General features: G+C 38.4%; 1 protein-coding gene across 1 annotated transcript; it reads left to right on the top strand.

The window, feature by feature from the left end:
• The first annotated feature begins 13,064 nt into the window (after nt 1-13,064).
• Nucleotides 13,065-45,167, top strand: LOC139734332 (monocarboxylate transporter 10-like). The gene is made up of 5 exons (XM_071645125.1): nt 13,065-13,247; nt 40,236-40,918; nt 41,463-41,603; nt 43,322-43,547; nt 43,912-45,167. Exons 1-5 carry the CDS (start codon nt 13,082-13,084, stop codon nt 44,643-44,645), a joined length of 1,950 nt encoding a protein of 649 aa, XP_071501226.1. The 5' UTR covers nt 13,065-13,081; the 3' UTR covers nt 44,646-45,167.
• The last annotated feature ends 26,922 nt before the right edge of the window (nt 45,168-72,089 follow it).

Raw genomic sequence — 72,089 nt, 5'->3', positions numbered from 1 at the left:
TCTTCCTATGTCATGTCTAGGGGTATCATGTTTTTTTCCCCCTCTATTCTATTTTCTCTTTTTAGCTCACCTGAGCCAAAGGCTCAAGTGAGCTATTGCGATCGCCCTTCGTCCGGCGTCCGTCGTGCGTCGTGCGTCGTGCGTCGTCCGTCGTCCGTCGTCCGTCGTCCGTCGTGCGTCGTGCGTAAACTTTTTACATTTTCATCTTCTTCTTGAAAACCCCAAGACCGATTTTCATCAAACTTGCCAGGTAGCATCCCTAGGGGGTTAGAAACTCAATTTGTTAAAATGGGCACCATGCCCCACCCAGGGGGCCCCCAGGGGGGCCCAAACCCCCCAAAATTAAGGAATCTGTAAAAATCTTCTTCTCTAGAACCAGAAGTGATAGAGCTAAGTTAATACTATGAGTTAGTACATTGATGACTGTAGTTTCAAGTTTGTTCATGGCAGAATCAGGGGTGCCCCCCCTGGGACCCAGGGGAGGGGGGTGGGGAAGGGTTCTAATGGGGCCTAAATTGTACATTTTCATCTTCTTCTTGAGAACCCCATGACCCATTTTCACCAAACTTGGCAGGTAGCATCCCTAGGGGGTTAGGAACTCAATTTGTTAAAATGGGCACCATGCCCCACCCAGGGGGCCCTCAGGGGGCCCAAGCCCCCCAAAATTAAGGATTCTGCAAAAATCTTCTTCTCTAGAACCAGAAGTGATAGTGCTTAGTTAATACTATGAGTTAGTACATTGATGACTGTAGTTTCAAGTTTGTTCATGGCAGAATCAGGGGTGCCCCCCTTGGGACCCAGGGGAGGGGGTGAGGAGGGGTCCTAATGGGGCCTAAATTGTACATTTTTATCGTCTTCTTGAGAACCCCATGACCCATTTTCACCAAACTTGGCAGGTAGCATCCCTAGGGGGTTAGGATCTCAATTTATTAAAATGGGCACCATGCCCCACCCAGGGGGCCCCCAGGGGTCCCAAACCCCCCAAATGAAGGAATCTTTATAAATCTTCTCTAGAATCAGAAGTTATAGAGCTGAGATAATACTATGAGTGAGTACATTAATGACTGTAGTTTCAAGTTTGTTCATAGGAGATCCAGGGGTGCCCCTCTTGGGTAGGGGGGGGGGGGGGTGGTTGGAAGGGTCCAAATGGGGGCCTGAATTGTACATTTTCATCTTCTTCCTGAAAACCTCATGATGGATTTTTGTCAAACTTGGCAGGTAGCATCCCTAGGGGGTCAGGATCTCAATTTATCAAAATGGGCACCATGCCCCACCCAGAGGGCCCCAGGGGGCCCCAATCCCCCCAAATTAAGGAATCTTAAAAAAAAATTGGGCCTTTATTGTACATTTTCATCTTCTACTTGAGAATGCCTGGTCAAATTTTGGTAGAGCTGTGAATAATTTAGGTTAGTGACTGCGTGAAAGGTGAACTTGCGATACTCAGGTGAGCGCTAGACCCGCGGGTCTCTTGTTTTATATATATTACTTCTCAATGTTGGGTACCTTTGGGTGAGATGGTACTGTATACAGAAAATTATGCTTTTGAAATTTGCTGAAGAAAGTGTTAGAATATTTTGCTACAGTTTGAAGAGAAAATGGATGATGTTTGTGGAGTGTGTTAACTGTTTAAAGAAATTATCACATACTCTCTTTGTACAAAGTATTGCCCATACCATTTGTGGTTTCTGACTGATGTTTTTGGCTTATTTTCTGTCAAATTTGAGGGCATTACTTGTGTACTTGGAATATGAATAAATCACTTTCTTTGAAGTATCCCAATTCAGGTACTGTTCATGTTGGACGATAATCTATGAGCTGTGCCGAAACCAGAACTGTATGATATATCATAATTTGTACAACTTGTTACATCACTATTCTTGACCTTTTGAGTTCAAGAAGTCTTTTGACAGTTTGATGTCTTTCTGAAGTTTTGATGGACACTCTGTGCTTACAAGTATGGAAATACAAGCATTGTGATATACAGTCAGTAAAACAAAACCGAAGTTTTCTTAGATAAGAATTAATACTCGTCTTGTGATTATAATCACAATGATATTTTGAAACCAAGATATTAAGGTACTCAGTTACACCTGTAGATGGAAATTCATTTTCAGGGAGGAGTCCAAATTATTTGCTCAGTTCTGCTGCAGAACCCCAGGCAGAATGTTCTTCACTGCTCTCCTGCATTCATGTGTAGCCTTCTTCTATCCCTGACTTTATCCCATTGAGAAAGTTAAAAGTACATGTATTGTGTTAGCATCAGAGAGATACAGAGTGAAATTTATGTTTACCTAGGTTAGACTACCCTTCATTTGGTGTCTCATTTAGCTTCTTCTTGGTTTTTTAAACAAAAGCCAATGAGTTAAAATCTGTATTATCTCATTTAGAAAGTTATGAAGTGTCAACAACATTTAGAGGAAATTTGAGCAATGTTAGATGAATGATGATGAAAGATATTAGATAATTTCTTCACAACTGTTTTGACCAGTAAAACTTATCTTGAAAAGCAAAACCAAAGGCATTGATTATTTTTGTATACTTTTCATTTCTTCACTACAAAAATTTGTTATCTCAATTGTTAGACTCTGAAAAGGCACTGTGGTATTATGGGCTTGGGTAGTCACAGAGAAGGTGTTGAATACAACGATTTTAGGACAAAATAATAGTTAAGTTTTTTTCATTTCTGGAGCTCATATTTTCTTTGAAAATTTTGTGTGTATTTCAAAACTTTAATCTGAAATTGTCAAGAAATGTCAGTTCTTGAGTTTTTCCCACTACTGTGTAACTGGAATACTGTCTGTCATCTCTTGAGCAAAGAGATGGTTAACATGAGAACCATGATAAGCAAACATATACACAGATATTTTCTTTTGCTTGCTTCTTTCTTTATTATCATGTATTACTATTATTATTATTGTTATTATTATTATTATTATTATTATTATTATTATTATTATTATTATTATTATTATTATTATTATTATTATAATTATCATTATTTTCATTCTGATGAGATGATTATGGTCTATATTTATTGACATTCCTAATCAAGTCAAGAAAAAAACAATACTCTGCACTGATTCTGTTCAACCAAAGATTAGCATACCTTCTTGATGCACTGATGTTTTGACTTTGGAATTGATGACATTATTTTAGGAATACTTAAAAGTACCCAGATAAGGATGAGGTGATAATGAAAATAAAAAGAAGAAGGTGAAAAAAAAGAAGAAGATGTCCTTTCATAAGCAGGGGACAGTATGTGTTATTTGTATGTTTGGGAAACGTGCCTGGTTTTCTCAAAGTTAAAAGTATTAGCGATGTCTGAGCAGAAGCTTGCCTATATAGTGCATGACATTGGCTGATCTTATTTACTGCTTTCATGCATCCACAGTGTGTATCCAGTGTTGTATGTGTCAATGACGTATTCATGTCATGGCCTCAAATTTACATGATTGTCCAAGTCATTTAAACATTCCTTTTGTAGCTGTAAATGAAATCGGAGTGAATGTTTTGCTAAAAGGGCCTTTCAAAGGTAATTTTTGTATCGTGGACACAGCTTTATTCCATTACTTGTACAATTGATTGTCAAACTGGCCAAAGTAATTGAGACATGCGTTTACTGTCATAAAAGTGAAAGCTGTTCGAGTGGTGCATGCTCACTTCTGCCTTGTCACGCTTTAACGTTTGGTCTTTACCACATTATCGTGATTTCCTCCTATTTATATGCTTACATTTCTGTTCTCTTTTTTTTTTTTTTGCCTTTGGCTAGACTACATGATCAAGCATGCAGGTGACTTTGCATTACAAGTACTTGAAAACAACTTTCATTCTTGTAGTGATTAATTCAATGTGTGCATTAAACGTTGTATAAACCAAAACTGGTGTCAAATATTAGGTGAGAGGTCATCTGCTGGGAAAAGTTGGTGCCAGAAATGGGCGACAAAACCTGTCATGTAAAAAAAAAAAAGGTAGAAAATGAAAACACCCCACTTGTGCCTGTTACTACGGCTTAGATACAATAGAGGGTCATTGACCTTTTGAGTATTCCGAGAAGAGGAAGGAGTTTGGAAGTAGGAAAGGCGTCATTTCTCAACTTGACACTCAGAGAGACCCCCAGGTGTTATGTCATCGATACCTACCTACCTACACTCCATGTAGTTTAGCTTTAAAAGTCATACCTTAATGTAACAAAGACTATTATTATGTAATGGGACATAAATAAGATACATATGGCCGGGAGAAGTCAACAACTGTTGTTCTTTCGCCAGGTTGAAAGGGACACGAGGACATAGAATTACCTTTTAGAGAGAGAAAGAGAGAGAGAGAGAGAAAAAAAAAGAGAGAAGTTTTTGATTACCGGCCCTAGGCAATTCCTGACAATCATTCATGCTAATAGTTTCCTTTTCCGACAACGCGTTATTAACTCTTACCGCTTCTCATGCGTCGGATCGTGATTGATGTACAATGCATTTACCCATTAGCTTGCATTGATGTGACCGCATGACTTGCATTACGGTGCTCTCTGTGTGTGTGTGTGTGTGTGTGCGTGCGTGCGTGTGGATGTTGTTTTTGCAATGGTTTAATTATGATTTTCATTCTCTGACTGTGATGATTTAGGTGATGTCACACCATGCATGGAGTCGATCGAAGGAATTCAGTCCGCCTCCATGGTTAAATCGTTCATCCACACATTGAGCTCCATGCACTGTCGAAGTACATGTACAGTCTGTAGTCCGTTCCACAAAACAAGTCGTATGAACAAGCCGACGTCATATTCGTTAGACCCCCCCCCCCCGAAAAAAAAGAAGAGATACTAGTATATTGTATGTAACTATTTGACGTCCATAACATATAAAGTATTGTATCTTCAAGCAGTATATGAGGAATGCTTACATGTTGATTTTCTTTTTAGTTGATACCATGTAAGTCTACTATTTTCGACTTGTTAAAAGTTGCTGTGAGGGATATTATCATTACCGATAGCAATGAACACCTACTCCTTTTATATGGTGTGTGTGTGTGTGTGTGTGTGTGTGTGTGTGTGTGTGTGCATGAAGCAGATAGATTTGATTGGGAAGACAATTTGTGGATATTTGCAATGCAAATGCTCCGTATAAGCTTGCTATAGTTGTCTGACGCTTATTAAGAAGACTGTTAAACAGTCCAGTAAACATGTGTTCTTAAAATATATGAGAGTTATTTTTGGTCAAATCTTAATATTGTCATGATGTGGCTTTATTCGTGTTGTCGACCACAATAATTCAGCGTTGGAATTGTGGACTATACGTTTCAATAACTCTTGCATTCTTCATTGTTCTTTATTGAAAAAAAACCAAGAAAGATTGAGAATTACTCATGTATTCTAGCACTTTAGGCAATAATGTTATTTCCAAATACTTTGGTCGATTCAATTGCAATCATCATTTTTTCCTGTTAATAGATGCCATCTTTGTACATTGTACATTGTTCAGGAATAAACTAATGAGAAATGTCGGAAATTTTGCTTCATGTCGTGCTTCGAAAATTGTATTTCTTCACCACCGCTTAAAGTATTTTACGTATTCTGTTTTGCGAGATTTCTTTGCATTTACACTGTTTCTTTTATTTCCCAAGGTTTATTGTCCAGATGATGAGAAAAGCGATAATAACAAAACACAGAATTGCTTGGAACCCGCCTGCTGAGAATGAATGCTTTGGTTGTATGTTTGTGTGCTGTTCTGAGTTTTAGAACGATAATACATATCCGTCTTTCCTAGGTGTCACGATATCAGGGTTGTCAGGGGTATGGCGATTGTGGATTTGGTGTGTGAATATTGCTTAAAACAAAATGCGCATACACACAACACACACGCACATGCACACAACAACAACAACAGCTACAACACAAGCTTTCTGTTAATCTAGAAAGGATGTTAAAACAGTTTATTTTGTTTTCTTTTTTGTTTCTTTTCTCCGAATGGAAACAATGGGTATTTATCGTCTTGTTTGTTCCTTTCCCCTTCTCTGAAAAGTATTGTACTTCTATAAGCTATTAATCCAGGATGGACGCTTCTCTCACGTTTTCGAAATGACAACCTCGATCGAGTATCCCATAAAATGCCTTATTGAAGCCAGTACCATACAATGAAAATCGCCCAATTTCGCTCAAATCTTCGTGGAACTCACTGTTGCTGTATTTTCAAATCACTTTCTAGCTTGCATTATCATGGCAAATACTTTCAGAAGTCCGATGGGGCATGCAGACAAGATTATGAAGTGTAACAGTGTATAGGGCCTACTGTCATGTTAGGGCTTTTTATGGAAAACTCGATACAAATACGAAGTGCTAAATCCCTCGAACAAAGACGTCATTAACGTGTACCATAATAGTTTTCTTTACCGAGGTGTTTTAAAGGTGTGTACAGTTCTGGTTGAGGTGAGGATTTAGCTTTTAACGTTTGCGAGATATTCAGAAACCACTCTATGAGATCTCAAAAAGTATGCAAGTCTAAGGGGGTATCAAAAGTTTATTTGATGAAAATCTGTTTTGAAATGGCTGAGATATCCAAAAACAATGTGAAACAAAGAGATCCTAATAAAAAGCGTGGCCTGTCGCCTTTTATTGTTATCACTTTTTTATATCTCAACCATTTGAAAACCAATTTTCATCAAATAAACGTTGAATCCTTCTTAAAATTACATACTCTTTCATTTTTCATTAGAGGTTTCTCATCTCACTTAGGAATGTTCAAAACACGAATCCCCACCTCAACCAGTAGTGTACAGTCCCTTTAAATTGGTTTAAAAAAACAAATTTTCAATTCAATTCAATTCAATTCAATTCATTTCTACTCCATTCAGTACAATTTAACTCATTTCAAGTTCCGGTTTCAATTCATTTCAGTTTAGTTCAATTCAATTCAATTCAATTCAACTCAATTCAGTGCAATTCAGTTCCTTTCAACTCAATTCAGTTCAATTCAATTCATTTCAATTCAATTCAATTCAATTCAATTCAATTCAATTCAATTCAATTCAATTCAATTCAATTCAATTTGATTCAATGTTCCCCTAAACGTGATACTTGTACTTGTGATACATTCGTCCTGACGTCACCTTGCCTTGACGGTATGTATAGGAGGTTCTTCAACCATCCCACTAACTTTTAATCTTTCTGAACGTAGCACGTCATCAATCAGTATTTTCTTACTTATTTAGTTTGCTAGGGCTAGATGCTTTAGATTTGGCTCACGCTTGAGATATCATTCGAATACGTCTTCCTAGAAACTCTCGGCTGCAAGAACTCCAGCAACAATACGTGATTTTTCTTTCCCCAGATTTTATGGAGACAAATCTCAAGCACTGTAATTATGATATTAAGCAGGATACGGTACTGAGTCAATATACAGGCATAATGTCTTCTGACGAATACAAAACAAATCAAAACAAGCAATCCCTCAAAAACACAAACAAACAGACAAAAAAAAAAACAAAACAAAACAACAATAACAACAACAATAACAACAACAACAGCAAACCAACCCGGAAAGATAATAACTAATATTTCACTTTTGTTGGTATGAGACAGACTAGCAGCTTTGATCCCCACTCTTTCGGGCACAATCCCCCCCCCCCCCCCCCCCCCGACCCTCATCCCTTTTCATTTCAGTCCTTTCCATCTCGGAGAGAGGAACACATCAAGATGTACGAGACATGCAGAGTTAAGCGCTGGCATCGCGCCGGTCGAAGAACGAGAAACGCCGCGATGTTTCACAGGGAGAAATCTAGGTTTCCTCTTTCTGCATGCTGCTGCACTACGTCATGGAAAGCAAAAGAGCATGACATATGTGCATGATTTTTTCAAGATGAGCCTTTCCAGTCTCCCCAGACACAGACCACGTGATGACATCTGATTCAAACGTAGCTGCATCGTACCACGTGTCATTAATCATCCCGCGATGAAACCGCAGGTGGAAACGTGATTTGTCCATTATTTGCGTTTTTTTTTTCTAGTTGTTGTTATGCTACAACAATAGTGTGAATAACAATCGTAGTCATAAAAATACAACGCCAAAACACGATGAAGATTTAACATCTTATTGACCCATGCGTGTTATTATGACGTCAGTGGCCATCTATACCAATTGAATGTTTGAAATTTTCAAGAACAACATTGAACTTGCTGGGGATAGCTATGGATTAAGTTCACAATGTTGGTTGGAAATGAAAGCTCTTTTGTGCTTGGAATTGCGCAAAGAAATTATATTAATGCTTTGGTAGTGAGCTCCAGAATCAACCTTCCACAGTTATCTTAAATTAAAAAAACGCGTCTCATCTCTCCTCTCTCTCTCTCTCTCTCTCTCTTTTTACAGAACTGTGTTTGTAAAATACACAGATTAATTACGGGCGCACACATGTTGTGAAACCAGCCTGTGTAAAATAATCACTCCTCGGGCAGACAACGTGGAATTCTCCGTCACAACAGATTTTATACACGTTCTCCGAGTGTTCTCCAGAGACAAATACATATTACCAATGTTTGTCACACACAAAAAAAAACAACAACAACACCAAAACGACATCTTTCAGGAGCGCCAGGTCAAAATCTGAAACATTATTTTCGAGACATGAACCGAGACTAATCGGTCGCTATGGCTCTCAAGAGACAAGGGCGAGGCGTACTCCGAACATGCGCGAGTCACGTGCGACACGGCGTGGAACAGCTAAGGTCAAGTTATTATGTTAACATCAATCACTCCAACAATAATTGGCTGTCGGTTGCTGTGTGTGTGTGTGTGCGTGTGTGAGAGCTGTAGTTGGCCAAGAGCTTCCACTGTGACAACGTCTAGTGAGCCTAGCTCGTAGTCCAAACCAAGGAGCTTCAAAGCTCCTTGTCCAAACCAAGTCACACATCCAATTCTTCTGATAAATCATGTGCTGTTGTTAATACTGGAAGAGCAGCAATTTAAATTTCGGAGGTGTTAATACTCAAGCGGAAAATGAAGTGATTCTGCGTGGATCCCAGAATTTTTGGGGGAAATCACATATAAAAGTTCGTCATTTCTTTTTTTCTTTTCTTCCTTTTCTTTCTTTTTTCCCAGTCCTCTAGAGGTTTCTTCCTTTCCGTCATTGTTTACATATCGCGAGAAAACTCCTTGATCTATCAAGAAGAAAAGATGAATAAATGAAATAAATAAAATGATAAAAATAAGCGCAGTTTAAAGTCTGCAAAAGAGTAAATACCACTGGAAAGTACCGTTAGACGAAAAGAACGCCGATTTTCTTGCTTGCAGAGGTCGTCGTGACACAATCCAGTAGTTTTCATAATTACTGTATTTCTATCTCCCTCCCTCTCGCTCTCCCTCCTCTCTCTCTCTCTCTCTCTCTCTCTCTCTCTCTCTCTCTCACCCTCTCTCTCTCATGCACACGACCCCAAAATGTTTGCATAATCATGTTACGTTTCAGCTCAATAACCGTGCAATATTCTAGGTCACATGGCCCTCGCAAAATAAAAATGTGTCTATATCTGTGCGTATGAGACCAACGCTGCGCTGCATTTCTGGTCCTCGGCTGGTAAAATTTGCGATTAAAATCAATTCCAAACGATTTGATTAAGCTAGTGATTGATTTTAACTTGCAAGCACCTGCAAATGTCCATTTAACATAAAGATCAAACTTGAATTGAGATCAAACTGTGTATTAATCATATCAATTCTATAACACCGGCACAAAAGGTACGCCTAACTTTGATATCTTCTTATTAGATTTAAAGTAACATAGAAATCATTTTCATGATAGAGAGCCATATTTCCTCTGACGATGCGCTATTGTATCAAAATTTTGATATTCAAAAACAACTGACAAAGAGAGATCCACCTCCCTGGTTTAAAGGACAAGTTCACCTTCATAGACATGTGGGTTGAGTGCATGCAGCATTAATAGTAGAACACATAGAGTGAGAGTTTGAGCAAAATCGGACAATCCGTTAAAAAGTTATGAATTTTTGAAGTTTCTGCTCAGTCACGGATGGATGAAAAGACTACTATAGCTTGTGATGTCACATGAGTACAACGATGTAAAGAAAGAATAAAGAAAATTCAACATATTTCCATTTTTCTCGCATAACAAAAGAACACTTGACTTCTCTCTTTCAGAAGGCAAGGGGGAATAATATTACCCTTAACATGCATCAGTAGCAAGTCGAAGAAATGTGCACTTTATTCAAAAAGTAAAGTTTTGTGAAATTCTCTTTTTATTTTCCTTGTATAGTTGTACGCATGTGACATCATACACTGTAGTAGTCTTCTCTTCCAGCAGTGACTGAGCAGATACTTAAAATATTCGTAACTTTTGAACAGATTGTCCAATTTTCCTCAAACTTTCACTGATGTGTTCTACTAATATTGCTGCATTCTCTCAATCATTATGTATATGAAGGTGGACTTGTCCTTTAAGGTATAGCAGAGCCCTCTGGTAGAGAAGTGTCAACACTGAATTAAGAGGCTATACCCTGGATAAAGAACGTTGATCAAGTCTCGGTGGAATATTAGATAGTGCTAGTGAGTTATAGAATAGAAAGTGTATCATCAACACCTGCAGTGCCTCAAATTTACCATGTGATGTAGGTCCATGGTTTAGACAAAATGATCGTGTAGTTTACATTTTCGTGAAATTCTGCTTTACACTAATGATTCACAAAATTTAAATGTCTTCACTATCAGTTTAATCACAAAGGTCTTCCACAATTAATTTTGGTGAAATCTCTTTTTTTTTCTCTATCTCTTTTTCGAGTGCTAAATACATATCAACATATCTGATGTGCTATTCTATATCAACACACTTTTGATTATGGCAAAAAGCCCCACACCAGTTATTCATTTTCTCTTCTATTTACAGACTATGCTCCAAATCATCGAAAAAGCAAAGAGATAAAGATTCGAGAAATACAGAAAAAGGGAAAGAGCGCGGGAATGTCATTCAAAATCTTACCACTTGTATGTTTATAACCTTGAAATGCAGGATATAGGGCCTATTTATTTTCGTTAACTCATTCAAAACAAATCTTTGAAACCCGTCCAAAGACTTTGCACCGAATCCAACACTTTCGCCGTAGGTAATGGGTCATAAGAAAAAAAAAACTAAACAAAAAGAGTGAGGAGGAATAATACTCTTTCACAACAATGGCGTAATCTTTATTTGCTTGATAGCTCATTTCAAATGAAGAGTATCAAATTAGATCACGTTGCGGCTGTGTGTGCTTATCGCAGTTTCCACTGCTGAAAATGAAAGCAGCAGCGTGTGTTGCAGACGTGTGTTGTAGTTTCTGCATACTTCATATTCTTGTATCGAAGAAGAAAATATAAATATTTTGAATCAAGGCGAGTGACAGGAATGGCAACATCCCTTCGAGATACTCAATTCATAAAAACAGTGTACTGAATGGCAGTTACTTTTTTTGTGTGTGTACACGCTTAAATCACCTGTGCATAGGCCCTACAGAATTTTAAGAAACAATAACGTCACAGATATATTTCATTCGACACTACAGAATACTATTTCGATTTCTTTTTTAATATTTGGAACAATCACACGTACGTCTCGAAATGTTAATCACTTTGTATTGATGACTACAGTTCTACAAGTCCTAAATCCCCATTTTTTCATTCATTTGCTGACAATCGCACGTACACACAAACACACAAACACGCCATCAAATATACACAGACCCCGTGGTAGATGAATAACATAGTGACTTTAATCTGTTGTGATGCAATTACAGTTCTTACTGTCACGTATCGGAGTTTAAACACGTGAAAGGAATTTTGATGTATAAATTTATAATGGGGTGGCCGTATAGGCTTTAAAGAGAAGCATTGTTCGTTTCACGCAGTTGGTTAATGCTTTCGTCAGCCTATATAGTTTCTGTACTTTTCTTTTCCACTTCACTGTTGTACACGCAGGTACTATGAAATTAAGATATATTATCTTCCATCAAGCATGAAAAAGAAATTAACTGGTGGACGTAAGATTATTAAGAAAGAACATCCATTGTTCGACTGGCTGTCGACACGATGAAAGATACGCCAAGAATGCCATAAGTACACACAGCAGTGACTGTACTTCGAACTCATGACGATTATGTGATGAATAATTCATGAGCCAAAAAACGTCACTACTGCGCGCGCGCAGTTACGCTATTGCATCATGATGGCCAGCTGATCGGATCAGCTGTGTGCCGACCCGGCAATGTAAACACAAGGTCTGGTAGTCTTCCATCGCCTTCTCATACACAGAAACTGGTTGGGTAGCACCTCTCAACTCCCTCCCCTACCTTACCAGCGGTGACAGGGAATAGGGTGTTTACTTGAATGCATTTTATCAGTCTCAGGTAAGGTGAAACGAGATGACAATCGCGATAGAACAGGTCCGGTCAGAATCGGTCTCGAAGGCAGAACATATCACTGTGAAAAATTGAGCTCGCTTTCTTGTGTACTTTGACCAGTTCAGAGATCGTTTCAGCTGTACGTGTCGAGCTGATAAGCAGACAATAGATGACTGGTAGACTCCGGTATGAGTAGGACTGACATAAAATATTCGCCTCTCCTGTAGTAGCGAGCATGCGAAAGGAAATTCATGTCATAGCATGTGAACTGTGCTCGGCATCGAAAGCTTTCTTCAACACTCGTTATATTGCCATCGCCTCGAACGGTTTTGAGATTTCCCTCTTGTGGAAGTGCAGCTGAAGGTAGACAGACTAGGGTGGGATGACAGACAGTCGCTGTTCGTTTACCGTAGAGAGGCCATTTCATTCTATTCGGTCAATCGTGTGTTGCTCTCTTTGCTTGGATTAATATAACACGGTCATTATGACTTCATGAGCGAATGGAGCTACTCCTTTAATATCCTTGTCGGTCCGATACCTCTCGCGAATAACCTTAGAAACGGCGGAAATATAAATAACTGAACAAACATTGGAAGGAAACCATTCAGTCTTTTGTTATAATCGTTCGGCATTATTTTCTCGAGGGAATAAAGCTCGTGCCGTGCATACAGAGGCGGTTTTCCTCAGAGCAAGAGAGATTCGGGCCCACAGAACAGCGACATGACGAGACGGAGCGTGCCCACGGCCGTCCCCGAGGGCGGCTGGGGATGGGTGGTGTGCCTGGCGTCGTGCTGGACCAACGGCGTCGTCTTCGGTATCATCAACTCATTCGGTGTTCTCTACGTGGTCATGCTAAAACTTGATGGAGCTGATGCCTTCAAAACATGTAAGTGTTCATCCCACATCTAACGCAACTTCGTTAAGATCGTTTAACGCATTTTTTCCTCTCTTTGTATGCCCGGGCGTAGGAGTTCAACCATTGACAAGAGGTCTCGATAGTGAAAAGCACATGACTAAGTATCTATGTATATCTGTAGAACCATCTGATGACATATCTAAAAAATTTAAACTTTATAAACAATGACCGTGTGCAGCAATATGTTGAGCGTTGTCATCGACATCCATATTACCAGCTTGAAAATGTGACACAAAAGGTCCTAAGAGAACCATACTTATTTTGTTGGCGATTGATATTTCTCATATAGGAATGTGTATCATCCTATAGGTTCCAAGTGGACGATGCTTGCAATGATGTTCATTTCGATGACGATGACGATGACGATAACGATTTTTTTTTGCCATCACGTTCTCACTTTAGTCTCAAACACCTTTTATTTTTCAAGCAAAATCAGTACTTTTTCTGGACATGACGATTTTCACATAGCATAGTACTGATTTAGAGGGCAACTCCATAAATATGCACAAGCATGCTGTTTTCAGAATCCATCCGTGATCAAACATGTAATATCAGAGTACATTGTACGATTTCTTCTTTCTTGTATGATGAAAACAATGGACAAAATAACGGTTGAAATTTCTTGCTGACGACTGGCGACGAGTATGAAAGAGAACAAGATGAGAAAAAAAAAAACAATGACCATGATGACAGCATGATAAAGACTCGATAGGGGCGTGCTCAATCGTGCGAGAAAATCAGCTTGAAAAAGAGCTGGATTTCTTCGTGCACGAGCACGTACCAGCAAACACCCAGGCCTTGAGATTTAGGTGTCGCGATCCCGCGTGTGGAACATTCATCAAAGTGACTCACAAGACCTGTAGGACAATTATGCTACAGAAATTATCTTCTATTCAGTGTGAAATTGGTAACTTTTAATGTCACTGGATATTATATAGATTTCTAGATTTAACTGGCAAAAGTCATTAAATCTGCACAAAATGTGAAGAATTAAAAAAACCCCAGAAATTACCGATTTCAGAGGAAAAACATCATAGGTTAAAACGTGCCAATCAAAATCCCCTTTTTCACATTCTGCAGTGAAAACAAGCAATTGTTCTATAACTCTATGAAGAACAACGCTCAAGATCAAGAAAACTATTTAAACTACCATTATGAAACACTGACAATAAATGGTATAAAGTATGATTAAATTCACATTTAGATTAAGAGAATTATAATTAAATTAGATTAGAAATAAATGTATACTGATTTGGTTTCCGGGATTGATTGAATAATGTCTCTGTCCTATTGTTCGTATTGAAGGAGACAGTTTTTATAACAGTAATGTGCCTAATTCCACAAGGGAATTCATAATCTTTGACAGATAGGCAATGCATTCACAAAAACTTGATCAAACGGTAAACAATGGCGAAACAATGGTAACAGTTTGCTACCGACGGCTCATCATGAACAGAGAGGTGGGAATAGCTGAGAGAATGCCGATCGCATCATAGCATCTCATACGGTTGGAAAATGTTCTGAGTGAATATCATGTAGAGCAGAAGAGTTCTACCTTATTTTCAGTGCTCTAGACCGACGACCAGAACAACCGCAGCTGCACAAATTACTGCTACTTCTTACTTCTACTGTACGCTATTACTTCTGCTGTAATGACAGGGCCTACAGTTACAGGCCTACAGGTGAGTGGTTTCTTCTAGGCTACTGCTATAATACCAGAACTGCAATTATTGTATTTTCCAATAAGTATAAAAACACCGTCATGGAATGAAACGGAATCGTGACAGCGATGGAAACTCATAACAATTTTGCACTTTCACTTTTGTTTTCCTGCTTGAAAACAATACTATCCCGTGTAGTCCGGATTGAAAGGCTTCCCCGAAGCCCTTAATATTTGGCTTCGTCAGGTGAAATGTGCGTGACAATAGGACAAACAAAAATTAGCAGGTATTATTTCCTACAATTTCATCGTGTCTGTGTTCGTGCGTAAATGCAATTAAGTAATAGTGATGTCATCGGGGCAGTTGTTTGTACAACACTTTGAAAATAACTTAGTTTGTATAACAAGATTTGCGTTTTTTGACATCAATAAACATCTAGCTAGCACCAACAGAGATTCTAGTCTATGTCATTGTGATGTTCCGCAGTGTCATCCTTGCTACTGAACTCTTCGGCGCAACTGACATGACTGACAGAGATTTATTATACCATTTTCCCCTTCGCTGTATGTTGTGCGTATCCAATCCCTGTGTTGTCCAATGTTGTCCAATGTTGTCGACATGATATCCTTTGTCCGTAAAATCACAATACACTGTTGTATGTGTGACCTATTTTGAAACACTTGTTCGAAAAAGTTCTGCCCTACCTGTGAACTCTCATGCGTTTAACGTGTGTGTTTGGGGCAGCGTTCCGCTGCCGTGGCTGTGGATGTGATCTCCGGTCCTGCTACTAGTATGTGGCTCATCGAGGAATTAGTCTGAAGACAGCTAAAGCGAAATCTCTGTGCGTAGTACAAAAGCAAGACAACAATACATATCGATTAATAAGGGGATTCAATCCGCGACTGGTCTTCAGACGGGCCAGCTGTGGCGCCGCTCCATAGCAATGTAGGCCTCCTATACTGTGTATCTGGTGTAACTTGACCCTCATAGAACTCCCTGGATCGGGGCTCATCGAGAGTTCAAATTCTGCCGATGTCATGTTCTTGCGCGTTCGAGAATATTAATGATGTTAAAATATACTACTTGCAGGGATAAATCACTTTTTCGTAATTGGAACATGGCTGGTGTATGAAGTGTGTGGTGTATGACGTCCTCGGTAGACAGTCGAACCAGCATGCCGCAAGACCACCAGCCCATGAATAAACAAAGGTCTAGACACCACGTTACGAGAGCTAAAACAGGAAAGTAGGCAATTTTGGGGTCAGGTCTACAAAATGATGATAATAATAATAATTTCGTGAGTCATACGGTAGTTTAATGAACGTGCAGGCTTACATTAGCATGAACACAACATCAAAAAAAGTAAAAATATCAAATATTGATTTGGAATTATCATGTGATCACGTACAATAGGTGTCATCATGCATATTGATTGTTATTAATTTGCGATTTGAGAATTATGTCCTCGGAACAACTTCTGGCCCTCTTCCGATCTATGACTCCAGTGTGAAGTGCTGAGCAAGATTGACTGCCGTTTCGGTGGGTACGAGGGAGTTAGACGCCACGGATAGGATGGCTCCGAGGATATTTCCCCATGTGGGGGCCTCATACGCCCTTGATGCTTAGCGAGGAATGGGGAACATGCGCGATGAAATAGTCGTGTCTGCCAGGAGAAAATGTTATCGGATGGACAACATGAAAGATAAAGGCCGTACGTGCCCATGCCAATCACCCGTTCAGATATACTCACTGTAAATCGAAATATTCAAACATGATCATGCTAACTGGTGAAGAGCCATTGGATGGGCGATGCATGGGATGAACATATTCAGTCCCAATTCATTTAACCCCAACAAACACTTTTCCAAACGTCAGTCATCCGACAAACAAACATTACAGACAGCAAGCTCGTGCAAGCCAACGCATGACCAGCCATGCTTTAGAAAATGTCTCCTTCTGTTACTGAAATTGTCGCCGTCGTAATGGGTAATGTAAACATGTTTCAATAAGTGAGTAGTGTAGCGGAAAAGCACGAAGAAATATTGAACGGAATCTATATAATGAAAACGATAATGACACATTAATGGCACGACACACAGCTCGCTTTAATCGTCTTCCTTGTATAATCATATAAACATATGTATAATTATACGTATGTTTGTGTGTATGTGTGTCGTTTTCTCCATATATATATATATGATACACACACCCCCACTTGCACGCACACACACACACACACGAACACACACATTATATAAGTCATCCTATATTGTAATGAGTATACAGAGTGTATTAGTCCATTGTTGGATAGACTCTTCCTGCTAACCGTTTCACCCTTTCAAACGACAATCGATTGTACTTGTGATTGCTACCTTCCGCTTCCGGTATTCTAAAATCTAGAGTGGAGTCCACCCCTCCACGAGTGAGCCCGAACTATTCTTGGATGCACACGACGCGTTCAGGTTGGAACATACATAACAAAGTTCCCAACGGACGATCAGTTTCTGCATGGAACTGCCTTCGCCTCGGATATGAGCGCAATCATAATATTTGATGAAAATTGTTCAGCAAGGTTACAATGAGTGTCGTTCGCAATACGTCAGCTGAAGTGAAAGACACGAATCATGCGTGTAGGTTTCATGGATAACCCAGGAGCTAGTAGCTCCTTGGGACAACTATTAACCCCCCCCCCCCATTTTCACATGATAGACATCTTACATAGACGTATGATTGATAGATTATAAGCAGGTATCAAGCCAATGTTGGAAAGATACAGATCTTACCCATCGCAGTGTGTTACGTATAGGACTACGTGTTCAAACGGTCTGGTCACCCCAGTGAAACCTACGTTTTTGTCAGTGCATTTCCAGGATGAGCGCGGAATGGTCACTATAGCGACCAAGCAAGGAGCCGCAAACACCGCCAAACAGCTCATTTCCACCCATATTGTCACTTTACACTTAAAGAACTAATGATAATGATAATAATGATGATAATGATGATAATGATAATAATAATAACAATAATAATAATAATAATAATAATAATAATAATAATAATGATAATAATAATAATAATGATAATAATGATGATAATAATAATAATGAATAATCTAAAACAGTTTTGAAAAAAGAATCATGGATCAAGACAGTGATCCGGATCACACAAAAATTTAATAATCTGTTTCCTTATGTCACTTTTCAACTTTTTCCTGAAAACTCTCATCCAAATCCGTTTCATAACTTTTGATTCATTTTACAAAACAGACAGAAAAAAACACTCCGACTCCAGAAAAAATAATACTTTTTTTTTCTATCTTTCTTTTCTCCTACCTCCCGAGTGAAAGATGGATTTGTGAAGCGCTGTGATACATACGTACTATTTGTAAGAGCGCTATAGAAATACTAATATTGTATATTGTATTGTAAAACAAAACAATCAAAACATAATCACACACTCCGTGGAGTTAACAATCCCCTCATGCTTTATCGTGTACGTGCCAAAACCGTTGACTCAGAACAATAATATCAATATCATTGCAATGGCCTGTCAGCGCCGGTTCAGCGTTGAAACAGTCATGTTTCTACATAATTAGCAATTGATAAGGCAGGCGGGTAAACTTGTGGTTGATACGTGACTGTGTTCGAATAAGATGATGGGGCCCAATCTGGGAGCCAGGCCGGCTTTTTTTTGGGGGGGGGGGGGAGGTGGGAGTCACATTAGCTGTAATGTTAGAAATTTTGACGTACAAGGCAAATTATCATTAAATGTGGCCCTTACTATGGAAATGAAAGTCTTACTGGTCATTGAAAAAAACACAACGATAGTAATAATGATAATAATAATAATGATAATAATAATATTAATAATAATACTAACAATAATGATGATAATAATGATAATGATAATGATAATAATAATAATAATGATAATAATAATAATAATAATAATAATAATAATAATAATAATAATGATAATAATAATAATGGTACTGATAAAATTAAAGGGGCAAAAGAATACCGTGGGCAGACTTTTATAGTAATGGGACGTATATGGATCCTCTCCCTCTCCAGACGCGCCCTCAGAGAATCAAATATTCCAGTTAGACTAAGCCTAGCTGCTGAGTAGGCTACCTCGAGAAAACCTCTTGAACTTGTTCTTTATATTTAAAGTTTGAATGAACGGCGATTGTTTGATGTTCAAGTGGTGGAGTAAAGCCGTCAGGCAGACCAAGAGACCCCCTCAACCCCCCCCCACACCCCCGCCCCTCCTATATACCATGGACTTATGTAGGTCCATGATACTATACCACTATCTCCGCCGATTGTTTTTCAATACATTACATGCAGTGTCTGGTAGATGTGAAGTAAAACTTTGTTTATTGATTGTCAGCATGTACTATCCAGGTTTACGCCTCCCACCCCCCCCCCCCCCACCCCTTCCCCTCTTCAGCGGATCCTGGATCCGGGTCTGTTTTTTTTTCTACAAGTTCATACGAAAAGTGTTTGCGATTGGGGAAAAAATCCACACATGCTATCAAAACTTCATACTTTGTCGGACCACGGAGGTGAGAGTTGGTCGGACAACCCTTCTGTTGGTTTTTTTTTTGTTTATTATTATTTTCATTTTATTTTTTTCCTTTTTGAATTGGGGACCTCCAAATTTGAAATTAAGTGCCTAATTTTGATATCTTGTTGGAGGCGTTATTACTGATAGAACGGGGCATACTTCATTTCCCCCCTCTCTCTGTTAAATATCGTTGAATAATAAACCTTCACATAATAATAGATATATAGTAACTGAAACTGTGACTAAGATTGTCTTAGAAGTGTCAATACATCAGACAGACCTCCCTGGTTTCCCCCATGTTTGGAAATGAGACCAACTCCCGAACTCTCCCTTCCCACCCGTCATTGCATTTCCGGCCATTCACTTTTGTTCGTTCACATTGTTGGATTCTGCGTTATCACGCCTCACGGATTTCCGCGCTTTTTTTTTTTTTTTTGTCTGAATGGCAGAAATAGGAGATGACCGTCTGTCGTGCACAACCATGAAGACAACTCGCCATGACAAGGTCCTAGACGTTGTAACAAAGCGAAAGTCCTGAAAAACATCCGTCCATCTGGTTTTCATGACACTGAATTGAGTGTGAACACAGGGCGTTTTCGCTCTAAATCGATCCGACGAGTACAAACGTTTTCAGCTGGGGCTCTGTACTGTAGAAGAATATTACGGTAAGTCCTTGACGTATGATTGACAGCTCAACTTGTTCGCCATACATCACTCCAGACGAATGGCATTTGATCTGTATCACATGCAGACAGCAATGAGCACCCGTCTGAAGACAAGCATAGCTATATAGTTTGTTTATCGCACTATTCTGGGGGGGGGGGGGGGGGATTCCACGAAACCGACACCCACGAGTCATACGGCCCATGAGTTCGACACTAGGTTAAAAACAACCCACGAGTTCGACATTACAGCACACTGTGCCGGTCTCGCGAGCCTTGTTTGCGTAGTGTCGAACTCATGAGCTGTATGACTCGTGGGCTGTATGACTCATGGGCTGTGTATAACCAAGGAGGTCATACCTCCTTGGTATAACTCGTGAGCTGTGTGATCCGTGGATGTCGAACTCGCGACGCGCACCCGTTTTAATGTGCTGTGGTCGATGGGTTTTCCCTACACAGCGAGACAAGACGAGGGAATGGGAAGAACCATTCAAACTTTGAATGATGATGTTGATAACACACATTGCAACTTTTCCTATCGCAGTTTGACCTAGACTGCGGCATGGCCATCTAACGTGTAGAGATAATGAGCAGTGATAATGGCAGATTACGTTTGATTGTTATATGACATCATTCTCATTGACCGAGAGCGCAGTAGTATAGATTCCGAGTCTGCTCTACTTGAAGGTCTTGCATAGTCATTATAGTGACCACTAGTTCCAGATTGCCAGATTAAATCCCATTGTTTTGATGGTCGAGATGAACTTCATGCTTTATTAGCACATGTAGCTCCATGATTAGCACATCCTGTACAAAAAATGCACGCCCTCGTATGGGCTAACTATTCTCCGTGATCTAATAAATGCTCCCAGGAAACTTTTGACGGTGCTTGTCAAAGTTCGTCCCAGATTCAAGTCATCTATAGAGACCAAGGAGTCATCAACCTCCTTGTACTATGAGACTGAGGACATTCTGAGGAGTTATTTACCTCCCTGTCTAAATACTAACTGGACACAACAAAGACGAAGCCCAAGGTTCTGTAAGGATGCCATACGTGCTCGGGAATATACCAGTGTGGTGACTCGAAACAACGCGATGAGACCATGGAGTTACTTCAGAGTAGTCCTCCATGATGAGACACACGCCCCCATCAACAACGGTGTACATGTGTGTCCTATGGGATATCCCTACTGTCCCGCCATTGTCCCGGTATTGTGTCGCCATTGTCCCAACATTGTCCCGCTATTGTTCCGCCTGTCTCGCCATTGTCCCGATATTGCATAACCATTGTCCCGGTATTGTCTCACCTTTGTCCCGATATTCTTTTTTTCGCCGTTGTCCCTGTATTGTCTCGTCATTGTCCCGTTATTGTCCTTTATTGTCACACCATTTAGCTACCATTGTTCCGCTATTGTCCCAATATTGTCTCGCCATTGTCCCAGCTTTCTCTTGCCTTCGCATGGTAATCACGAGGGTAGAAGTATGAACGAACTGCACGAACTCTGAACTACCGGATAACAAGACACTTCAGCTGTTGTATTGAGGTCGAGCGAGTGAACGAGGTAAAACCTGCCCATGTTTGTAATCTCGCGCATTACAAGGCTGGAAAGAGAAAGGGAACACAGAGGTCAGCACACTAATTGTCATGTATCTTCACTTTTTTTTTTCAAAAAGGAAACTGATTCCCTTTTCCCCTTATACAGGCCCAAGAGAGTGTTTTCGGAAATCAGCTGGCGGGACGGAAATCGAGTATCAATGCCATTTTGTCAAAATTACCTAAGCAGATTTGGTGTCAGCATTAGGATACCCACGACATTGCCACATTGCATTGTTTAACTTAAGAAATATGAAAATGAATAAACTAAACTGAAAAAAGTTGAATGTTATGCAGACTTAGTCGTTCCCCCATTGTACGATCTTATTTGAAAAGAAGGAGGAGGATAGTACAGTGATTAATATTGGCTTTGATGAACTTTGAAAAATGGCAAAGTTACGTGTACTTTTTGTGAGCATAAAAATGTCAAAACGAATGAAAACAAATAAAAACTGGAAAATATCTTAACAGGGAGAATAACCTCTAAACCATCGTCGACTGCTGCCTGGCATGATGGTCGGTCGGTCGATTCACTGGCAACCCAGGCCTGGGCCCTCAGGGACTCCTTGCCGGTTGCCCGCTGGCACACGTAGCGGCACAGGTGAAGGTCACGGGCGTACGAAATGAGAAATTCTTTCCTATCTCAGTTGGAGCTCCAGTCCGATTCTTCATGATTTTATTCTTTCATATCATTTTTCATTCATTCTCTTTTCGCAGTACACATTAAATCAACATTCGGGCGGCTAATCAGCGATGTTATCCACTTATGATCCCCTCATTTTCTGCGCAGCATGCTCCCAGGGAAAAATGTGATACGTACTTCTCTTTCACATCTTTGCCAAGAATGAAGTTTAATTCGCGTACCTTTCTTTTTTCTTGGTCAAATTTTGAAGGTTGCTGATGCACAGCGTGCTCTTTACTTTAAGAGTTCATGGTGAAACATGTCCTCCCCAATCTTTACATGTTTGTAAAAAGTTCCTGTAAGACATAATACTCATTCTCTATCAGTCCTTTCCTGCATGTTCAAAGTGCAGCGCGTTATTTGACTCAAACGAAGGAAACAATGACATCCCGATAACCCGTGGACATAGGAGCCAGGAACCACACGAGTGTATCAGATGAAAAAGATAAACCGAAATTGAGAGATACAGTATATTAAAACACATTCCATGTAAAGACACAGTTAGCGACGACCCACACCGGCCACGAATGAATTAAAAACAGTATTATATGCATGATTTATGTTACACGCGGTTCCATGACATTTGCTCCTGCGACAATATTGCTCCCATTAAATATCTGCACTCTCTAAGCCTCATACTTCTACCCACAAACATTATAAACCTAACCCTATAATCCTCACGTCAAACTGAACCTAAAACCCTGTATCACAACCCTAACCGCATAAGTTCCTGAAGAAAATTAGGGCAATATTGTCGCAGGAGCAAATGTCTTGTCACCGTTACACACACCCTACGCATATTGATCTTCGGAATAAAATCCCAAGGAATGCACACTTCTTCTCGCTTTTATAGCGTATAGACCCGTCTAAACAAAATAGATAACGTAGATATGTTTAGCATATATCATTAAGGCTTTTATAACACTAAAACTTTGAAAAATAAAAACGCGTTGAAATTTCAGAGAAAGAAACCCTTCAGCCTTCTTTATTCACTCCGCATCGTCATACACACACAACACATCGGTTTTTGGGGTGAAACGCAATGATTTTAGACGTTTTGAGTGTAAGGTTAGTTTACCAAAGATCGAAATGATTGATCTTTCCCTATGTCATACACGGGGAATTCTGTGATTTCTGTATTTTGTTGTTGTTGAAATAAGGTGCCCGTTGACAGTAGGCCTAATATTTGATTCCCTGTCTTCAATGGTCTTACTTTCAAATTATATTTCCAGTGTGATCTTCAGTAGACCGTAGCAGAAATCAAAACCGTGTTTATGTTCCCGTATTTTGGTTAAAGTTCAGGTCATAAAATACCGTATGGATGTTGAAGTGTTTTGGAATTTGGTCTATACCATAAAATGAATGGAGTCGTAATCGACCACTTTATCACATGTATTCGATGTGATTGAGTTTTTTTTTTAATTTCCTTCAGCCCAAACAAATATCACACACGCACACACACACACACACACACACACACACACACACACACACAAAACATACACACAAACGCATACGTAATATGATACACACATCAAGTGACACGCAGTCTTGAAGACTATCACATGGGCATTTTTGTTTGTTTGTTAGTTGTGTTTAATGTTTTCTTTTTAGCCTACAAACTTTTCAAACAGATATTTTTTATCTGTTGTGAGGTCATTATCTTTATCACATGTTAAGTTGCTTCTGACTGTGCTCTCTTGCATTTGATTCTGTGTTTGGAAGATAGAATGAATTCTTTGCCATGATGTTGTTCGTAGCTTAATCCACGTGAAGTTATCCGGCGAAGTTATGAACCATTTGTATGTGCTTGGTCAGGAAGGAAATTCGCTCAAAACAGATTGTCCACCATAACCAATTTCTTCAGAGGAAGGCGGTTTCATGATACGAGAGCAGCGAAATTCTATATCTTGTGTGCAGAGGCAAAAGGTTTAATACGTTTCGCCTCTTCGATATTGTTCACAAGTTGTTTACGGAGCTAGAAAAAGGCGAAGTATAATATGACCAGCATGACTCGTGTAATGATGTCACAACAGTCTAGCGTAATGGAATCGCAGTTTGACATGTAGCTGCCTAATGTTGTTGTTGTTTTTTATCAGTTTTTTTTTCTTCGAGTAATCAATCTGACAATAGTGTATATGCTCATTCATTTTCCCTAAGCCAGATATGTCTCTTATGACACTCACACACACATTTCATATTCAACTATGTTTCTATCTTACATACACATTAGGCCCTATATAGCATATGAACATGATAATTACGATATAAAAGTTTTGTAAAGTACAATTGTGCCTATGATATAGACACTGCTATTGTACGTTACATACGAGGTTTTCCTTCTTAATTATAACGTTCTGGTATCTCGGAAAGTGAACTCAGCAGCGACTTCATGATTGAGGAATATCACCATTCCCACGGAGTTTACCCTTTACATTCTTTACTTAAACAGGAAGAACGAGAGAAAGAGAGAGAGAAGAAAATAGAAAATGAACTCGAAGGCGATCTGAAGGTATTGATGGAAAGGAACAATGCACCCAGCTGCATCTCACGTTGCAGGGGGTCCAGGTTAATCCGACATTCGACCAGGGAGGTGGGAACCACCCTTCTGATTTTCGACACGCATTTTCTCTTGACGTCAACACCATTGTCATCTTCCACTGGTAAACACTCAGTAGGACTGTGATGGAATTATGAGGAGGGTTACTAAAGATGTTGATTATCTTTATGATGAATGGGTTTAGGCCCCGAGATACCAGTTTATGTCATGTCGTGCTTATTGTATGAACATAGCTGGAAATGAGATCGGATAGTTATTAGATATTCGCATTATAGGTAATCTTGGCTTCACGCCATATTCGATAAACGCAAACAAGAGGACAGTGAAATATCTATTAAAGGGGAATTTACCCTAGATACTCTATTTTGGTCTAGTTACTGCAGAAATATTAGCATAGAAGATATCAGTAAACTTTTAAGAATACAGATGTGCTTATAGCTCACATTTCCTTTAAAAGCAGACACAAACACACACACACACACACACACACACACACACACACACACACACACACACATACACACCCAAATAGGAAGTTATGTAATTCTATATGCGCAGAACAATGCTACAGTTCCTTTGGATAATTATGCAAATTACATAAGGCGGAAGGTCATGGCCTCAAAAGTTTTCTCTTTTGCTTGCAGGCAACTGACCCCTAGCTTTTTCATTTTGTGATGATTTCAGTTACGTCGAGTTATCCCGAGTGAAAGCATTGTATAACAAATAGGAATATTTGATGGAGGTGGTATAGTAGCAGCCCGCTTTTGGGAAAAAAACAAATAAGAGAAAGAAACCATTAGATATAACTATTTGCACAAAGCCTTAAATAAGCTATGACGAGATGTGGTTTGACTATGTTTCGCGATCATTCCTCGTCTTATATTAATTTGTTCAGTTTAATGACACATTTACTATTCTATTTTTTCGACTTTACTCCTTAACTAACTTTGATAATCTTTAATGGGGGGGGGGAGAGACATAAATATCACAGACAATAAAAATAATCGCACTCCACACAAATTGCTCAAGTTACACGTTTGTGTGTGTGTGTGTGTGTGTGTGTGTGTGTGTGTGTGTGTGTGTGTGTGTGTGTGTGTGTGTGTGTGTGTGTGTGTGTGTGCATGATTCGTTTTGCCATGTGTGGTAACATCATCACGGAAACAGTAATCATTACTGTTAGGTGCTGTAAAAAGCTGTGTCTTTCCCAGCGCACAGTATCGTATCAGATACGATTTCATCCCCATCAGGTTGCCCATGCAGCAAACCTGGTTTTCCCCAACGAAATGCAGAAATTAGATGTGAGAAAAACGTGAAAGGGTTGGAGGGAAAAGAAAAAGAGATAGGAGAATATAACGTATCTCTTCCTAAAGCCCTAAGACATAAGTAATGGGTGTATCAACTGACTATCGTCACCTCAACAATGCTGCGGAGAATGGTGTGAGTTATAAGATCGCCGTGCTCTGTAAAATATTTCAATAGGTTCACGCGCAGACAAAACGCCCTATGAATGAGACAATGATATGATAACGGGGTGTATGCATAGAGGCTTAAATCGCCTCAGCCTGCATGACCTGAACTTTGGGGATAATCATTCCACAGAGATCTTCATTTCATATAGGCCTACATTGTACTTGTCCTCCCTGATGATAATGATCTCGGAGGTGGGTGACGAGAGACTTCTCTCCCTCCCCTTGGTAGGGTCACTGGAGGAGAAAGAGAGACCAGTATATCCCACCCCCTGGTAGCCTCCCGTTCATCCTGGTATACATATAACAGGGGCGGATCCAGGAATTCTGTTAAGGGGGGGGGGGGAGGGGGCAACTAATATTTCTGGTGCCACTTCCGGGTCTCATTTCATTTTTTTCTTTTTATTTCTTTTTTTTAAACGAAAAAATAAAAGATGGGGGGGGGGTGTGCCCCGGTTGCGCCCCATCTGGATCCGCCACTGTCTAATCACGGAGTTGGTAGAAAGACCTCTATATCCCACCTCCCTGTGTGTTAGGAGAATGGATTGTAAGAGCACAGAGGTGGCAACCGAAGAGCCTGAAATGTAAAGGGTACAAGACGAAAGAGGTGATAAGCACGCAGTTCTAAGATAATGAGATGTATCATGCTATTTTTTTACAGCTTGTAAAGGTATGTCTATGAACCCTTAGCAAGTGATGTGCTTCAAATAGGTTATGATTTGTAAAGCTAAATAAAATAACACAAATTGCGAAAGATAGAACTGGGAAATGATATTAATGAACAAATGTGTACAACCCATTAGCATAGTATATTGCCCTCATGGGCCAATATTTCAAGTAGAAAAAAAAACCCCAACAAAAACCAAACGCACGCCTTTGTTTGCTATCACCTAGTTTTGCACGCACTCTGCCCAGGGTCAGACACCAACATTCATTATGTGATCACAATGTTTTGTTATCACAAGGATTGATTGTCGTTTGATGAAGTTCGACCTTTCAAGACGTACCCCCCCCCCCCCCGAAAAAAAAGGGCCAGCTTAGTGTAGCCTTCAAACATCGATCACTGAGACATAATTATTACTCAGTTAACGATCTTTACAGAGCTAAAAAGGGCAATCATCATAGATCATGATTGCGATGCCATGCTTTCGGCCGACTGCGTGTAAATCTGCTCTTTCGGTTTGCCCCATTTCCATATATAGGATGGGGAAGTTCTTGGCATGAGTTGGAACCGGTGAAAAAGTGGGCTCGTCACAATGGTGGGCAAGGCTGGGGTGTTGTCCCCTCTTCGAAAGTGCAACGACCTTGTCCGCAACATCACGTTTATCGCGCTGTGTGCACGTTGGATTCAACGTGGCGGCGGAAAAACAGATAACGCGAGATTAAATCCATGACAATGGTATCAAGGACGTGCGTACATGGACAGGTGTCCTCGCCGCCGCGACGGGCCCTGCTCGGAAGCCGCGACAGGTCCTGGTGATTGCTATGGTGGGCCAAAGAATTAATGTTCACAAGGAAGGTGAAAGGAAGGTTAGGGTCACGTGACCAATAATCATTTCTAGGTGCGCGAAGCCCGGTTTTGCGATAGCTATAAACCAGGGAGGTGTCCTCACACCTCCCTGTATAAACCTTGTCAACAAAAGTACGTACGTAAAGTCATGTTTAAAGGTCTTCTTAAAGTGAAACAAAGCAAAACATTTTGAAAACAAACTTATAATCTCCAGAATATGACAGCTAAGCCGATTATGATAGCGCTTAGATAATTTCTTCGAACTACATTGTATATAGCACTAACCGTCCCGTCATCCAACAGTCTACTCATTATTCTGACGGACACGACTGACATTTTTCAGTGAAGGTCGCGAGGAAGAAACGGTTTCACGTGTTTGTCACACTATAGCAAAACGACTCACGCTCTTAGAGTGAAAATACGGATAGACTTTGCGCATCCTCATGTCAATAAGCTGATCCAAACCGAGAGCTCGAAGGCTGATGACTACCTTTACCATTTTGCTTTCAAACTTCCCTTTTTTGTTCATTGGCTGTCCCCTGAGGCGAAATGTCGCTCCTTGTTGATTTTCACTTGTCTGTGTTGACGGATATTTTCATCTATTTTTTTTTTTTAAATAAGGGTACATACTTTGTTATAAACTTTCCATTCCGTTCCATTCCATGTGGTTTCATTTCATTCTTGTGCGTCATTCAAAATGTAACACATCACAACAAAATTAACCTCGCATGTGCTATGCGAAGGCAAACTTATGCCAGACGTTTTATACCGAAAGTATTTAAAATCTAACTTAAAACATACAGATAACCTATAGGTAGATAGGCGTAGACGTAATACTGGTAAATGAAATAGATAAAGAGACTGTACGGGGGTCATTGACCTATCAAGGCTGCACGTGACGCCGCTTTTTACATTTACAAATCATTGGCAGGTATATAGATAGACGGTAAACAACTACTGCGCCAAACTTTATATGAATAGAATTGTTTTGAACAAATAATTGAAAAATATGGTCATATGAACAGAACACAGAATCGGGGTAGAAGAGGAGGTTTTTTTTTTTTTTGAAGTTCATAATGTCACACATTTTTACCAAACACTGATATCTATTATAACCACCTAGACAACCTTTGCAAATAAGATGAAGGGGTAATGATGATGATTTTGCGTTGCCACCCTCTAGTCCAGTAAGAATTGCCTCGTTACAAACTAATTACAAACTGATGATTTCCAGTCAAAGATTCTTATTTTCCATCTTTAAATCCATCTTGTGTAAATTTGCAAAGAGACTGATGATACGGGCGATATGACTGCATCATCTCATCTATAATGCGCATGCATGCTTACAACCGATGTCCCTGTTTCGCGAAGACATAGTTATCGTTCTAAATAGCCCTATTTCAGAATATTAATAAATTTTGCCTGCATTCATAGAAACCTTCATTGTCCTTGTCCCTTTGTACTCAGTGCATAGGTTCAACTTTGAGCTTGGTGTATTAAAGGTTTCTCCTCACCTTTCATCTCGAGGGCACTTTGTCACTGTTTGTTGTCACTTTGAATGAACAAGAGCGCCGCTGGGGTCGATACATAGCATTGCAATGAATGCTATATATGCGTTGAATAGATGATTAATGAGTATGGTAAAGAGCAGCTGAGCGTAGCCCTTATCAACAAGGATGCACTAGTATTGATCAAGTACGAGGAGGAGACCAACACGTAGATCTACACAGTAGCTGTATACAATGATCTCGTAATTCACATGCTCCATTATATGGTCAAACACTTCCATTCTGATGTTCAGTAATTTTATTGCTGGTTATGAAACATTGCAATTCAGAAGACGCGTAGTAATATCTTTCTGCGTTTAAACCCACGTAGGCCTACATGATGGTAGGTATATACTACTTAAAGGGATGGTATATTTTTCGTTGAGATGGGGATTCAGGTTTTAAATTTTTTTGTGCGTGTTTGATAATAGAAACCACGTACTAGTATATGAAATATTAAAGAGAATACGATTCTTAGATGATTCAAACGTTTTATTTGATGAAAGTCTGGTGAGAAATGGCTGAGATATAAGTAAAACAAAGTGATTCTAATAACAGGTGGGTCCAACCTATTATTAGGACCTCTTTGATTTACTTTGCTTTTGTATATCTCAGCCATTTCCGAACCGATTTTCATCAAATAAACTTTAAATTCCTCTTAGAATTGCATGCTCTTTGATATTACATACAAGTGGTTTCTAATTAAAGAATAGTAGATGAAAACCTGGTGTGCGTGAGTGTGTGTGTGTGTGTGTGTGTGCGTGTGTATTGTTTTACCGTACACATTGGGAATAAGTTGTTCTTTATCGTTTGTTCAAGTTCTGCACTCGAATCGAACCAGCGCTCACCCCATTCCCTGTGGGACATTTCCTGTTATACCTGTACACAGAGTAGGCCTACCTATTTATACACATATTTTTGTAAGGAGGAGTAATTTTTGGAGGCCACATGTATGCTAGCAACCGCCCACTTCATGAAGGCGCCCGTGCGACTATTGTAGGTTGTAAATATTTCCCTGTCAGTAGCGACGAAGGCATCAAGCATTTCAGCAAAGTAGTACTTTACAGTCCTTTTTATATATGGACTAAAAGAAATCAGTGCTCGGGTATGGTCATGATGAATTATTGTTTGAATGTTTTTGTTTCTTTGGTTTGTTTTTTTTTTTTACTAACCCAAAAAGAAAAATATTCCTTGCCTGACCAAGGAGAAATAATTAACTTATCCGAAGTGCTTAGGTGTTCACAGTTAGCATTTTATAAGTGTACAATGACATTTTCATTTCATAATAATTGTTTGAAAGCATGTATTAAGTTTGGAACTATTTTCGTTGTTGTCGAGATGTCGATGTCTACTCGTAAACCCCGATGCACTACTATTTAGGATCGATGTCACTGCACTTTTCAGTCACATTCGGAAATGCACAGTTTCTGTTTTGCTTTCTCTTGTTTTTGTTTTGTTCTCCTTGTTTTCTTTTGACCTTTTGGATTTGTCTTGCTTTGTCTCATTTTGTTTACTGTTTCTATGTTTTGTTTTTGCTTTAGCTCATCGTATAAAGACAAAAGGCTGAAGTGATTGAGCTTTTAGCGATCGCTGATAATCGATATGCGCCGTGAGAAAAAACGTTTTATCATTTTCACGTTTTCATGAGAAGGACAAAGAACTTAATCGTTGTATTTTAAGCTCACGTCTAGAGAGAGAGAGAGAGAGAGAGAGAGAGAGAGAGAGAGAGAGAGAGAGAGAAAAAAAAAGCCTTATGAAGGCTTGATCCTTTTTCTGCAACCGGACGTTATGTCAAATAGATCATTGGATTAAAAAGTGAAATGAATGAAGAGGAAGAGTTGAAATAAAGCAGTGATTGATTGAGAACAGGAAAGAGTTTAAGTAAGTAAGATAAATCTTTCCTGATAAGCATTAAGTAAATAAGGAGAGATAAAATAGAAAACGAGTGAATATTGGAATATTTGAGATGCATAGATACATATACCATATATATATTCATACATACATACATACATGCATACATACATACATGCATACATGCATACATTAATACCCTAAAATAAATGATTGAATCAAGTGATTTTACAAAACTACCCTTTTCTAGATCGAAACATCACCAGATATACAGTTCATGGTTTAAATTCTTATGGCAAGTGCTTTTATGCACTTTGATTATGTCTGGCCGTGAAGTTGTCCATTCTTGCATGTAACTTCTGGGATTTTTACAATGTGAATGAGAAAAGTTATCTTTTCTTCTTCTTCTTCTTCCGTTAAACTTAACAGGTGAATATGGAAGTGAATTAAACGTAGCGGATATCACCTATGGAGTGACAATGATACTAATCTCGAGCAGTTTATAAATGGGTAGATTTACTGGCAATAACGTCGGGAATCTAGCTGTAATAACATTATAGAGATTTTTCCCCCATGGATCTCGATGGAATCAGTAACAAGTACGTCATCATGGTCATGGCTGCTTATGTTCTCTGCATGCCACCACTGGATGGTAATAGAAACCCAACAAGACGAGTCTTTCATGAGTTGTCTGAGTATGGTCTCATTGGTTCTTGCGATTCATGCTTTCAAAAAGAAAACAAAAAAAGATTTCATTTTTTTTTATTACAGTTGAAATGTGAGAGACAGGAAATGTGCCAGATGTCGTTACAAGGCATAATTATCTATTTTTGCTTCTGTGTGCATCGGAGTATCCGACAGGAACGTGCATATTTTGCTCTTAGGAGATTGCAGAAACCAACGAATGAAATGATTTGAGAAGAGCAGGTAACTTTCCACCGCAGCACGCCAATGAGATACGTGCACATCTTACCGTCATGCTCTGTGCTAACGCCATACTTTCTGCGGGTTTCTTGTCTTGTTTTGTTGGTTTATTGTAATTCTTCGTTGTTTGTCTTCTCAATATATTACAAACTGAAGGATAGCCTTGAAAGCCTTTAAACAGGTTTAAGTTAAATTGCAGAAATGGAAACTCAATGCATAATATTTGCTCAGTGTATCGCTTTTTGAATGTGCAGAAATGTCTTGTATATTGGTAACTCGTCTGCCATTATGTGTTACGTAATATATCATAGGGCAATTAAGGATTTGTCGCTGTGCTGCATCGTTATGTCGACGGTCTGCGGTTTGATGAATAACTTTACTATCCACGTCCATATTTCTATATTGACTTTCATTCAGAATAATCTTGAGTAGCAGGTTTTATAATTATATGCCTCGAGGACGACCATGGTGGTCAGTTGTTGTTTCAAGTTTTGCAGTGAATCTTTAGCTTGGATAGGATATAGCAAACATGTTACTTAATTAAATTGATTACTGGCTGTTCAATGAAACTTAGACCCATCCCTCCCCCCCCCCCCCCCATATCCTTAACTTCTGAGATATGATATCCTGATGACGACTCTTTATTGCAGAATGAAATGACGAGTGTTCATCGCATCAGGGCGAGGTGATCACTTCTCTGATCACATGAAGAAGATTATGAGAACTTGGGTACGGGGTTGGGTCAGAGGTGACATGCTGGTGCAGAGTCCCTGTGCTTTCGCCTATGTGAATTATTGTGTGATCATGGAAAATTATTATCATTTTTTTTTGTTTAATCTGTCGGCTCAAGCCGGCGGACACAACCGATAGTATGAGAAATTTAGGCAGTGCTTGATGAAGTGGCATGGGGGAAACGTTAGAGCAGGTAATCATTTTGCTCGGATTTTGTTCACTCATTGTCTATGCTATAAAGGAGGACAATGTACCAACTACGTGCAAAAAACTCGATCTGCACGACCAGTGGACACGTACGCTCTTCCTTCTCTATGATAGCCCAGAGAGATGGCGAGAGATGACTCCGCCTCTCGTGTTCGTGGAATCCCTGTTCGACGCAAACGAGCAGCTGCGGAAAAAGGGTCTGCGTTCAACGACTGCTTCATGTTTGTTCCAGAGTCAGTGAGCCGAGCCTCGTTAGATGATTGTATGCAAATTATATCTCTCAATGCCCGTTGCACCTCTCGACATTCAATAGCCACCGGGATTTTGACACACAATGCGAATCTACGTTTATACGTGCTGAAATCAAGCCACGCAGTCCATTTTGTCATCTGGTTTTGAATTTCTACGATTTTTATGTTTGTTTGTGTGTGTGTTTTTTTTTTCCCTATGAGTATCAGCTGTGAATAATGGGATATGACCTATTGTGGCTCGTACGACATCATTCAGTGTCAGTTGACCCAGTTACTGTAGTAATCTTGTCGCCCGCCCGCATGACAGAAAAATACATTAGGGGTGAGCGCGCCCTCTATAAATGGTGGGCGTGTTCTCTCCACAGTCTCTCGGAAGAGGGCCGCTACACAAAATCATCGAATATACACTATACAAACTAAAGAATGTCTATGTGAACGCCGTATAAGACATGCTTGTATGAATAACATCAAAAGTTACCTACATACACGGTCTCTGATCTCTACGTCAGCTTCATATTCACTTGCATGACGTAGCCATTTGCTTGTGGAATACTTTGTTGACTTTGTTTATTTGCATGCTGTCTTGCTGTATGAAGTCAAGAAGATTAATAGTGTGAGCGCTACAATTGCTTCGATTATATCGCATCACACCGTTGTAAGCGTTGGCGCCCAAGATACGGATTATGACCTACATGGTGGTGGTGACTGATCCCAGAACCCCCATTTTTTTTAACCTGTCATTATAATCTTACAATCGGTACCGCGCCCTTCCTGTTAAAACATCACGCAGTAATTCCGTTTATCGGTCGTCATAATAGGCCTAATTGTGTCAAAGTCGGACTGCTTTGTCAAAACGTAACACATCCAAATCCTTAGAGAAGTAACTTGGACGACTTTACTGGTTACCATGGTAATAGAAATCATCAACAAGATAGATTTCATACCTAAGTTTGTAATCATATTTCAGTCCGTGAATGGTGTTTCTCAAACTGAAACTGCACACCCATCATTAGCATGTGCCAATACACGTTGACACGTCTCAAGTAATTTATGAAAGGAAGGAAACATAATACCAAAAGATTTCATCACATGATTGTTGCCATGGTTGCAGGAACAGATTTACTTCCTGGTCGGAAATGATCACTTTTCTACCCCATCCCCATTGCCTGCAGAGTTTTCATCTCGGAATCTTAAAGAAAGAATCTGTCCTCCGCGAAGTCTTCGTACTCCTTAGGCAGAAAGTATAGCTCAATTAGCTTATATGAGTTGAATGGACAAAACATATGAAAAAGTAGCTCAGTACAGCAATTAAAGAGATCAAATACATTGTGATGATGTACTACTTGGTAACAAAATAAATGCAAACAGAAGAAAATTGACCAGAAATGAATATGATTTATTAGTGGAAAATTTTTCTTTGCTCATTTTCTTTGCTCATATTTCCGCCAAATAGAATAAATACCTTTATCTTTGAATAATCAGTAGTCGTTGATTAGATTAAACACACAACAAAATTCAAACACAAAACATGTAGACCAACCAAGCCGTGAGTGTTTGTTATGTGAAAGATGTCGTTGAAATGTGTATATATGTCCATGGACGTATTTAGGTTGAAAATACATTTTCTCAATCCTCGTACATAATTCTTGCATATTTCATAACCTTTGATGCTGCTGCTGTTTAATGCAACGTAAGTGAATTCCTCACGACCTAGTTTAGATTTTGCAACCTTTATCACATAATTGTTAGACTATAGATATACATACAGATATAATTATTTGAAACAACCTGTATTCAGATAATCTTATCATGCTTATGATTATACATATTATTTGTCGTTGTTGTTGTTGGAAATGGAAAATAAAATGAAATGAAATGAAGGAAACTCTACAATCAAGGTTCTTTTCCCAGAGTATATATCTTTGAAACATTATTCATTCGCTATCAACTTTGGTCTTTTGTGAGGAGGACAATCCCCTTGTATTACTTTTGTTGTTTATAGTGTCATTCTTTCAAGATTGCGATACGCCAAGGTAAAGAGGCGTATTTCTTTCTATTTTCGTTCCTTTTTTTTTTTTGAAGGTCTCAAGCCAGAGAGCACAGTGTTCAGTTTCAATGCATTTGAGATGTCGGCCTCATTCTATTACTCACGAGTAGAACTTTACATATTTTTCCTTATTTTATGCTGTTGTTGTTGTAATCCGAATCACTGCTGTATGTAGTATGTTTGGCAAATAGGTAAATAAGCACTCGTGACCAAACTCGAATTACACTCTCGCATTTGCAAGCCAAAATGTACTCCTTTGTACAGCAACAATAGATCTGCCTATATATTATTTGCAGAGTGTCTTGATGCTCCACCTCTGGTCTTACGAGATAATACACCCCAAACTAGAATGAGTCGGCAAGATCACAACTGGTGAAGTAGGCAATTATCAACAGCATCGGTTCAAGTACTTACACTATTGTAATGCATAGATACGTATACAGAATAATAACAGGCAAATGAGACACAATGACTTAGCAAAGAATTTTCTTTGCTTCCGTTATGCATACTGACAGACGCGTACGTGCACAAAGTCATCAAAAGCAATGATGGCTTTATTATGAACGTTGTTTCACTGCATTTCGCACAACATTGTAAGATATTTGAATACATCGAGAAAGTTCAATTCCCCCACAACTTGATGAAGTAATTATGGTGAAATATTTACATTCGTCTGCTTGACTGTTGTGTGGGTGTGCATAAGAAATTATGTCTTACGCTATAAGCATAGTATTCAATCTTGGATCTAGACATTCACACCTGGAAATTATGCGATGACACTCGTCGGTGCGTCGTGTTCGCGCGGTTTGATACAATGCCTTTCCTACTTCGGCTAATGCGCATGCTCGGGGAATCATGACGACATTATTATTGGTGTGATTTTATGACGTTGCGATGAGGTCAAACTCCGCCATTAGCTGACATGTACTATTTCTGAAGAGCATTATCATTCCAACACTGTCAGATTTATACACAGCCGAGGAAACAAGACAATAGCATGTCCAGGTGAACGACCATGCATGAGATATTGACTTTAACTTTGTGATACAAGTATTGTTATCGGGGGGGGGGGGGATTTCATGAACCTTTTTGTCGGTATTTTTTCTGACAAACTGTCATAAGCTACTGAAATCATTAGCCCGAATTCACGAAGGTGGTACAATATTGAAACCATGGTTTAAACCATGGAAAATTTGTATGGAGCGCCAAGTGTCGCATGGCCTATTTCTTTACGAAATCAGTCATTTCGTCGACGAAATGATTATTTCGTAATGAAATAGGCCATGCGACACTTGGCGCTCTATACAAATTGTCCATGGTTTAAACCATGGTTTCAATAATTGTACCACCTTCGTGAATTCGGGCCATTGCGTCTGATTGGCTGAGAGCAAATTTGTCCGACAAATTTGTCGGACAAAACGCTACATGAAATGTTCCCCAGATGTTTTCGTTTGTAATCCCCCTCCTTTCTCTCCCTCCGTCTCTCGCTGATCTCCCGGAGAAACAGGTAGGCCTATATTAAAACCATCATTGAATTAGCACCCTTTGCTCTTAGTTTGCCTTCTTTTGTAGGTCGAAAATCATTTTGGAAGCTCTCGAAGCAAGTCGAAATTAATCTCACTTTAGATATATCCAGAAAATATCATGATGTCGTTATCAAACCATTTCAGGATGATTCAAATATGGCCAAAATTGGATGCAATCAAAATTATCTGCCACTGGTGCATTTCTGGGCAGTATTAAATGTTCTCGAACTGAAATACACAAATTGACAATTCTATGTTCTTTTTAAGGAATTAGAGACATTCAATGTCTAAACATCTGCTGATGAATATGCCAGGGCTATATTGCCTTTGTGAAGCAGATACGAATACAGGGACACAAAATAATATAATAAATTTTCAGGCCATCAAGTGCGTCCTTGATGCATGGCCGTGATTCGACGTGCCTAGGTAGAGAGAGAGAGAAAAAAAATTTTGTAATAATGATGAATGGGAGTTATTGCGATCTCATCAATTTAGAGTTTATAACCCCGTTCAGGGTTTGCACTGATACCACTGCCCGTGACAGTTCATTGCTGGGGGGTTTATACTAACCTCAGGGCTTGCACTTTTATCTGGGCTTTCTGTACCCATACTCCGTTCCCGGTTGTGATGTTTGAAAACAAAAGTATTTTTGTCACAAACTGAATTACTAACTGCGTTGATAGAATTAATAGAAACCTTTGAGCTTCCTATGCCCTACACGCGACCGCGGAGTTATTGCTCTATGGGCTACTACCGTTCAACATGATAATAAACGTCTGATGCCTTAGACTAGCTAGGGTCAATGATTTGTTTACCTGTCTACAAGCTATGTCCCTGCACAAGTTACGGCTCGAGCGAACAGAATACCCGCTTTTGCTCTTTCCATTGATTGTAGATATCACGTCCACTCGTGCTCCTTATCAACATTTAATAAGAGGTCGGACACACAGTATTGATGAAGTGGATAAGGATCTTGAATCGACTTGATATGATGTAGGCCTACTTTTCTTTGATTAACATACGCAGTGATTAGACAAAAGAAATAACTTAGCAAAATATTAACAGATGCATAACATAGGACATATTAGAATTAGTTCTTGAACTGGCAAAAAAATAATTCAATGAATTATTATTGAGGGAAACTTAAAAAAACATAGTTTGTCTGAAGTACATTTTGCAGGACTTGAGTTTGCAGGATTTGAATTGGCACGTCCATTGACTAGAAGGCTAGGGTCGGTGTTTTTGCCCAAAGAAACCCGGATGCCATAGAGGGCGCTATTTCCTTTGGAGAGGTCATCTGCCTGTTTACGACGGTCGATCAGATTGCGCTAATTGCTCGTGAATTAATTGGTGGCGTATATATCCTGGCCTTGTAATACTCGCGTGTCGCATGCCCTTTACTCGTCGTGTCAGTTAATTCCCCATGTGTGCATCTAACCGGTGAAGTATGATGCACGTACATGCACTTCCAAGAAGTAAGGCCAATTCAACTAGGTTAAGGAGCAGAGAAGACGCTGATGTTAAAGGAAACCGAGGAAGAGAGGTTTGCGGTAACAACATAGGAGAGAAAAGGACAAGAAGCTGTTTATATGTCATTTGTGGGATAACATTCTGTCTAGGGCAGTCCTCAGGCAAACAACTTGAATACATTCGACACACCATTGTTTCTCGTTGATAAAATCTGACATGCATAAACATACATTATATAGTTCCGTCAGTAAATGATTACTATTTGCATTAACTGAGCCGTGATAATGTTGAACAGTGCCTGCTTATACAATCAGCATCTAATATACACTGTCAGATACAACCTGTGATGTCAGAGGGAGAAAGCCTTAAAAGGACATTCCAGACGATTTTCATAATTTCACATCATGTAGTACATAAATCGACAATTCTATGTATTGATTTCTGGAATTTATTGTGGTTCTTGAGCAGAGAAACAATACTTTCAAAAACCTTAAACAAATTACACTGAACAAGGATGATGACATAAGAGATTCATATATTTCAGAAATGTAGCAGTGCAATTCCATTACAATACCGCTTGCTTGCGAGTTCACCTGTGCATAATCTATGCATGCCTTCTTCTTTTGTTCTGCTTCCTTGAGCCCTAACTCATGCATTCTTATGGTGACCCTGCCATGTCATCATCCTTGTTCATTGCAATTTGTTCCAGATTTTGAAAATATTCTTATTCGTCATCCCAATTACCAAATATTCTGAAACTTTGTCCTCTGTATAACTAATTCATAATTGTTCAAATGTAAAAATCTGAAAACCATCCGGAGGTCTCCTTTAACCTTGACCAATGCTGGCCTAGCCTTGTAGTTACGGTCGGCAAAACAAATTTCCTGAATACTTTGCTTTGTGTTCATAGAGATAACTGCCCGTAGGACTTTCGCTCAATGACATTTTCTTGTTCATGTTGATTGAACAACGCAAGAGGTGATTACAATGTACCTTGACCAAGCCGTGATTATAGTTTAATAGCTTTCCAACTCGCAACAATTTGATTTTTCTCTTTGTCAGTGTATTTGATCTTTTACTTGTCTTTTTTTTTTTTACATTAGTCTCGAAAAGTGTGTCCATGCGTTATCTATCTGAGGGGTAACATGTGGTACTTATTTTGATGCTGATTATTTTCCCCTTTTTGACATCTGGAAATTGAAGTCAATGCAATTGATAATCATTAACACATTAATACCCAAGAATACTCTGATGTTCATGAGGGACGGAGGAGTCTTTCTACGTTACCGTGATTCTCACTCACAAATGGCTGAGATATCCAAAAACAAAGTAAAACGAAGCTTTCGTAATAAAAGGTGGATCCCACCTTTTATAGGGACCTCTTTATCTTTGGATATCTCAGCCGTTTCATAACCAATTTTCATCAAATAAATTTTGAGTTCCTCTTAGAATGCTCTCTAATATTTCATAAGTAATTTCTAGTATATCGCAAAAAGATGAAAATCTGAATCCCCGATCTCAACCAACCATCCCTTTAAGATGTCTCCTTGAACCCTTGACAGCTTGAAGCTATGTCATATTGACTGATCGATCAAATTAGATAGGTATTATCGTAGAGAAAATGCTGTCGATGATGAATTGATAACTTCAAATTGACCGTGGAATTCTCCTATTATATCTTCTCTCTGCTTTGCAGCATGGATCGGAGCGGTCTGCGCGGGTCTCACTTTCTTCATGTCACCGTTCGCCAGCGTCATCACCGACAAGCTAGGCTGCCGCCCCGCCGGCGTCATCGGCGGCGCCTTGGCCCTGGCCGGCGTCCTCGCCAGCTCGTTCGCTACGCGCATCGAACACATGTACGTCACGTACGGTTTCGCCATGGGGCTGGGTTTCGCCATCGCCTACCAACCATCCCTCTATATTCTCGGTATCTATTTCCAGAAGAGGCTGGGCATAGCCAACGGCCTCGTCACCTTCGGTAGTGCCATCTTCACCATCGTCCTTCCCATCGCCATGCGTGAAGTACTGGACCGCTACGGGCTGGGACCCTGCCTCTGGCTCCAGAGCTCCATTATCTTTGTCATGCTGCTCGGCGGTCTGACCTACCGGCCTCGCCCCGAGGCCGTGCAGCGGCTGGACCTGAAGGAGGACTACACGCCGGTTGCCAGGGGCGAGGACGGCGCCGAGACCGACCTACGTGACGGCAGCGGCGGCTGCTGCGGGAAGCTAAGGAGGAGAAGGAGCTCGACGACGAAGAAGTGTTCCAACCCGTGTTCGGGCGTGATTGACACCAGCATCTGGAAAGAACGGAATTACAGAATATGGGCCATTGGAGTGCCACTCGGGATGTTTGGATACTTTGTGCCATTTTTCCATCTGGTGAGAAACAGGTTGCGTTACATGTGTATGATATACCAAACCTAAAATGATACAGACATAAAAAACCCTCAAATCACTCTAATTAAAACATCTTTATATTTTGCAGGATATAGAATAGGAATGTGAATTCAGGAAAAGCGTAGACTAATGACGGTTGAACAATCACTTACAACTGATATGACATTGATTTTATATAATGATCGAATGCTACTCAAGCTACAAAGCTGGTGATAATGGTAATGTTAATGTTTGTAAATAATAACAATGATAGTGATGATTATGATATGAAAATGGTAAAAAATTACAATGGCCAATTTGATCTATCGCAATTATCGCAATGTTGCCATGTTGCCATAGGTATCATTGCTATCCACTTGTGTCAAGTGGGACATGTGGTGTGTGTTAGAATATCCTGTCCAGGGATTGAAGTACGGTCTCGAATCAAGAATCTTGATTTTAAGAATCCAAAGCGATGCAACCACAATGCCACAGTGATTCCAGAGCGACAATATTCAAATTGTATACTGGCTCCCGCTACCTGCAGGTGAAACACGTCAACGACACACTGCCCAACGCTCGAGCGGAAGTCCTCATCATGTGTCTCGGGGCGACGTCGGGCTTGGGAAGACTCGTGTCCGGTGTCCTCAGCGACCACCCGAAGATCAACCCCATCTACATCCAGCAGGTAGGTCTGTGGTGAGAGGAGAATCGTGAAAAAAAAAAAACACAGAGAGAGAGAGACAGACATACAGACAGAGAGACAGATCGACAGTCGGACATATATTTTACAGATAGGGAGGTAGATAGGTAGAAGATCAACCCTATCTACATCCAGCAGGTAGGTCTGTGATGAGGGGATGACCATCAAAGACAGATAGACAGACAGACAGACAGACAGACAGACAGACAGACAGATAGGCAAGCAGACATTCAGATCGACAGTCAGACATATTTTACAGATAGATAGATAGATAGATAGATAGATAGATAGATAGATAGATAGATAGATAGAGATAGATAGATAGATAGATAGATAGATAGGTAGATAGATAGATAGGTAGATAGATAGATATAGATAGATAGATAGATAGATAGAGATAGATAGATAGATAGATAGATAGATAGATAGAGATAGATAGATAGATAGATAGATAGATAGATAGATAGATAGAGATAGATAGATAGATAGATAGAATGATAGATGGACAGATAGATGGATAGAAGATCAGACCTATCTACATCAAGCAGGTCGGTCTGGGTGAGAGGCGGATCATGAATGACAGACAGACAGACAGACAGACGGATCGACAGACAGATAGACAGACAGACAGGTAGACAGGCAGGCAGAGAGACAGATCGACAGCCAGACAAGTATACAGAGGTAGACAGACAGACAGATAGATAGATAGATAGATAGATAGATAGATAGATAGATAGATAGAGATAGGTAGATCGGTAGGTAGTTAGATAGATTGATCGATGGATAAATGAAGAGACATATATGGATACATAGAGAGATTTTTAAGAGAGCGCAAGTTAGCTGGGAAGATTAAAGAAAGATAATCCAGGAAGACAGAAAGATTGAAAGAAATAAAGTATGAAATCAAAGTTAGAGAGAGACAGAAAGATAGATAGATAGAGAGAGGGGGAGGGAGAGAGAGAGAGAGACCAATAGAGCAAGCTTGCATGAGTCATACATTGATGGATATTGAATGTGGATTGATGGATATCACGTCATGAGTGTCGACACATCCAGAGGGACTAGAAGAAAGAAATTATTTTTGAGATGACAGCTAGACTTCTGGTAGACTTTCACCAACTGTTAACCCCATGACTGCAAAATGCGATGATTTTTCAATCTACTGAATGTATGCCATATTCGGCTCCTGTACTCAAAGGGGTAATATAAACGAGAAATTTAAAGACCCGGGGATACCATGGAGTGAGAAGACTGGCCTGGCTCGGATATTATATTCGAGAATCCCAATAACGAATTACGTACAGCTTTACCACTGATCTCTATGGAAGTACACACACAGCCGAAAAATCTCAACTGGAATCGAGAGTCACCGATGAGCGTACTCATCGATGTACATCTTCGCTGACACCTGACTGACGGGCGCTCTGTGTCGTGGTTTTCGAATGTACCCCCGGTGAGCAGCAAATAAAAATCGATTCAATCGGAACACCCATGAATCCCCCACGCCGCCGGGTCTTTGATAAATCTTACCTGAGTATTAAAACGTTGATGACTCACCCCTCCCCCAATAAAGAAACTTACCGAATGAAACTCAAAGAACAATGAACAAGACAGCTATATACAGATAAATACCAACAAAGTAACATTTATTTTTGTTGTAATGGATTGTTCTGCTATGCCTTTCCGTCATTCAATCTTTCCAGGTCGCCTTCCTCATCATCGGCGTGTCCACGACTCTGATGCCCGTGGTGCGCAACTTCATCGCCCTGTGCGCACTCGTGCTCGTCATGGGCATCTTTGACGGTGCCTTCGTGTCCATGATGGGCCCCATTGCCTTCAACCTGGTCGGGCCGGCGAGGGCGTCCCAGGCCATCGGCTGCATTCTCGGCCTCATGTCCATGCCCATGATGATCGGGCCTCCCATAGCAGGTGAGCGCCCCCTATCGCCTAGCGCATATTCCATCCCACCCTATCAGTTTTGTTTTATAATAGTACCCATCAAATGAAGATATGATATCAGACTTTTTCACCAATTCATTTCCATAAATTGCAACATAGTAAATCTCGTTTCCCCCTTCCGCTTTTTAGTGTTGACTTTTGTTTTCATGCTTTCGTCTTTTTCTCCTGTATGACACATTAAAGTGGTGTGATACTGTTTTTTTTCTCCTTTCTCTAGCTCCTTTTCTTCTTTGTGTAGAGAAACCATAAAAGTAAAGGTCAGTTGTAAATCTGAAAATAAACGTCGATGATCGAAACTAACCCTGTTCTTCTTTTCTTGGTTTGTATATTTTAGGTATCATTTATGATGTGATGAACTCCTATGACATCGCCTTCATCTGTTCCGGCGTTCCTCCGATCGTGGCGGCCTGCATTCTCTTCCTCATCCGGCCCAGCCAGAGAGAGAACGTGAACCAGGACGAGAATGACTGCGAGAAGGAGGATACGAGAGACGATGCTGAGATGCACGCCCTCATGGTTCCGCGCGAAATCACCCCCGCAATGGCTGCGAAGGAGGCGCAGACGAACGGAAGCGCGTCTAACGAGAAGGGCAGCGGCAGCAATGGGATGGAGAAAGGCGGGCTGAGAGGTGGGCGGGTGGAAGACAGGGGGAGGGATTTGCGCGGGGACGAAGTTTCCGCCCTCCAAGATGGGCATGGAAGGAGGCGGAGCTACAGACGCGATCGAATGGGGTCTGAGATCGACGCGCGTATCATCATGCAGACGGACTTACCACATGACATCAGCATCAAGCCCCACCATCGTCGCGCCAATGGAGTGCATCCAGCAGAAAACAACAACATCACCAACGGGGAAATCGGTGGAAAGGGCGCGTACGGGCACGAGGGTAGCGCATCTCCGTACGCCCAGCGCAACCGTAATCACAGCAACCATTTGAATGATCACGGCAGCCAGACGGGCAAGACGCAAGTGTATGAGATGAACGGTTTCATTCACAGTTCGGACGCGCGCCCTGACGAGGGTTTGACGGCGCTTCACATACGGTATAGTCAAGAAACGACAGTGTAGATGAACACTCCCAGCTATTACTGGTGACTGTCCCCTGGATGCATGTAACCACAAATTGTCTGACTTTAAGTCCTCTAGGAGGAAATGCATTGACACATGTATGCAATGTTTATGTGTGTGGACGCCTTTCATGACAAAGTGCCTTTTACCATTCCTTTTAACGACAAGGTGCGTACAATAGAGAGAATGTAAATTATACAAAAATTAATGTTTACCAAGATAATTATTCTTTTTACGTTGGGAATCTGTATTCCCGTTTATCTTAGCGTACTTGAAAAGTCACAATGAATTATGCGAAATACCACTTATTATGCATTTCATGAGAAATTTATATGCAAACTACAATAAGACCATTTCGTAATTAACTCATGTGTACATTTTGGAAAATAACTTCTCTTTTTTTCTCAGTAGGTTAGGCACTTCACTCATTTTCAAAGCGTCAATGTATAGGCTTGCCCGATGTAGCAATGTATGGAATTCATGTTCAAACAAAGAATGAACTTGCATAAATCAGCAGATGACCAGTGGGAAGCATCCATCTATATACTGTTTTGCAATGGATGCATGAACACAGAGTCCTTTTATCTTTATTGCCAAATGCTGGGTTTTAATGAGCACTTTGTTGCTGCAGGTGGATGTGTTGGCAAGCGCTATTTGTAATGATTACATGAAAACCGTTACATCCCAAATATTTATCTCAATTCATCACATTTATTTATCTCTGATTTCGAGAACCTGCATGTGACCCCTTTTCTGCTCATGCGCAAAAGCGGAACTACGAAGTGGCTTATTTTTGATATTGCAGCATGTGCCTTTAATAGGCGGTGTATTAGCCTGAGTCAAAATAAATGTCGAAACAACTCGTAATTTCTTTTTCTTTCTCCTTGGTGGTATGGCCTATTCATTGAAGAATGGTGTCTAAGTAGTCCTGGCGATTCTTTTTTTACGTTATGTTCACACTATGAATAGAATTATGCGGTACATTGTATGTCCGTATGCATTCCGTGCATTATAGGAGTAGACAAGGTCCGGAAGAGATTATGTGAATTTGAACGAAATTCCCTCCATTTAAATACACACACCACGCCCTTCACACCGTTGAGGTCACACTTGTCTCTATAACTTCAACCTGCAAGTCCTGAAGGGAAATTTGTTGCAGATATTATCATTTTGCCATCTTCAAAATGGCAACACCGAATTTCACCCCATATCTTAAGCCTACTTGAGAAAGATTAGATAGAGCTTATTCAATTCATTGAATATGTCTAGAATTAGAATGAAATATGCAAAGCCTTGCAAATTTAACACAGAAACAGAGACTTTATCTACCTTATTCAATAATAACACGAAAAGTCAAAGTTGTAATGAAAAGATGCATCACGAAAACACAGAAGTGGTATGTATGGGACTGACTTTTCCCGTTTTCATTATATACTGTGTGGAAATCAGTGTGCAGATTACGTCTGGTCAGTAGCCAATATTCTCTCAAAGTGAGTAAGAAAATATCCTCTTTCCTTTTTAGCTTTCTCCACAACGTTGAGATAGTGCTTCGACAGTGGTAAATGCGTCCCTGAAGTAAGCATTTTCTATCCTTTTCATTGGATTCTAAAAGTTGCCTCCCGATCCCAGGAAAAAAAAATAGTTCAGCATATTATGTTAATAATCTCTGGCCGTGACACACTTACTTCTTGTCGAGACTTTACATATAATGTGTTTGTGAGTGTGTTGTTTTGCTTTTTACTTTGTTGTGGTTGTTTTTTTTTTAATGATGGAAAACCGTTACCATATGATTAATTTATTGAAACAATGCAAGGTATGGTTGACATACAATTATATCTAGGAGAACCTTTTCCAGAGAGAGAGTGAGGCATGTTCAGCGGTGTTTTCGCAAAATCATGGGACTGTTGTCAAGCATAATCATTTAAATAAGCACTGACTTGGTGTCCGTGTCCGAGACTGAAATGTCCAAAGGCACACGAAATTTACGTAGGTCCCTGTCGTGTGAATTTTTCGTAACACATCACTTTCAGGACGTCGGTGTATACCATGCATTAAAAACCAAGAGTTCAGGTAACGGTGGTAAAAAAGGGGTCAAGAAAATTTACTTCGTTGAGTTCAATGACACAGTGGACAGGGCTCCGCTCTGAATGTGTGAACTGAAGGCTTGGGATTCGAATCCTGCCTAGTGCGTTCATTCTTGAACGAGATGCTTTCCCGATAGTGTCCCTCTTTACATATACCTACAGAGGAATCTCGTTGTAACGATCAGGACCTAAAAGACCATGAATATTACCTTCTTGTACCAGGTTTTTTTGAATATCAGGGTATAAAAACAAATAGTCATCAAGAGCCAGGACTTCATGCAAAATTGCCTTGTTATAAGACGGTATTGTCATGTCCGACATCTTTATAACGAGGTTCCACTGCGAATGTCAACAGGGCCTACGGTGGATTTGCAGGGTATGCTGTTATGACATTAAACTCAAAAGAGGAGTGTTAATACTGAAGATACTGCCTGGAATTGACAACACCATCAGCCTAAGTTACATTGTAAATAACTGCTCACTTGGAAAAGCTAACACAATACGACGACAGCAAATAACACCAGCAACATTATTTCATAACAGTGTAATGAGATTTACAAGCTCTTGATAGACAACTCTCTCATTTTGAATTATGTTCTCTTTTGTCGCACTGTGCCTTGAATAGCAGCGAGAAATTTGTGAAGAAGAGGGAAGATGTACCTTTGTTGGGATTGATTTGATTAGATAACGATTATATGGGGTATTTTTTTTTTATTAAAAGGTGTTACCGTTTTGGTGACATGTCTGTATTGGGAGCACGGTGTGTCGCTCAGGCTGCACGACTGGTATCAGGATTGAATGACTTAAAATGCTGCAGCAGTTACGCAACTCAAGGAATGTGTGTGGTCATATTCTGTATAATTAAAAACATCCGATTGCCTACTCTTCCGTAATCCTCAGTACTTCACTATAATACTACATGTATAACGTAATGTATAGCGGCCTGGCCGTCAACCAATGTTATACAAATAACACCTTAACTTAAAGATTGTGCTCTCTTTCTTAAAATAGATAATCAGTCTTCCAGATGAGCAACATCGCTTATTGCCTTCCTGAAAAGATGAAAACTATAATCATTTAGCTTGTATGTGTGATCGCAAAGTGGAGGGCACTTAGTTGATTATATTGTATGATATGCGTACAAGAAGCAATGTTACTGTCAAGAAATATGTTGAATGAAAGATATATTTGTATCATTACTTTCCCTCCTCCGACTCACACACACGTGGCTTGTTTCATACTGTATCGATTCAGTTGTTTACAAATAATGGTTTTCTCATATTCTAATGGTAGTAATGATGCTACATTACGATGTGCAATAAAGATTCAGTCGAGAAAGCATTCAGTTAGTTTTCCTGTTTGATTTTTGTGTGGAACGTACTGTATTTTTCGATCTGATTGACTGTTCCTCCCCTCTTCAGAATGTACCTAACGATACAGGTTGCAGCTCGGATTGTGCATAAATATCCGTAATCTATGCAGAGAGAATGGCGAGTTGACAATTGCCCTGTTTTATAATACAGTATAGACAACACATTTAAAGGGACACCAGTAGACGTCGCTGTAATGCATACATATTATTCATACACATAATTATACATATGAAGAGTTTGATAGCAAAACCAGTTAACTCCATTCTTGTCATTTCGACATAACTACATTTATTCGCGATTAAAGCTGATAAAAACACATAAATTAATAGAAATTATGGTATATCTTCAATTATAGATTTTAGAATATTACCTATTTGATGTATATATATATATATACACACATACGGCATCTGTAGATCCAACAAGAAGGTTTTTATTCACAAAATTTTCAAACCGCCTCGGGCCTTCGTCAGTTTAATGTATACACATTATAACATTCGAAGTCCAACACGTGGAAAATTCCAAGATGAATATTATATATATATATATATATATATATATTCATATGTATATGTATATATGTATAATTATGTATGTATATATATATATATATATATATATGTATATATATATATATACATATATATATATATATTTATATATATACATGCATACATACATTGTATATGACAGAGTCTTATCAAATGAAAGAGAGATAGAGAAAGGTCGGACAAAGTGTAGCCATTATATTCTTTTCAGTCAATCGGTCGGTATTGTTTGAACTGCTATGCTGCCATCATAAGAGCGCGTAGAGACAGTTTGAACGTTAGGTCAAACCTGGAATAATAGGTCTCACACTTTTTTTCCCCTGACAAACTGTTATAAGTTACTGAAATCCTTACATCTAATTGGCTGAAAGCATTTTTTTTTTCAGAAAAAAAATATCAAACAAATACCCTCTGTATCTATTCTGCATATACATTGTACGCGTTGAAAATAAAATAGACGCGCGTCTTGAAAAAAGAAATGAATTAATCGGTCGAACAAAATGCGTGAAAGATTCTGTGTCTTTCGTTTTTCGTATCTATTAGAATAGACCAACTTATTTCATTCCAGCCGAGAAATTTACGAGGAGTGTTTATGCTCAAACTCCTTTCAATGGGCCTGAAAGATAGAATATAGTTTAAACACTCAAAAAAAGACACGTATATTCTTAATTGACGTAAACAAAGCACATTGTAGTCCCACCATCTTATTTTGAAAGAAAGCGTGTCCAGCCGATAAATAAGATGTATTTTATAGCGGGATTCATCCTAATCAACCACATCTAATTAGTTTTCAGCTTGCTTAATTGCATGGCTTATTTACATTTGTTTTCCAGATTGCTTTTTGTATTGCAAAAACAATTACTCGTTTTTTAACAAGCAATTCCTCTACATTATCTAAATGACGTTAACTATAACATGCATGCGTATGTCTGTATACATGTATATGATTTTTTTCCCTCTACAGAGGTACTTATTCATTCATTTCCAAAGCTTTACATCGAGCGATTTCTTGTTTTAAACTATGAATGGGCACATACTAAAAAAATACAGATTCTTCATTGGTTACTAAGTAAATGATTTCATCATGTTTGATAAAATCTCGGAAACATCATCTGACAGTATTTCATTTCTAAAACTAATCCATAATCGCTATTGTATGAATGCCCTTGAAATAGATGCATCATGTATTGTTTATAAATTGCATACTGCGCATATATCAATATTTTATTTATATTTGTTACATTTGGACTCTTTGATTACACTCCAATAATCAATAATTTCTCGTTCAGTAAAATTGTTTAATTTAAAAACTGAATAAACTCAGTGATCTTTTTCCAAAACATAGACACTTTAGGACACTCCAGGAGAACATGACTAAAGGTTTCTGTTTCAGAACAAAATGTAGACAAATTGTCACTTACAATTTTCCATTTGAAAAGGCTATATCTATAAGGTAAAATACGATGTAATGTCTTGAAGTAGCATTGCCTAACTCTGTTGTTCCTTAGTTTTCGAAATTTTTGTTTCAAAACAGTATTCCAATAAAAATCAGTACTCAAATCAAATCTGTCTTTCCAATATAGCAGTATAGTTAGCTCACTTTTCTTACTCTCACATAACAAATTATGAAATTGTTTCGATGTTGTTCTAGATAATCTGATATAATCATTGTCCTTTATTGCATATAAATCAATACCACAATCATTGCGAGCGTTTTCACATTTATCTACTTCTGATATACGTTCTACCCATATCTTTGGAATTGCCTTTTTAAGTTTCGAATACTTAAAGTCCACTAATAAATTATCAGAATTGAGAGCACAACAAATTGACTCACGAGATTTAAAACATCCATTTTCAACTACATCATTAAAGGGACATTCCAGGCGATTTTCATAATTTACCATCATGTAGTACATAAATCGACAACTCCATGTATAGATTTGTGGAATTTATTGTGGTTCTTGAGCAGAGAAACAATACTTTGAAAAATCTTAAACAAATTACACTGAACAAGGATGATGACATAGGAGGTTCACATATTTCAGAAATGTAGCAGTGTAATTCCATTACAATACAGCTTGCTTGCGAGTTTACCTGTGTATAATCTATGCATGGCTTCTTCTTTTGTCCTGCTTCCTTGAGCCCCAACTCATGCATTCTTATGGTGACTCTGCCATGTCATCATCCTTGTTCATTGCGATTTGTTCTAAATTTTGAAAATATTCTTACTCTTCATCCCAATAATCACAAATTCTGAAACTCTGTCCTCAGTATAACCAATTTATAGTTGTTCAAATGTAAAAATCTGAAAATCATCCGGAGGTCTCCTTTAAGTGTCAAGATACCTTTCTTGTGCCATTCTTCGAAAAACAAAGTTTTTCCATTAAACATACATTACTGTTATACCACCATACTTCATCTAGTATGTTGTTCACATGAAGAAAATCAGTATATCTTAATTCGCACCACGAAAGTAAACAATGAGTGTAGAAACGAGGTAGTCTATGCTTCTTGCATAGTGGTAACATATCTTTACATTAACAGTTTGTTTTCATTATCAGTGGACTTGGACCGATTTTCTCTTCCCAAAATTTGAACATAAACTTCCATGGCGAGTCTGGATGACAATTTTGATAATTTGCAAACCACGACAAATACAACGATTGAAATCGAGCATGTAAATCAAACATTCAAACCGACTTTTCAATAGGATTTAGTAAAATAGATCGTTTCACCTTTTCTCTCTTAGAATTCCAAAGAAAAATATAAGTCAATTCATTCAATTCCATAATAAACTTCTCTGGAAATGGTAATACTGAAGCTGCATACACAAATTGTGAAATTATCAATGATTTGATAATTACCACTTTACCATACAAGGTTAAATTTCTCATTCTCCAGAACTTTAAGATAGCTTTGACCTTTTCTAATCTTAAAAACCAATTCAATTGCTCAGATTCATTTCTGTTCTTTGTTAAAAATACTACATGTACATGAATAATATCGATTACAATGTTATATTATGTGAAAATATGCAGAGGAATAATTGCTTGTTTAAAACAGTGGATTGTTATGTGTCCTAGTTTAGTAACGAGAAATGAAAATTATTTTTTGTTTCTTGGGACTATGTGATGCATACTCCAAAGGGTTTCTGTACAGCAAATGCTGAAAATATGACAAAGAATGACATAAATCCGTTTCTACTGCTTTCATCGAGCCCGTATTTTATGCGAATGATGCAATCACGCACCTGTATTCGATGATGAAATGAGGAAATGATGAAAATACTTATAGAAATTGGCTTGTTCAGCGCCATTAAGGAATGTAATATGGGGTTAAAGAGTCATTAATGTAACCAATTTCTCCTTTCTTACACGGTATCAGGAGATTCGATATACCATTTTCTTCACGGAAGGAGCTAAGATGTCATTTCCGTCCAGACGAGTTTCAGTTGTAGTGTGTATTGTTATTTCGACTATGGAAACGGCCAAAGAATTATCGAGGGCAGAGCAGTCCTCTTATTTCCGCGACCACAACAACTCGTGTTCTTGAACTTAGTTTCACCTACAGGCTCTATTTTCATAAATTCTAACTTTACATCTATGATATCTCTTATTTCTAAACTATACAGCTCAAGCAATAAAAGCAGAGAATCTCTGAGGAATGTATAAACTTATGTGTATAATAGGTACGGATACAGTATGTATGTGTATAGTTATGTACGCGTGTGGTGGCGTCCGTATACTCATTACGTATTAATATATATTATTATACTTTTTACTGTACTACCACACGCATGCACCTAATATCAGCTGTCAATTCAATACCCCGGCTGCAAGTGATGAACCTATGATATATAAACAACGATAGTAACAACAACAGCAGATCCACATAGTAGGTCAGAGCAGTGACCGTTGAATGTCTGTTGGATCTTACTGGTACTTCCGACGGAAAGCGACGGTCAAGGTCATGTGTAGTTAGGTGACCCACTTACCGCCTGACCGAGTGTCATCATTTATGTTCCTGTATGACGTTTATAGCGTTTATAGAGTTTTCAGGCATCTTAAGCCCGCCGCACACTATACGACTCACGACCTTACGATTTTAATAGACTTTGGATCCGAAATTAATCACAATAGCCTCAGAATGAACACGCTTGTTTATTTCAGATCCAAAGTCTGTCAGTCGTATTCATCGTGAGTCTCGTATGTTGTGCGGAGGGCTTACATGATGCAAAATATACCATACAACATACCGTGGGCTTTTATGTATAAACAGAGGCAGGATATAATACACAATATAAACAATTAGCATAGGGCTGAGTTGGAGTACTTCCTACCCTGAAAGACATACCTCCAACCAGTATGCCATCCCCCTTTTTCTTCTGAATTCAACATATCTCTCTTTAAAAAAAAAATCTGTGCTCATATTGAAGAAAATCACACATTGTCTTTCTATATGCATACCATTTTGTGCCCCAAAGCGATATTATACATGGACTACTTTAATGTTCTTCTTTTTCTAAAATCTTTCTTCTTCGTTTGATCTGTACAGTCCACGTCATGAAGAGTTACGTCATAGTGTGTAAATACTATTTTATGAAGAGGCACATTTTAATATGCCCGTTGGAAATAGGGTACTTGACCCCTTACTGTATATACAGTAATGGATATAAAGGCCTCACGCTCCTTTTCCGGGCTCCCATAGAAACCTGTGTTAAATGCAGCATATTTCATATATCATAAAAGATCAATCGAGTCATAGATTTTTTTTTTTTTTTTAATTGAAGCAGATGAAGGGAAATATTCTCCGCTTTCAAGCAAACAACATATTTTGGGATATTTTACAGCTCTAAAAAAGTTAAGAGCCCCCATACGAGACTAGTCATCCAGTCACTCTCAAAAACAATAGAAATAGCAAATTACCTCATAATATATCAATAAAAATTCATAAAAACACAAAACCCCTGATTCATTCAACTTCTTCATAGCCTGCAGAAGCTCCTATCCTCAAGCAATGTCAAACACCACCGAAGGTGGCAATTTTCCACTTGACTGATTTTAAATGATTTTTGTTTTTTTAGGGGGAAATAATAACATTACTGCCTTCCATGTAGGCAATGCGCGAGTTGAATTAGGAGCGTGGCGCCTATAGAAACTGATGTACAGTGTATTACATTCCAAGACAGAAAGGTAAGAGTCATGGTAATCGATAGGACATGCAGTCATTCTGCCTCATTTAATGACCGTTACCGTAATTAATGGGCTAATAAACTTGAAAGCGAGAGGAGACCGTCACGTAATGGAGGGAAGTGGTCACCTCTTTCCCACCTCAATGGTCTGTGCGTGCTCCGTGAGTTATGCTCTTGGGTTTCGGACGACATGGCGAGCTCGGAATGGAAGTTGCAAGGACTGGAGGAGACCAACACGAAAGACTGGCAGTGGGACTGAAGACAGTGAGACGGATTCAGAGAAGAGAAGTCTGAAGAGAGGAATATGATGCCAGATTTTCGGAGGAATTGTCACGTCACGAATGAATAACAAAGAAATATAACAGTATGCCAGACTTTCAACTTGACTTTCCCATTTCTTTAAGAATACTGGAGTGTCATCGAAGATTGAGGGATAGGGGTGGCCTATACAGTGGACTCCCGTTATAACGAAGTCCTCGGGACCGGCAGTTTTCTTTTGTTATACCTTTATAACGAACAAATAAGCAATAGAAAACGTAGAGTGGACAATGTTGCGGTCTGAATTTTTCCGTCGTTGTAACCGGAATTTTGTTATAACCGAGTTCGTTATAACTGGAGTGCACTGTATGACATTCAATGTGGGTTTTTCGTCATTTTTTTTTTACTTCTTATAAGTCAAACGAGGAACAACAAATGAAAAATCTTCATTATCTATTTCTGATATTTGATAAATTCTGTATATAATCACGTAGTAGTATGCTGAACAAAACACAGAATTACGACTTCATATTAGTTTTTGATTTTGAGAAACAAGTTCGCTATAATTATGTAAAACCAAACAAAATAGAAATAAGTAGTTTGCGGTTGCTTTCATTTTGGAAAGTCTGAGCTGCATAATCATAATATTTCTGATAAAGTCTCTCTGGAATTCCGCGTCATGAAGGTACTCAGGTGCAAAAAGAGAGGGGGGAAAACAGATTGTGTTTAAGATGCTTTAAAAAAGGTTAAAAAGCTGTCAGATGTGACAGGATTTATAGTAATAATCTTCATTGTTATCATTACAATTGACCAGCCGTCTGTCATCTGACCAAATGTTCGTCATTCCGAAGGTTCGTTAATCCAACAATGAAAACAAAACAGTGCTCACTATACCTTGGTTCATTATCGGATTGACGACCCTTTGGAATAACGAACCTTCGTAATATCGAGCCGTATTTCAGATTCGGAATTATACCAGCCTTAGGAATAACGAACCCTCGGAATAACAAATGTAACCCAATAATTAATCTTGACAGCATTATCAGAATCATTTTGGTCATTGTTCTACAGTCGGTATTATATTCCTACAATAGCACATTATGAACGAAAATTGTTGGTGGTATGAATATTTTGATTCATGCTCCCTCCTATTCTGCTTAGCAAATTGCTGTAGATCAGCGTTTACTGGTAAAGTTTGTATTTTTACAGTTTCTTTCGTATTTCGTACATTTTTATTTCTTGTCTATTGAAATGACATTTTTGACATAAGTGCTCTACCTAAAAACCAGGCACACTGTTTCTTGTCTTTCTTATTCTCAACCATTGTCATCTATCTTTTAAAAAATCTTATATGAGTGCTTGTCTCGTAATCGTATTGTTTTTACCATTTTGTGCATGTTGTGCATATAGCTCGCTGCATGTTCGTTACAATGCTTGTATTATATTTCACAAGATGAAAAACGAAAATACACCAAACAAATATATAATTAATCTATAAAAAAGACATTAATAAACAATTAACAAGGAACAGAGTAATTCAAACCATACGAGGCGTCAGCAACACGTAGGCCTACATGTATATACATACATGTACATGTTGCTGACGCCACGTACGTGCCTGTCTTATCGTATGTAAAACTCAATCACTGTCAATGGCTCAAGTAGGCTATTGTACTCTTGTGATGAAAAGCTCTTTAAAACTCTTCTGCCACTGGCGATGAATACGTATTGTCTAGTTTGGCATATTATTTTCTTTGTTAAATGTACTTAATTATACTTTCGATCTGCCTTTGTGTCCAAACTAATATACCATAAACTATGCAACCATAGTTATTGATATATAAGTAGGCATCTTGTGATTTTTGGTCTCGTATATCGTTTGGTTTTCTCCGAGCGATACGATGATCCTTACTCCACATCTACACCTACAGCTACAATTTTTTTGCATGATTGTTGTGTGGTTGATTCGTGATTGGTCAAAAGGCTCTGTGTTTGTGAGTGTGTGTGTGTTTGTGTGTGTGTGTGTGCGTGTATGGGCTTATGTGCTTGTGTCTGTGCTTGAATGGGGTAGGGCCTATGCCTGCATGGGGTGTGGCTAGAGTGGGAATGTTGATTCATGAGCTAGGTGATTCAGGTGAGCGACGGAGGGGTTCTATATTCTATATAGGTATGGATTATGTACATTTTGTATGGCTTTTGCATGTGTGTACATATAGGCTTTTTGTTGACCCCTTATCAGTAACCGTTTATAAATGCAGTTAATAGGTATCATATTTTTGTAACGTATATTGCACACAGACACACAGACACACTCACACACACACACACACACACACACACACACACACACACACACATCTATACAGTGCGTATAAAAAAAAGGTAATCCAAATTTGGAGGGCTACTATTTTATAGTCGTAAGCTACGGAGAGCCCAATGTTGCTTGTGGAGAAAGGGAAACTCTTCCTCTTTCCATTGATATTTATTTATGTTGACAAACGTCATGCATGACTGATCACATGATTTTTAAAGACAACAATGACTAATTGCATCTTTTCCAAGTTTGCGTGTTTTTGTGAAGGAACAACGTATATGTCTCACTGCATGAATGAGATCTGTCAATGAAAGTGGTCAAATCGTCAGCCCAGCCTGCACGACTGCACGTTCGAGTTTAGAGTTTCTTCTAAATTTTTATGGTTCATAATCTTCAAAATGGTCACGTTGTCAATAACATGGTGCTTCCCATAAAGGCTAAACCATTACCCATTTTTCTCTCTTCTTCAAGACATGGTTTGTCGCTGCGAGCTATGTGTTGAATATAAACAGAGAAAAATGGACTGTGTGGGTTGGCCTCTGTGGGCAATGGTGGGAGTGACCATGATATAATTATCGGACAGGTGGCCATGTCAATTCAAGGTTATGGACCACAAAATGTAAGGAGAAACTCTAAACATAAACCCTAAATACAAACCTGCATTTGTACAGGCTGGCCCATTTGGACACTTTCATTGACAGATCTCATCCACGCCATGAAACATGCATTGTTCCTTCACAATAACTTGGAAAAAGTGCAATTTGTCATTGTTATCTTTAAAGTTTATGTGCTCAGTCACGCATAGCATTTGTCAACATAATTAGGTACCAATGGAAAGAAGAAGAGTTCTTCTTTTCCTCACATTAACATTGTGCTGTCCATAGCTGACAATTATGAAATAGTAGCCCTCCACGGTTGGATTACTTTTTTTTTTGGATACGCACTGTGTATAATGTAATGTAGGTTTTAGAGACTCATTATCAATAATTAATTTCATTTTCTAATAATTATTGCGGGGATGAGTATATGAATGCAATTGCTGTAAATTGTTCTTGTGGCGTATAGTGATTACAAATTTGGCGCAATGACAGGCCCAAGAATTATTTTGTCATATTTTGTAATATGTTTGAAATGTCACGCAGCCAGCAAACAACAACCGAATGTTCAATGTAATCAAGGATGGATGATTGAATCGAAATAAGATATTGTTTGAAACAACGACAAAAAAGTGATAAACATATCGATCATCCAGAAAGTCATTCATGGAACAATCACTACAGTAGATGTGGTTGCACGACGCAGTCCCGCAACAATGAAGCAATCGAAACCACCTCTACAAAGTGAACTTAGATTCCCGTACAATGTGGCTGAAAAGAAGTCTCATTTCAAAATATAAACACAAATTGTCTCACTGAGTGTCGGCTCTATAGGAATGAAACAAATAATAATACAATCCAATACATTGCAATACAATACAATAAAATACAATATGATACGATGATATGATACAATACAATACAATACAATACGATATGATACAATACAACAAAATGAATGCCAATATGGTCTAGATGATTAGTCAAGAAAGGATGATTTTTGTTTACAAAGTAGTCGAGAAATTATTCAACTTGCTGCCGTCTTTAATACGGTTTTGCGAACTAGCCAAGTAAGCTAATATTTGTTTCACTGCCCCTTTAGCTATAGGCTGCCGCATCTGACTCAAGAGAAAATATTTTGACAATATTATTGACAATATTGCCTTATTATGGCATTTATAGTGTTTATAACTGTCGTATATGTGTATATACCCTGCTGGAATGAACACAGTGTCCCACAATGTGAAACACAGTGTGAACACAGTGTGAACACATTGTGAATACAGTGTGAAATCTCTTCACACTGTTGAATTCAATTCACAGTGTGAACCAGGATATCATCATGTGAATACCCTGTCAACATCCACATCACAGTGTGAAATAATCTTCACACTGTTAAATTCGAGAATTTTCACATAGTCGACTATGTGACACAGTGTGAACACACTGTGGGACACTGTGTTCTCTCCAGCCTGCCAGCAGGAAAACCTGCTCATGGAATGAGATGAGTTAGAAATTATCGCATTTTTATGTTTCAATTCACTTGACAGCTACCATATTCCGCCGCCTCCCTCACTCACGAAATTAACATGAAATGTAAGATGTTGAGAGGTAAAGAAAATGCACGAATGATGATTCACCTCCTCCGCCTTCAGATTTTGCAAACGATGTCTCTATAAAGACCAAGACATTATCGTCTTGACCTTGGCAGTTCGCAGTAAACTGGGTTTATACGTTTGTCTGTGTATTTGTGTGGAGAGGGTGTGATGGTGGGGGCGAGGGGGGGGGGGGGGGGGGCTGAGTATTAAAAGGATTAAGAAAAAAAAACCACCTCCCTGGTTCCTGACTGCCTTCTTTCAAGAGGAAGTACAAAATATTAAATTCCCATGGTGAAGCATACCACCATTTGAGTGTTCATTTTGAGCCGAAGTTCATTTGCCTTTAAAAGTGCAATTCCAAGACTATGATCAAGTTGGTTTCCATAAATCTGACAATCTGAATGGTTTCATTAAAAGCAAACATAGAATGAGATTGTTTTGGATTTTTAAAAGTTTTACCTGTTTCCATGCAGTTAGACCAATCGCAAGCATAGGCGTATATGCCATAAAAGACTCCCATCGACCTTTACACAATCTTCACCAAATTCCATTATTGTTTAGGTATACATGATATTACACTTACAAAGAATAAGCAGGTTATCAGATTGTAACAATTTAATTTGGTCTAGAAGGCCTATAGAGCAAAAAAAAAATCACTCATAGTGAAATTTGTATACGATAGCCATCGGGAGATTTGAAGCTGAGATCAATTTTCGGTGAAAACATGTTCAACTCCGTAAATAACCCTAACTTTCTGATTTTAAATCCGATTTTCATGAAACACCTGTCATGTTTGTTTGTCTGATTATACCCTGTTTATTGAAGTCGACTTAAACATCGTGTGCACTCAAACTTGAAAGACTTTGCAGGCCTCTAAACAGATCACCAGAGAAAGATGCAGATCCTTGAGGAATTTTATATATTCTAATAAATATGCGACACATTTTGGCTTTGTCACGTTCATATGCCAGCAATTCCCATTTATCGTCATGAAACTGAGTTTGGAAGAAGACTTTACGATGTCGTGCAGGCGTGGATTATTATTGCAGTGGCGGGTGCCGCCAGAATATCATGATATCTCTATCATAGTTCAAGGTTGATGAGGCGGGAACGTGATCACTGCCCAACCAGCTATATAGGCCTTCAATATATCACCTGACCACGTTGCTAGAAACTCAATTTACGATAAAACTCAATCTGAGATCAAACGCAAGTTTCGCAAGGTGCGTTTACTGTTTGAGTTCGAAATCATAGGCAAGTCCTTTCAACACTTTTCACACTTGCGTTTAATCGCAAAGTTGGGGTGATTTTGAGGTCTTGAACGCAAAGTTTCTAAAACAACGGGACCCTGATGTGGTGCCAGGACAAGAATGCCTCGTTTTGTATGAAGGGGGGGGGGGGTGGGAGACTATCCTCTTCGTACAACTTTTTTTGTTTGTTTGTTTGCTCGTGTAATTATTATCTATCTCATTACGAGGATTTTCAAATTTTATTGCATGAGCTGCAGAAATTTGCATACACTACATTTTGGTTTATGTCCTTATTTTGCTAGAATTGTTATTTGTATTGTTTTTAGATACCGACTCTTTTTTTTTTCATTGAAAGTAATCGCATTGCGTGTTGACGTTTTCTGATGTAGTGTAATTTTTCTCTAGATTTATGATCTAGATCTATTTAGAACAACATTCTCTTCATTTAAGAAAATATAAGAAAATATAAAACAATTGCATGATTCCTGTGGCAACTGTGGCAACAGAATTACACAATGATACTGAATATGACGAGCTTGCTTCCAAAAGGCGCTAAATCCGTCATTTTTCAATGGATTTAGCGCCTTTTGGTTCCAAGCTCTTCATATGTAGATTTGTTCTTATGACAGAAAAATAGGAAAATAATAGGATAGAAATGTAGGGAAAACATTTATCATCACTCGCTTATGCATTGTGCAATAAGCTATTGCTAAGGATGTTGTATATAGGTAAGAGAGCTTGATTTTAGTGTGAAAACCCAAACCTGGAGAAAGCACTAATTATGAATAAAGATTTTACTATATTCTTTAGTGTTAGTGATTATGATTATGATAACTATAGAGAAATCGTGCAGGAAAAGCAAGTGTAAGGATTATCGGACATGGGATATGTAAGAAATTGATAGAATAACATGAATATGATACTCGAATGAATATTCGGCGTCAATACCGTAAAATAGATAAAAAGTGCAAAGTGATTCAAATTTCAAATTATACATATTTATTCAGGAGCATTTCTTTGACTTCCTTATCCTTGAAATCTAAAACGGAGTCATGTTTTTAAGATTGGGTTACTTATCCCTATTAATATCTGAACCATGGCATGGCGTTTTAGTTTTATGTGCTAAAAGTAATTCAGGCTTAGTTAAGTGTATGTTGCTACAAGAAGGTGCTTGAAAAAAAGCTTCCGCATTTACTTAAAACAAGATAGTCATCAAAAGTACTTTCTTAAAATGTTCAAACATGAACATAACTGCTTGTAGAGAGTGAATGTAAAAAAATAAAGACTTAAATGTGATGGAACAGGTTGTGTTTGAGAGCAAAATACATGCTGAATGTGTACAAATTCTGTTAAACTCTTTATCTGGTAAGCATTTACTTAAAACAAGATAGTCATCTAGAAGTACTTTCTCAAAGAAGTGTGTAAACATGAATATAACTAGAGTATGAATATCAAAAGCTTTAAGGGTTTAAATGTGATGGAACAGATTGTGTGTGTGAGCTAATGTGCACAAATTCTGTTTTTCTGTTTAAACACAATATTTATTCAAGTGACTTTGACTGCAATCACCCATTAAGACATGACAATAAAATATGTAAGGTAGTATGAGAGGTCTATAACATCTAGAAAGGGGATTGTAGGAGTAAATTGTTAATATTCAAAAGTACACCTGTTCCTTTGATTTCGTGGGTCGATATTCAAGAAATGTATTGGTTTCACGTTACGCCTTTATCAGTAATAACATCAATAAATTTAGTATGCAGTTTATTCTTTAATGATTAATTTTCAATCATACTATCACATTAGTGTTGAATGTCATCACGCAAGGCAGAAAACTCTTAATATATATATATATATATATATATATATATATATATATATGTATACTATTAAATGTCTTTTGACAATTAATAACATTCAAACCAGTTTACTTTTTAACCTAATTCTATATCATCAGTATCAGAGTGGTCTTTCAAATTTCTACACGATATACGATATTTTCATCTTTGGCAAAAATTTGAAAAGAAAGAAGTGAATGAATTTATTGTGTCATTAATATGAAATAATGAATAATAGCAAAACCTTGACTTATATTCATATGAGCGGTATGATAATAACATGTTCTTTACTGGCTAACGAATGAAAAAAAGATATCAAGAAATTCTATAATAGCAGACTCTGTTCAATACGTTTTCCTAAAAATGAAATGGGTGCACAAGAATATATGATTGAGCAATAAAAACGAGACTGGTATATCAGACTCTTTTTAAAAATCCTCTGATAAAATTGACAATAAAAAATGGACGGTAAATAGTTATAGGGTGATGGTGTCATCTCTTTAATAAATGTTAATCACCTTTGCCATTTTTAGTAAATCAGGAAAATTTCCACTTGTTTAAGACAACCTGAATAATACAATATAGATTGAATATAAATTGATATCATATATTCTGGGTAAGAGACAATATAATGAATTATTAGTTTTAAACATTCCATGCTTATTCCATCATAGGCCGCTGATTCTCAAGGTTCAAACGTATCACTAATTCTTATCATCTAATTTTGCTTTGTGGGTTGGTTGGGTTAAAAACCTAGTATTTTGCAGGGCTCACATAATACCTAACGAATCGCCATTTTTCGTAATCCGTTCCAGATGCTAGATTTTGTCCCATGTGTATAAAAACGTGTAAATTTATCCACATTATTTTTAATCTACAATTTCAAGTCAATCAATATTATTTTATCTTTTGATGATGATGATGATGGCAAACATTATTATACATACATATATACCGCCATTTGTCTGTAAATTAAATTCAATCAATCAATTCTCGGATAAATTTGAAAGCTAACACTATATTCCCTAGTCCTTTTTAAGTTCGTTAGAGTAATACATTTTCCTCCTAATACGAATTACGTTTGTTGATCTATCGCGATATTGCTTACATAATTTGATATTTGTGTCACTAGGTTTCTGAACGTAATTGAATAATCTTTATCACTTATTCTGAACAGTTATTCGAATAACTACCTAATAAGTACCTGCTGTTGTTTCCTACATCATTTCTAAGGCACTTTATATCTAATTGCTGATACATGTTTATGATGATTATATATCAATTTGCTTACAAATTTTTCATATACTTTGTTTACATCTACGAACTTTGTTTATTTTCTCAGACTTAAATCTAATTTGGGAAGAAACAAGCAAAATGGATAGGTGTTGAAAGCATAATGAAATATACCATTATTGTGTTTTTTTAAATCTAAAACATTACTGAATATTTTGATAAGGATGGGAGATAACTCTTGTATATTTGTCTATACCAGGGTGCAAAATTGTATGACAGCTATAAATTCAATAAATCATTACGTACTTTCATTTACATTATAATTGCTATAATTTCTTGAACAATAAATAAATGAAATGAATGAATGAAATGTAAAGTATGAGGAGGACATCAAATCAATGTTGCAATCCCTCAAGAAATAAAGGGGTTTGTGTTATCTTGTATTTTTTGGGATTCGAAAATATTCCAAAAAGTATATTAACAATGTTATTCAGGGTGCATGTAATATCAGTCAGACCGCAGCACCCGATAATTCGCTGGTATTTATTCAACTCGTATGCAAACCCGCTCGAAGCTTGCATACGTAATGAGCTGCGTAAGGGGATTTTGTCCTTGGGCTTTCGGCAACAAAAATACACTTTATATTCACAAATTTGGTATCAAATTCAAGGAAAATATGTAAGCTATCGTCACATGTTACTCAAATTATTGTAAATGAAAAATATCATAGCGTAATTTGAGCTTGAAAAATGATGAAAGAAGTAATTCGTGTAGTACACGTTCAAGACGTCAAAAGAATACCAAATTCACCTTGCGTCTCAATGAAAATGCATTATTTGGTAGTCCATCTCTATAATATATTTGTATCCATGTAAATATCTTGACAATTTGTAGCTTAATCCGGTCAGGAACCAGCAAAATATATACATCGATGTCAGTGCTGGTCAGCTTGAAACCGTGCAATCTCAAGAATAAGCTCTCTCATTGGACAGCGCTTGCATTCAGCGCTTGCATTACGTCATTACGCTGCTACGGTTTCATGCCACGTGCGTGCATAGCGCATGCTAGCATAGGCACGCGTGTAGATTTCTGTGCTTCGGACAGAAGCTAGAATGCTTGGTACAGCGCACGCTGAATGCAAGCACTGTCCAATGAGAGAGCTCTTTCGCGCCACTGTACACTTTGTGTGGAGCATACTTCCGGCTTAGGAGTGAATTTTACAGACATTTCAAAACGGAAAAACTAGTGTAAATCATGCTTGCGTCTCCTTGACTCCAATATATGATGAGCATCTAAGTTTCCTTTCTACGAAAAAGCCAAAATCAGAAACAACAGTTTTTTAATCCGGTCAGGAACCAAAAACGAACTTTAGACGACAAAATCTTCCGTGAAAAGCAGGTAAAATTTACGCAAACTGATTATATCGTCATGATAAGAACCGATATTATACGCAAATTTGGTATCAAAATAAAGATCAAAGTCTGGAGAACAATTTATCGTGACTTGTAGCCATGATTAATGTATGTACAAGTCGCTAAACTGTGAAAACCATAGCCCTGTCACACTCTCGCAAAATCTGGCACATACGAGGCACCTTTCGAATGCAAAGATCGTCAACGAGAGTGCTGAATAAATCTTGCCGGATCGGCTCATTAGCATACGTGCTGCGGTCTGACTGATATAACCTCCCTTGCATTTACCCACTTTTGCCTTTTGTTTTCAATTACTACATAAAAATTGTCTATAGCTTGAACATCAATATGAATTCTTACTTTGTATTTCAAAGTTGAGTGAATACACATCAAAAACCTTAACCCCAAACGATCTCTGCTAAACACCCTGTTCTCCATGGATCGTATTACAATCTAGAATCTTGAAAGTGTCTGGAAAATTTATATTCAATTATGGTTGTTTTGATTATATCCGCTGAGTAACGGTACGCCTCTCTCTCTCTCTCTCTCTCTCTCTCTCTCTCTCTATGTATATATATATATATATATATGTATACAAAGATATACATACATATATGTATGTATATATACATATATATATATATATACATTGTATGTATGTATATAAAGAATCAAAATCTTTTTCTGACATATTAACCAGACGTATTCTCCCGTTAATTGTTCAATTTGCTTTGTTTGGAATGTTTAATTGCAACATCCCTTAGACTCAGTTAAGGTCGTCATCTTTTTTTAAGGGAGGTGGGCGGCGCATTATTAGCTGATTGAAATCAATAAGCAAATAGGTTGGGGAACATTGCGGATCGAGGCCATGATTTCTGTCCAGCTTTTCATATTTCGGTGCTAAGGTCTCCTTGGGCCGCGAGTGGCGCATGTCTATGTTCGGTCTTTCCTACATTCCAGATCCTTATCCCTTCCACAGCCGATAGAAAGGTAAACAACAATCGAAAGAACTCAGCGTTTGCATACCATTGCTAAATTCTCAAAGAAAGAAAGAAAGAAAGAAAGAAAGAAAGAAATAGAGACGTCTGGAACTTCCCTGAAAAAGGAGTAGGATGCACAGGCAGCTAGGTTTTGAAGTGTCAAATTGACGATCGAGTTCTCATCTTCTGTGTGAACATGAATGTAGCCAAGAAAGGAGCCAGTGGAGAGCTCCTGACGGAGAATCAACATTAAGTATCCGGGATACCGTGATATCATCATCATGACTGGATGGTAAAAAGAAACAAGGAGGGTGGGAAGGGGGGGGGGGGGGGGAGTGGGGGTGACGCAGATGATGGTGATATAAGAACATTTTAGTAGGAGTAATATCAAGAAGCTTGAGTGGGTTGCCATTTTTTCCTTCTTCTTTCCTTTTATATTTTGCTACTTCATAATGGGGATCTATCAAGTCCGTTGTTGGAGAGCACAGCATCCCGTAAAATGAGACGATTTCATTTAAAGTATGCGCATCCGCCTCTGGATGTTAGTCTGGGGTCTTCCCCCCGGATCGGCACCCAAACATAGGAATGACATTCCTATGTTTAGGGGTTGAAACCATGTTATGGTCAAAGGAGCACGGTCCACCTACACTTGGGGGAATCCCCGGCTACAAGCCAAGACTATAATTATTACCACAACACAGTGCACATGCCAATGATTCGTATACATAAGACCCGCACGTGGTATGGATATTCTTGGCAGACGCTGAACCAGGAAGGAATTTCAAGACAAGGGGGACGGAATGGGGAGGTGGAGGATATGCATTGCGTAGTGTGAATTGTCCATGGAAGGAATACTGCTGAGGTGTGTTTGTGTGTGTGTGTGTGTGTGTGTGTGTGTGTGTGTGTGTGTGTGTGTGTGTTATCATCATTCCTTGAACACTTTACGGTCAATCACCATTCAGGCATATACATCATTTATTAACAAGAGTCCATGATAATAGATAACATCCTTTTGAATGTTGCCTCTTCATAAAATGTGGAAAGGGTGACTGTCCGTTATCATTACGTATTATAGACCCCATTTACATTGTTTCACTTTTCAACTCTTTTATGCACAACACTGTGGCAAAGCTTGTTCCTTTAACCATAAAGGTTGCTGGAAACTTATTTGTCATATAAACATGCAAACTGGGTCCCACGACCTAGTCATAAAGTGCATTGGTAAAAAGTAACCGAAAAGAGGTCCTCGGTGAAAAATATAGGTATTGTACCCCAACTCTCTCTCTCTCTCTCTCATTCTTTAACTGTGAAGTGGTCCCACCCCACATCCAACTGGACCCCATGGAAGACCAGCTTAGTGTAGCTGAATATGGGCTATCCAGCCATCTTTCACAGATGGAAAATGAACAACAACAACTCTCCTTCTTTTTTCAGTTCCCCTTTCGTCATGACCAGCCATGATCGGTTGTTTATGCACGTATGCAGGTTTTACTCAATGGCGCACTCTCACTCTTTCTTCCTCTTTCCCTGACGGATTTGTCTTTCGCTTTATTCTCCCGCCCTCACATTATGATAACATTTTTTTCTTTTCTTAGAAATGATATTGATATTGGCAATAGAGTTAACGTTATTACAACGCATATTTGTTATCTTCATTATAATACTTATGATATTATTGTTATGGAATTTTACATTGATATAATTGTGTCAGCATACTTATATACTATATCATAGTACTTACAACATTATGTATGTTTGTATTTCATTTGCTCTACTTACATGACTCACCTCATGCAATATTTATTAATACCGCGATAAAATGGACATAGGAGTTGATGTATTTTTGTGTTATAACCACAAATAGGAATTTGCAAATTAGTTAGCTTTTACATGTGATTATATGGTAATTTCTGATTTTATCTCTCTCCTTCATGTCTTATTCCTCTCACACTTACATTCTCTGTTAATTTTCTGTCCATTTATCGTTTTCATGTTTCTCGATATTTCCTTGTTGTTACACAACAGGCCTTCTGTAATGCAGAATAGCAAGTATCAGGATCAAGTTGATTTTTTAAAAATCTTTTGGTCCATAAATTATGATAATGAGAATGAATGTTTTCTGCTGTTGCTATACATCAAACGGAAGTTAGAAACCAGATTCACTTTCCACTTTCATATATATCTTCATATCATTTTTTACATAATTAAAATTTCAGTTTGTACATACGGATGTCTCCATATCTATACCAATTATTTCATATCTACTCTCAGATTTTTCACAATCCAGTGTAATTTTAAGTCATTGTGAAATATAAATATAAATGCAGCCTGTTGGCTGCTATGTTTCACTGTATTTTTTTTCTCAATAAACCACTTCAATTCAATTGTTATGACTACACTATGATACAATATAGGTACTTACAGAGCGCCGACATCACCTCACAAAATGACATAAAACTTTATACCTTACGAGGGATAGGGATAATAAAAAAGAATAAAGTACAATATATGTAATCTTGATTAATCAATACCTTAGTAAAGCATTTTATAATATCATGATTATGTGTACGTGTAGTATCGAAGGTAGCAATCAAAAGACATTCAATAACATCTAATTACTTCATAGGGTAGTTGAGTGCAACTGCCGTCATAGTTGTTAACCTCCCGACTGTTTTTCAATGATTTGACGAGGCTTTTCTAAAGTTTGTGTCTCCCAGGGTATATTGTAAGGTTGGGCAACCTCTCTGAAAACTTGCTCCCTTGCTTTAGATAAGGCCTTGTTTAAAGGAAGTGTGCAGAAATCTGCGATATGAAACTGGTGCACTAGCTTATCCACGAAAAACATTAGCATTTAGCTGTTATGTTTTTGTCCCCGTTTTTCCTCCCACCATTGACCCCGGAATGAACTGAAAGTATCTGAGCAATTCTTGGCCGTGCCAATGAAAACGTGTAGCCTTTTCAACAGACATTCAAGGATAAGTTCGGTTTTTGGGGCTTTCTTCTTCTTCAATTTCATTTTGCCTCCCAGGATCCTGTGTAATATGATGTATTTCCTTGGCACGTTGCATTAAAGAAACCAAAGCCCAAATATAAACGTGGATTGTGTGTAATCAGCGATTGCAGTAGAACACATCAGTGAAAAATTTAGGAAAATTAGACTATCGATTCAAAAGTTATGGATAAAGGTGCCGCCAGCACTAGATAAGGAGACTACTACACTTCATGACGTCACTATGGGCAACAACATAGAGAAAATTCAACATATTTTCACTTTGCTAGGATAATGAAAGAGCATTTCACTTACCCCTTTCAGAAAGTATGGGGAATAGTAATACCCTTAACGTGTAACAAGTTGATGAATTGTGTACATTTTATTAAAAATCAAATTTTATGGAATTATCCTTATATTTCTATATATTCTTGTTCATAATGACTTCTACAACTGTAGTAGTTTTATCCAGCACTGACAGCAACAAGACTTTAAAAAAAATCATAACTTTTAAATCGACTGCCAGGTTTTCCTAAAACGTTTACTGATGTGTTCTATTGATATTGCTGCTTTCATTCAATCCACGCTTTTGTTTGAACTTTGGTTTCCTTTAAAGATGATGAGAGAATAAAAGGAGTGTGTCTGAATCGCCGTTCCGAATTTGTCCATCAACGATTTGGATTACTTCTCCATGAAATACATACGCGTTTAGATAGTTAACTCGCTATGGGTAAAATGCACAAAGACGCTGTGTCAAAAGCACATTCGTTGTGCAGCGCCGCTAACGCTTTGATACTCTTCCCATATAAAGGGATGGTATAGCTGTGGTTGAGATGGGGCTTCAGGTTTCCAATTTTTCTTTTTTGAAGATAATGAGATACCTCTCATGGAATCTGAATATACAATTTTAAGAAGAATTCAAAGTTAATGTAGTGAAAATGGGCATTGAAATGGATATCTAAAAACAAAGAAGTCCTAATAAGTCCCATCTCCTTTTATTACTCTACCACTTTTTTTTTCTTTTGTTAAAGAGAAACTTCTCATGAACTATGAAAGAGCATATCCTAAGAAGAAGTCAAAGTTTATTTGATGAAAATTGGCTTTGAAATGGCTAAGGTATCCAAAGACAAAGAGGTCCTGGTAAAAGGTGGCACCCACCCTTTACTACTACCACTTTGCTTTTATTTGTTGTGGTGGTATCTCAGCCATTTTAAAACCGATTTTCATCAAATAAACTTTGAATTCCTCATGTAACTGTATGCTCTTTAATATTTTATTTAAATGGTTTCTAATGACTGAATATCTCGCAAAAAGTTGAGATCTGATTCATCCATCTCAACCAAAGCTATACTATCACTTCAACGTTGGTGGATATTTCCACGCCTTGTTCCAAATAGAATGGCTCCAGTATATAGACTTAGCAATTTCAGACAAATGCGAAATAAGGAAGTGATGGAATGCTCTACATTTTGCACGGATTAACAAAACAACGCTGTTCACCACAACCGCTAGTAATAATGCTTTAAACAGTACGTAATTTTCACTTGATTTCCTTCCTTTAGAAGAGATCAGAAAAGGATAATTTGTATTACTCACTTAAAAATATTGCAGCTTTGCCGCACAAAGAAACCTTGCAACCATAACTTTTATAATAAAGGTTAAGGGGTCAAGGTTACTAAATCATATACCAGAAATGTGATGTTAAAGCTGTTTCTATTCGAAACCAAAGTGAAAGTTGTGGTTACAACCAAATGTATAACGAAACTTTGCAATTACTTATACTTCTTATTTCATGTCCGGTTTCACACTGAAACTTCTACATTCTTGTTTTTTTTTCATCTGCTTCTAATTCATTCATTGAAGTTGGCCCATCCTGTACATCCACATCATAAGATATTGCAAAACAGCTTTCACAGCGTGTGTAATGCTGCTAGTAAAACTAGCAAAATATTTTAATACAATATGGTCAGTGTTGGTGTTAACTCCTGGGGTACCAAATGAAACGAGAAATGTGATGGGTTCTATTTTGTCATAGAGATAGATGTGATGATGCCACGGAGATTTGATAGATAAGTAATGACTAAACAGCAAATAACAAGGAAAGTGGAATAACAAAAATTTGAAGATGACTACTACTTCTGCTACTACAATTGTACTATACCAGTACTGCTATTTCAAGCAGGCCTATTTAGAAAATGCCAAGAACAATTATCATGATAGCAATAATAGCAATTGTAGTTATAAAGGCGATGATGATAATAGTGATAATGATTATTGTTATTGCTATTAGTGTAATAATTGATGTTATCATCACGATTTTATCATTCGTTTTTATTTCTATCATTGTAACTATTGACATGATTATACGCATAGATTGATAAGGTATCAGAAATCTAATCAATTCTATTCTATTTTTTTTAGTCTGATTTTCAAATACTACATGTGTATATAAAAAATTGGAATTGCAGACGATTGCACATTTTGATAATTGCTGAGTTGGCGCCAACTGACCAGGACAGATACTGCTGGACATGAGGTTGCCAAGATGTAACCAGAGGAGAGGTTGGAAAAGCATTACAGTTCCTCGCAATCCTGGTTGGATTTTTCTTTTCATGTTCTCTTTGAAAAATAAACAAAACGAACCTTATTTGTTGTTCGAAATAGGACCTCTAGAGAAAGCAAGAGATATGCCTATGAATACTCTGAAGGACCAGCCTGTGAAGGCAGACAAGAGACCAAGAGAACACCTTAATTGCCGGACATTTTTTTTTTGAGCCCTTGTTATCTAAACATGAGCTAGTTTTCGTCAACCCCCGTTAGAATATACACAGTTCCATTGGCAGGTTGATGATTATGTAGGGGAAGAGCAGGTTGCTGAATACTCATGCATAACAAGTCCTGTGACCGTAAGAATGAGTTTAGAAAAGGAAGTAACTCCAGGTACTGAAGATGGCAAGCTGTAGTGTGTTATTTGTTATTACAGTCCACTTATGAGGCAGAGTGTGCAAGGACATGATGTAAAGTAACGATTGCAATCTATACAGTGAGTGCTGCGTCGACTGTTATGGATTCCCCAACTATTTCCTTGCGCTGTGAAAGTAGTCGTGCTGCATAAACAACGTGAGCAACTCAGGAGAAGGATCTAAACAAGCTTGGAACAGAGAACATAGCCAGCATTTTATGTATTCTTCTCATAGCCGCACAATCTATATATGTCTTTCTTGTCTGTTTGATTCATCATTAAGCATTCGTTAACATAAAGACCAAATTAGCTTCCGGGATACATTCTCTATTGAAGAGACATTGAGACTTGGGGGGGGGGGGGGGTGGCCTTCTGATTTTGATGCCAGCTGATCTCATTGCTTCGGAAAATAGATTTTGACTGTGCACACATGCTGTAACACTCCCCTTTTAACATGGTGATGATTTCATTTTTCCCAAACATCTCACACTTGCCTTATCAGGAGCATCAAACTGGTGACCTTAAACACGATGACAAAGTTTCCTGATTTATCCAAAGTTTCCTCTTTTATCCATCTCTGGTTTTTAAGAACATAATGTCGAAGATGAGAAAATAACAATATCTTAACACACTCTAGATTAACAGTTGTGGTAGTAAAATTAGATTAGAGGAAAAATAATATGAAAGGTACTGCCACATAATGTTATCATGTATTTAGCTGTACCCATTCCAGTTTTACAAGAAGGTTCCAATAAACTGGTCATACATATATATATATATATCACTATATATATGTATATATATGTATATATATA

The sequence above is a fragment of the Diadema antillarum genome, unplaced genomic scaffold (genome assembly GCF_040938485.1).
Source record: "Diadema antillarum isolate AM-2024a unplaced genomic scaffold, OU_Dant_1.0 seq00000523_RagTag, whole genome shotgun sequence".
Taxonomy (NCBI): Eukaryota; Metazoa; Echinodermata; class Echinoidea; order Diadematoida; family Diadematidae; genus Diadema; species Diadema antillarum.
This window is presented reverse-complemented; position numbering and strand designations above follow the sequence as displayed.

Excerpts from the sequence above, each read along its gene's own strand:
- LOC139734332 (XM_071645125.1), top strand. The coding sequence starts at position 13,082 with ATGACGAGACGGAGCGTGCCCACGGCCGTCCCCGAGGGCGGCTGGGGA. Across the intron at positions 40,919-41,462 it reads TTGTGCCATTTTTCCATCTG|GTGAAACACGTCAACGACAC; the intron begins GTGAGAAACAGG and ends CGCTACCTGCAG. Across the intron at positions 41,604-43,321 it reads ACCCCATCTACATCCAGCAG|GTCGCCTTCCTCATCATCGG; the intron begins GTAGGTCTGTGG and ends CAATCTTTCCAG.